Source organism: Microtus oregoni, unplaced genomic scaffold, assembly GCF_018167655.1.
Source record: "Microtus oregoni isolate MIOR12 unplaced genomic scaffold, Mior012 000004F_ref0000308, whole genome shotgun sequence".
Classification (NCBI taxonomy): Eukaryota; Metazoa; Chordata; class Mammalia; order Rodentia; family Cricetidae; genus Microtus; species Microtus oregoni.
Genome location: NW_024543063.1, coordinates 10,316,475 through 10,377,422, shown reverse-complemented (window position 1 = coordinate 10,377,422; position 60,948 = coordinate 10,316,475). Strand labels below are relative to the sequence as shown.

Below are 60,948 nucleotides of genomic sequence, written 5' to 3'. Positions count from 1 at the left end.
CTCTCTCTCTCTCTCTCTCTCTCTCTCTAAGATTTGTTTATTTATTTATTTATTATGTATACAGTATTTTCAGTATTTCTCAGTATTCTGTCTGCGTGTATGCTGCAGGCCAAAAGAGGGCAGAAGACCTCATTACAGATGGTTGTGAGCCACCATGTGGTTGCTGGGAATTGAGCTCAGGACCTTTGGAAGAGCAGGCAGTGCTCTTAACCACTGAGCCATCTCTCCAGACCCTTTTTTTTTTCTTTTCTTTTTTTTTGGTTTTTCGAAACAGGGCTTCTCTGTGGCTTTAGAGCCTGTCCTGGAACTAGCTCCTGTAGGCCTTTTTCTCTCTCTTGATAAAAGCCATTGGATCTTGTTCTGCTTCACTCATGGGGAATAAGCCTACCACAATCTGCTTCCCGGCACTTTATATCCTGACATTTTACGGGACCTTTGCAACGTTCTGCCAGGGATCGTGATAGATGATGAAAAGAGGTATCACCCCTTCACCCTTTCCCTCTCCTGCTTTCCCCTTCCCCATCACATCTTACATTAAGTCTGTTGTGTGCAGCATGTTTGCTTGGTGACAGTCTACCAAAATGTAGTCACTACCCAGCTGCTCCACCCTCAACAGATCTGTTCTCTTCCACCTGCAACAACCTGCTTTCGCGCTCACTGGTGGCTTCATCTTCTATTCAGTATTGACTGCTGGGTCTCCTGCATGGCTACCCAGGCTACCCACCTCTGACCCCCTCCCTGGATGTGAGATTTTGTTTCTCAAGCACAGTCCTTTCCTCGACTTCTGGCTTTTTTGAAGTACTGGTACCCGGTGACTGTGTCTCTCTTGGGCTCAGAGCCCTTGGCCCGTGCTCTGTGTTTGAATCGCTGAGCAGCCTGTGCTGTCTCAAAATCGACCCTCTCTGAATTCCTGGGACACTAGGAATTGCAGCCCCTTGAGTCTTACTTCTCTGCCTCACTCATGGGAACTGTGTTGTCCTTTATACCTCCTCACTCCCACTGGGATGGTTTTGGAGCCCCACTGACCATTCCTAACCAGCTATTGTTGCAGGACTACCAGCTGTTGGCCATAGAGCTGGAGGTGCAAGACGACCAAACATGTTTGGGTGGTGAGAACCAGCAGCACCCCAGAGGTACTAACTCCACAATGACTGCCCTCAGCAATCAACCACCTGTGTTTCCTGGTCGATTGGATAGAAGGGTGTCTGGGTGACGCTGTGCTGATGGGAAAGGATCAGGTGCTTTAAGCCCTAGGGAGTCGACTCGGATCCACAGCAATTTACCAGGTCTGAGCAGAGCCTGGCGGTTCCACAGAGCCTGGACAGTGAAGCAAAAAAGCCAGCAACTCCAGACATGGCCAGCACCCCAGCTTTCTCATGTTCCCCAAAGATGAACGACGCCCCCCAGGTCAGCAGAAAGTAGTCTTGAGAATCCCTGCCTCACCTGTTCCCCCTTTCTAACAAAAAAAAAAAAAGGGAGAAGTGTTCAGGCATCTGTACTGGCCTGCCCTGGGGGTCCTGGCAGGATACGTCCTCAGCTGCAGCCGCTGAGAACCACCTGTGCACCTTGCCCACCTCCCATCTCTGTTTCTGTTTCTCTCCCATTACTCTTGTCCCCAGGGACCAGTCCCTGTCCCCTTCTTTGTCCCCTTCTCTACCCCTTCTCTCTCCTCTTCCAATAAACCTGTGTGAGCCCTATTGCATGGTGTGGCTCCTTCCCGCTGTATTTGAAATTACAACTAACTCAGGAGTGTGATCAGTCTCTGACACCAGGTCAGATGCTCTGAAGGCACTACCCTGAATGGCCACTGTCACCTCCAAATTTGCATAAACCTAGCCCAACTCTGTCCTGTCCCTGCTGACAGATACTGAACTGCTTGCTGTCCACTGTTCCCACTCAGGGACCTAGCAGCCCAGTGGATGAAGTCTGGAGGATTTGAGGATAAGAACCCACGAATCCCAGATAGACACCTCTAGGAATGGATTGTCTCAGGTTCCAACCAAATAAGAAAGTCATATCAAATATTTAAAACAAGTTTCACACAGGGAACTGTTTATGTGAGTGACGGGATCACTGAGAAGACTAAGCAGCTGCTGCCCTCTCCCCCTGGGTTCTTCCCACTGAAAGGAGAGCCATAATAAAGGAAAGGTGCCTAACTGGCTCTAAGGAGATGGAGGACCTGTCTTCTGAGTGCCAGGTCTCCATCCAGCCAAGCCTGGAGAACACCTAGCTAAGAAAGGCTGCAGTGAGTTCACAACCAACCTGAGCACAGCCTGAGATGCCTTCTGTGAATATGGGCAGAGCTGAGTTCCCTCTTCGCTTGTTCTCTGAGGCCTTTATATGCCGTGCAGAATTTTAGCCAGATGCCTACATCATAAGCCCATCGCCAGGCTGTGGCATTTTGAATGCAGTCGGCCCCCAAAAATCTCATAGGGAGTGGCACTATCAGGAGATATGGCTTTGTTGGAAGAAGTGTGTCACGATGGGGGCTGGCTTTGAGGTTTTCATATACTCAGGATACCACCCAATGAGTTCAAATTCCAGAGCCTGCAAGATGTAGGATGCTCAGCTCCTCTAGTACCATGTCTGCCCGCATGCTGCCATGCTCCCCAACATGTTGATAATGGACTAAACACCAGAAACTGTAAGCAAGCCACCCTCAATTAAATGTTTTCTTGATAAGAGTTGCCATGGTCATGGTGTCTCTTCATAGCAATAGTAAACTCTAGGACACAGGCTTTTCTTAGTACTTTAACCCATCTGTGGTGGTGGCACATGGGAAGCAGAGCTAGGCAGATCTGAGGTCAAAGCCAGCTTGGTCTACAGAGTGAGTCCAAGGCCATAGAAAGAAATCTTGTCTTAAAAAAAAAAAAACTGGGGCTGGAGAGATGGCTCAGAGGTTAAGAGAACTGGCTTCACTTCCAAAGGTCCTGAGTTCAATTCCCAGCAACCACATGGTGGCTCACAACCATCTGTAATGAAATATGCTGCCCTCTTCTGGCCTGTAGGGACATATGCAGGCAGACCACTATATACTTAATAAATAAATAAATCTTTTAAAAAAACAAAGATTATTAATATTACGTATGTAATTTTGTTTTGAAATAGGTTCTCATATATATAGACCATGCTGACTTCAAACTCCTGCTCCTCCTGCCTCCGCTTATGAACGCTGCGACTGTGGTGTGTATCACTATACATTTATGTTTTGTGTGATAAATGTTTGTTTTGACAAACATTTGATAAATGTTATGTTTTGTTTGGATAAAATCGCCTCATAGGCTCACAGGGAATGACCTTGTTGGAGTAGTGTGGCTTAGTTGGGGTGGGTGTGGCTTTATTGGAATAGGTGTGTCATGAGGGGTTAGGCTTTTCAGTCTTAGATGCTCAAGCCTGGCCAGTGTGTCATAGTCTCTTCCTGCTGCCTTAGTATCAAGATGTAAAACTCTCAGCTTCCTCAGAACCATGTCTGCCTGCACACCAATATGTTCCTGCTGTGACGAAAATGAACTAAAACTCTGATCTGTAAGCCAACCCTAACTAAATGTTTTCCTTTATAAGAGTTGCTGTGGTAGCAGGGGGCAGTGGTGCACACTCTTAATCCCAGCACTGGGGAGGTAGAGGCAGGCAGATCTCTGAGAGTCTGAGGCCAGCTTGGTCTGGAGAGTAAGTTCCAGGACAGCCAGGGCTACACAGAGAAATCCTGTCTTGGGAGAAAAAAAAGGGGGGGGGGGGGAGAGTTGCTGTGGTCATGGTGGCTGTCTAGTCACAGCCATAGAAACCTAACTAAGATATTTTGTTTTCAAGATTTTTATTTTGGACCACATCTCTAGCTCCACACCCCCTTCTCTGTCTCTATCTCTGTCTCTGTCTCTCTCTCTCTCTCTCTCTCTCTCTCTCTCTCTCTCTCTCTCGGCAAGGTCTAACTGTAATCCAGGCTGTCCTGGAACTCACTAGGTAGCCCAAGCTAAACTCAAATCCATGGCAACCCTCCTGCCTCAGCCCTATAAGTACCAGAACTAGTGACTTGAGCTACCACACCCGACAAGCCTTGCTTGCTTTGTGTGAGCATGCTGTTTGACCCAGAGTGGGAGTCAGCACAGCCCCCACCTTCCCCAAGTCTCCCTGAGGCAGCCCAAGAGCGGATCACCAGCTACCTCGATAGCAGTGCTATAGCAGCCCAGCCACGGGCCTGGATGGGTTTCCCGGCCTCTGACTCCTTTATTCCCCACCCAGTGGCTGTTCCAAGCCTTCTCCCCCTCCGGGCCATTCACTTCTGTCCTGTCAGTTGCCAACCTCATTCTACTTGACAGGGAAGGGCAGACTTCACTGAGGTGCTCCCACTTCTGGTTTATAGAGAGCCCTAGGCAGCATTGGCTTCCCATCATGGCCTCAGTGTCCCAGAGAAGCCAGAATCATCCTCTACAACACAGTTCCTGTGGGTGGTCTCAGTCTGTCGATCACAGCCACCTGCTGTGAGTGTCTCCTTCCTTTCTGTCACCCTGCCAAGGAGCTAGCTTGTATTTATGTTTTGGTAGCCTTGAACTTGAAATCCTCCTGCCTACCCACTAGAATGCTGAGATTATAGGCATGTAGAACACCAAACCCCACCACTATCCTTGTTGCTGGCCTGAAGGGCATTTTGTAAATCTCTCCTCATCACTGTGCAACTCTTAGAGTTGAAAGCTGCCAAGTGGGTGCTAGGAATCGAACCCTGGCCCTCTGGAAGTCAGTGCTCTTCATCGCTGAGCCATCTCTCCGGCCTCCTTCTTCAACATTCTTTCTCATGGTAAAACCATTTGCCTGGTAGTCCCCATGTGTTGCCCTCTGCTTGGGTTTCCTTTTCATTGTTATTTTTCATTTCTCCCCCTTGGCAATACTGGGGATTGAACCTAGGGTCTCATGCGTTCAAGGCAAGCATTTTTTCCACTAAACTCTAATCCCAGCTCTTCTCTCTAGGGACGGTTTCTTTGGTGACAGCTGAAGCTCCTTCACAGTGGCTCCCCTTCCATCTGATGGTGTCAGCGTAGTTCCTTTCTTCCTGAGCTCCAGACTCTGCGCAGCCCAGTAGATGTCTCCCTCCACGTTCAGCATCTGGCCCTTGAAGAGTCCAACAATAAGAATATAGAAATGTAGATTCCGTAAGTAAGAATGTAGAAATAAAAAAATATAAAGTTGTAAGCCTAGGAGAATGAGAGCAGGCTGTCAGCAGCTTTCTCAGCAGTTTATGGATTAACTATTAACCATGGGTTACTTTGTTTTACAACAAATAGCTCTGCCTGCAAGGCTGAAGTGCCCTCTACAAACTGAGGGTCAGCTCTGCAAACAGAGTTAGCCCTAAGGTAACAGCCTGGCCACCTGTGGTCAACAAGGATATGAACTGAGTTAATTTTTTTTTTTTTTTTTGAGCCTGGAACGAACTAGCTTTTGTAGACCAGGCTGGCCTTGAACTCACAGAGATCCACCTACCTCTGCTGGGATTAAAGGCGTGCACCACCACCTCCCGGCTCTGAGTCAACATTTTTTTTAAATGTTTATTTATTTATTATGCATACAACATTCTGTCTGCATGTATGTTTGCAGGCCAGAAGAAGGTACCAGACCCCACCACAGATGGCCGTGAGCCACCATGTGGTCGCCGGGAACCGAACTCAGGACCTCCGGAAGAGCAGGCAATGCTCCCAACCACTGAGCCATCCCTCCAGCCCCTGAGTCAACTTTTTAAAGTTTTTTTTTTAAATATTTATTTATTTTGTATACAATATTCTGTCTGTCTATACGTCTGCAGGCCAGAAGAGGGCACCAGACCCATTACAGATGGTTGTGAGCCACCATGTGGTTGCTGGGAATTGAACTCAGGACCTTTGGAAGAGCAGGCAATGCTCTCAACCTCTGAGCCATCTCTCCAGCCCCTCTGAGTTAACTTTTAAATGATGAGGTGTACCTGACTTTTTGGTTGTGCATTTTCCCATACCCTTCCCTGCTGTGTGAAACCAACAGTATCAGGGGAGGTGCAGAGCTTTGATAAACACTGTCAGGGAGCGCCAGGAACAAACAATGGACTAAATACAAACACTAGTTTACCTGAAAAACTCTGTTAATGGAAATTGTAGAGGACAATTTGTATCTGGGTTTTACCTCGAAGCTGTAAAAACCCCTTTGTTATTGCCTAATGCTTGTTTCTCCTTGCTATAAAAAGGGGGAGTTCAGAAACAGTCCTTTGCCACAGACTTACAAGTCCATCTCTGGCTGTGGTCTCAGCTAGCTGATAGGCTAGTGCCCCATGGAGATTTGTTTTTCTTTAATTTTTTGATTTTTGCAAATGAAAACCATTATTAAGAATTTTATGTGTTTCCAGGCAGTGGTGGCACAGGCCTTTAATCCCAGCACTCAGGGTGGCAGAGGCAGGTGGGTCTCTGTGAGTTCAAGGCCAACCTGGTCTACAGAGTAAGTTCCAGATAGCCAAGGCTATACAGAGAAACCTTGTCTCAAAAAAAAAAAAAAAGAGAAAGAAAGAAAAGAATTTTACATGTTCTGGTATCTGAAGAGATTTCTCAGTGGTTAAGAGCACTTGTTCTTTTTTTTAATATTTCTTATAGTTTATTTAACTTTATTTTATGTTTTATATTAAGGTGTCAGATCACCTGGAACTGGATCTACAGACAGTTGTGAGCTGCCATGTGGGTGCTGGGAATTGAACTCGGGTCCTCTGGAATAGCAGTCAGTGCTCTTAACTGCTGAGCCATCTCTCCAGCCCCCAAGAGCACTTGTCCTTGCAGAAGACCTGGGTTCACTTCCCAGCACCCACATGATAGCTCATAACTGTCCTTAGTTCCAGTTACAGGGAATTTGATGCCCCTTTTGGCCTCCACAGGCTCTTGCATGCGTATGATACACATACATACATACATATACTCACATACACACACATAAAGTTAATCAACATTTTTAATTTTTTTTTAAATTTTATATGCATTGATGTTTTGCCTGCATGTGTGCCTGGGGGAGGGTGTTGGGTCCCCTGGAACTGGAGTTATAGACAGCTGTGAGTCGCCATATGGGTGCAGGGAATTGAACCTACGTCCTCTAGTAGAGCAGTCAGTGCTCTTAAATGCTGAACTAACTCTCCAGTCCCTCTAAAAATGTTTTACAAGTGGAAGTTGTCTCAATGCCAACTGTTTAAATAGCACTGAAACACTCATGTTGTCATTAGCATTCTGGGGAAGCTTAAATATTGCTTTAGGAATTACTTACTTGTATTTTCAAAACTCTATCACTCTCTATGAGACTAAGTATATATTGACTTGTTTTGAAATAGGGTTGCCCAGGTTATCCACAAATTCAAATCCCCTTGCCTTCTGAGTAGCTGGAATTACAAGTGTGTGCCAGTGCACCAGGCTAGACCTAAAGATTTAGACGGGGGGGGGGGGATCACTGTGAGGTCAAGGTTAGTCTGGTCTATTTAGGGAGTTCCAGGCCAACTACAACTACATAGTTCTATAGTCTAAAATTAAGAAATTAGGCAGACATCCTCTAGATATGCTGTCTCTGAGCCACTGTCAATATGTTAATGCATTTCAATCATTATGGTGCCATAAAACACTGTACTTAATTATAACATATTCTCATATGTGTATATGTGTGTGAGTGGGTGCACATGTGTATGCTTGGGGGGGGGAGCATGACTGCATTCGGAGTCAGCAGATAACCAGACACGTCGTCAGCAGGAATGCTTCTCACCTCTTTTAAGACAGCATCTCTCAATCTCTCACTGGCTTCGAGCTCACCGACAGAGCTAGGTCCAGAGGCTGGTGAGCATCAGGCTCCTGTCTTGGCTTCCCACTTTGTGTGGTTAGAAGTCTGTCCCACCACACTCAGAATTGTCCCGTGTGTTTTGGGGACTGAACTCAGGTTCATAAGTTCATAACTTCAGGCTTATAAGTTAAGTGCCCTGCATGTGTATCATGCTTATAAGGCAAGTATTTTACTGACCGAGCCATTCCCCCACCTGCAGAATTATAATTTTAATTATTTGTTATTGGTGTGTAGATGCATGATGTACATCATGATGTGTGCATGCGTGTGCATGTATAACAATGAGGAGGTCAGAGGACAACTTTGGGGAGTCACCTTTATAGGGGTTCTGGAGCTTGAACTCAGGTCCTCAGGCTTGGCGGCAAGCACCTTTACCCACTAAGTCATCTCACCTGTCCCATGTTTTACTTCTTTGGAACAGGGTTTCACTATGTAGCCCTGGCCAGCCTGGAACTCACTATGTAGACAGGCTGGCCTCAAACTCACAGAGATCCACTTACCTCGGGCCTCTCAAAATCTGGGATTAAAAGTGTTTACCACCACATCTGGCCATGTGGCTATACTTTGTTCCCTTTTTCCATCTGTGACTGTACTTTTGATATTCCCATTGCTGGCATTGATCACCAAGGGTGGCTATGGCCTCAGTTTCTCCTCTGTAATGCTCGTTTGCTCTGTAACATTTACTTCTCTATGGGGCAGTTGAGACTGTATTACTAGATGTGTCTCATCAAGTTTTTAAACTTTTCATTAAAAAAAGGAGGAGGAGGAAGGAGGGAACGTTGGGTCATTTGGCAACTTTCCCCCTTAACCCATGATTCCCTTACTGCCGGTCAGTGCAGTAGCACCAGAGGACCAGCAGGTGTCAGTACCGAGACACATACCCTGTATCTTGGGTTTATGATTCTTGGCGGCCGATGTCGCCCTTTTCAAGATTTCCTGTCACTGGCACTACTGAGACATGAGGTCATCCTTCCTTTGTGCCCCAGGTTCCATCTTCCGAGGGGCTCCCTGACCACACTGTCTCTAGCCGCTCTGCGGGAAAGGGACTCCCACAAGTGAAGGACAAAACCCTACGTGATGGGGAGGAGCAGTCCACACAAGAAAGAGGACAATTGCTCATGGAATCCATGGGGAAGACAAGATCTAACTTGGCGGGGAGGGGACGGAGACCTGGGTGGGAATGACACTATGCTCCGACCGAAAGACGACTGGGACTTGGGAGCCGGACAAGAGCCACATGTTTGGTGTGTGGGCCCCTGGCTGAACTCTAAGCAGTGGTTATTGCGGAAACCAGTCAGAGGCCAAGTGGTCAAGAGCTGAGGGCTGCTTGCCCACACGGGTCTCTCCTGTACTTCCTCAGAGTGGTCATTTTCTAGGGATGGGTGGGGACTAGTTCCACTTTTCAGAGAAAGGCGGAAGTATAGATGCTTCAGGGGCCCCTGAGATGGCTCTTTGTGTAAAGGTGCTTGTCACCTAGCATGACAACCGGAGTCCGATTCTTGGACCCCACACGGGAGAGAACAAACTCCCACAGATTGTCTCTGACCCCTTCTGTGTGCAGCGGCAGGCATGCGCTCACCAACCCCCAAATAAAATGTTCGAGGGGCACTCGGGAGGCAGAGGCAGGTGGATCTCTGTGAGTTCGAGACCAGCCTGGTCTACAAGAGCTAGTTCCAGGACAGGCTCCAAAGCCACAGAGAAACCCTGTCTCAGAAAATCCAAAAAAAAAAAAAATGTTCGAGGGGGAGGAGAGTTTCCTGCCTCCAGGTTTCTGCTTTGGTTTCACACCTTGGCTTCCCTCCATGACAGACCGTAACATGTAAGCCAGATAGACCCTTTCCTCCCCAAAACTCCCGTGTTTTATCACAGCACTAGAAGCAAACAAGACAGTTTCCCACCCGTGTGATTGTGGTGGTTTGGATGGAAAACGTACCCCAGAGTCTCAGGCATTTGAGCACTTGGTCCCTAGATGGTAACAGTTGGGGAGGTTGAGGAGGTGTGATCTTACTGGAAGACATTTGCAGGGGCAGGGTAGGCTTTAAGAGTAAAAGTCTTGAGGGCCAGAGAGATGGCTCAAAGGTCAAAAGCACTGGCTGCTCTTCCAGAGGTCCTGAGTTCAATTCCTAGCAATCACGTGGTGGCTCACAACCCTTTATAATGAGATCTGGTGCCCTCTTCTGGTCTGCAGGCATACATGCAGGCAGAGCACTGTATACTTAATAATAAATATGTCTTTTTTGTCTTTGTTTGTTTTTTGGTTTTTCAGGACAGGGTTCCTCTGTGTAACAGTCCTGGCTGTCTTGGAACAATAAAAGAATCTTTAAAGAAAGAAAAAGTAAATATCCTTATCTACTTGTTTACTCTCTCTGTTCTGTGCTTAGGTTAAAGATGTGAGCTTTTAGTCTTCTCCAGTGCCGGGCCTGCCGCTCATGCCATGTCTTCCCACTACGGAGGACTGTGTAGCTCAGGTTGCCCTGGGACTCACTGTCTCAACATTCTGAGATTACAGGGGTGTGCGCATTTGCCATCGTGCTAAACCTTATGATAGGTTTTTATTACTTTAATAATTGAACTAGTCTTTTAAAAAGATTTATTCTTTTCAAGATTTATTTAATTATTTATTATGTATACAACATTCTGCCTCCATGTATGCCCACACGCCAGAAGAGGGCGCCAGATCTCATGACAGATGGCTGTGAGCCACCATGTGGTTGCTGGGAATTGAACTCAAGACCTTTGGAAGAGCAGCCAGTGCCTCTTAACCACTGAGCCATCTCTCCAGCCCCTAAAGGCTTATTTTTCTATGCATGTCTGTGTGAGTACATACATGTGTACACAGGTATCCTCAGACCCCCTGGAAGCTATGGACAGGTATGAGCCACCCAGTGAGGGTGCGGGTAACTGAACTTGAGCCCTCTGCAAGTGCTCAAGCCATCTTGACTGCTAAGCCATCTCTCCGGCCCCACCACCTAGTTTTGTTTGGTGGTTTTATATTTGTTATTGTTTTGTATGAGACAGTCTTACTCTGTAGCCCTAGACTGTCCCAAGACCTACAGTGACCCTCCTGCCTCAACCTCCTGAGTGTTGAAATTATAGGTGTCTTAGTCACTGTCCTATCATGGTGAAGAGACACTATGACCTTGGCAAGTCTTATAAGAGAAAGCCGGGCTGGGCGATGGTGGCGCACGCCTTTAATCCCAGCACTCGGGAGGCAGAGACAGGTGGATCTCTGTGAGTTCGAGACCAGCCTGGTCTACAGAGCTAGTTCCAGGACAGGCTCCAAAGCCACAGAGAAACCCTGTCTCAAAAAAAAACAAAACAAAACAAAAAAAAAACAAAAAAAAAAAGAGAAAGCATTTAACTGAAGGCTTGCTGCGCTTTGAATAGGTATCGCCCATTGCAGACTCATGTGTTTGAATGCTTGGCCCATAGGAAGTGGCACTAATAGGAGATACAGCCATACTGGAGTAGGTGTGGCCTTGTTGGAGGAAGCGGGTCACTGGGGGTGGGCTTTGAGGTCTCAGAAGCTCAAATCTGGCTAGTGTGTATAAGTCTTCCTTCTGCTGCCTGCACATCTAGATACAGGACTCTCAGCTCCTTCTCCAGCACCATGTCTGCTTGCACAATGCCACGCTTCCTGCCATGATGATAGGGACAAAACCTCTGAACTGTAAGCCAGCCCCCAGTTAAATGCTTTCCTTTATAAGAGTTGTTGCAGTCATGGAATCTCTCTAGAGATAGAAACTCTAAGTAGATGCTTGCTTACAGTTTCTGGGGCTTAATCCATTACCACTTGCTAGGAAGAATGGCAGCAGGTGCGGCAGGTCTGGTGCTGAAGAAGCAGTTGAGAACTACATCCTGATCCGTAGGCAGGGGGCAGGGGGTAGGGGGCTGAGACTTGTGCTTCAGAGTCCACCCCAGTGACACACCTACTCTGGCAAGGCCACACCTCCTAATCCTTTCAAACAGTTCCACTCCCTGATGGCCAAGCATTTAAATTTAGGAGCCTTTGGTAGCCATTCATATTCAAACTACCACAGGAGGGGTGAGCCCCTTTTAGGTTCCAGAGCTCTCTGAGACCATGCTGGCAGCCACGGGCCATTTCCCTGGAAGGATACTCAGCTACGCTCACACACTAACCCCTGTTATGCCTTCCCTAGGGCTGTCTGACGCCAAAGCTGCTCCCACTGCTGCCTGTTGATAGGCCAGCCACACCCATTTAAAAGCCAGCAACATTTCAAGAGACGTGCATGCATAAATCAAAAATGGAATTACCGGGACTGGAAAGATGGCTCAGAGGTTAAGAGCACTGACTGCTCTTCCAGAGGTCCTGAGTTCAATTCCCAGCAACCACATGGTGGCTCACAACCAGCTGTAATGAGATCTGGTGCCCTCTTCTGGTCTGCAGGTAGACATGGAGGCTGAACACTGTGTACATAATAAATAAATAAATCTTTAAAAAAAAAATGGAGCCGGGCGGTGGTGGCACACGCCTTTAATCCCAGCACTTGGGAGGCAGAGGCAGGTGGATCTCTTTGAGTTCGAGACCAGCCTGGTCTACAAGAGCTAGTTTCAGGACAGGCTCCAAAACTACAGAGAAACCCTGTCTCGAAAAACCAAAAAAAAAAAAAAAAAAAATGGAATTACCAAAGTCAAAGCCCAGAGATCAGTGAAACTGTACAAAACCATGCAGAGAGGATTCATCACTCAGCTGGGACAGGCCTATCACCCTTAGTCAGGCCTTACTAGAGGACTGAATAGTCAATTCCTCCAGGCTCTTTTGTTCACAGTCCAGGCTCAGAAGTGCCTTTTGGAGCTGGAGAGAGGGCTCAGTGGTTAAGGGTACTAACTGCTCTTGCCGAGGATCTGGGTTCAAGTTCCGGCACTGAGAGGGCAGTTCACAACCATAAGTAACTCCAGACCCAAGGCCTCTGAGGATACCAAGCATGCCAGGCACACCCACAGAGTACAGACAGACAGACAGACAGGATACCCATAGATGTTTAAAACAAAAACGAAATTTTTTTCAGATACTTGTTAGGAAAACAGGACTTTTTTCTTTAGGGAAGAGGTTTCTAAGTCTGAACAGCTCAGAGCCAGAAATTACAACGCAGTTGGAAGCATAGGCAAATCTCACTATATATGTGATATGAGGTGTAAAAATCACATGAATAATGGCAGATGTTTGGGTGGAAGCCCCTCCCCAGCTCCACAGTTCCTGCCCGAGCTGCTCAAGACCAAGCCAGCAGGGTATTTAAGACTCGGTCTCTAGACCTGCCACATGGTTTATCCCCACCCCTCACCAGAAGACCCAGGTTGCTCAGGTTAAACCCGGTCTTAATTATCCAGCCTGATCTGATTTATTGCAACTGCAGAGAGACTGAATATCAGGGTACAGAGAACCTTTCAGCAGAGATTCTATTTCATATCTATGCTGAAAAAAAAATACAACCTGAAAATAAAATTAGTGGGCTGGAGAGATGGCTCAGAGGTTAAGAGCACTGGCTGCTCTTCCAGAGGTCCTGAGTTCAATTCCCAGCAACCACATGATGGCTGACAACCATCTGTAATGAGATCTGGTGCCCTCTTCTGGCATGGAGGTGTACATGCAGGAGACACATTGTATATGTAATAAATAAATCTTTTAAAAAAATGAAAATAAAATTAACTTTTCAGTCCCATTTATTTTTTTCTCAGATTTGAAATCTGAGATCTGACATCCCCTCTGTATGCCTACACATGTCAAGTAATGTCAGGCTGTGGTAACATACCATAGAGTGGTGTGGGATTCCCCTATGTATGCCATGAATATGTTTTAGTACCATCAGTTATTAAAGAAGCTTTTTCGGCCAATGGCTTAGTAGAGTAAAGCCAGGTGGGAAATCTGAACAGAGATACAGGGAGAAAGTAGGCGGAGTCAGGGAGATGCTATGTGGCTGCTGAAAGAGAAAGATTCCAGCCACCTGCCTGAACTTTACTGGTAGGCCACAGCCTTGTGGGGATTCCCAGATTAATAGGAATGGATTGATTTAGCAGCTCTGATTTTTTTTTCTTTTGGTTTTTAAGAGACAGGATTTTTCTTTCTGGAATTCCTGGTTTGTCCTGAAATTCACACTGTAGACCAGGCTGGCCTTGAACTCACAAACTTCTGACTGCCTCTGCCTCCCAAGTGCTGGGATTAAAGGCGTGCGCGCTACCACTGCCCAGTGCAGGAATGGGTTGATTTAAGATGTAAGAGTTAGCTAGAAATATGCATAACCTATTGTTCAGTGTTGTAATTAATATAGTTTCTGTGTGATTATATGCATCTGAGAGGCTGGGAAAAAATGAGCAGCCCTGCCCACAATAGAGCATTTACCCCCAAATCCTTGAATCAGGAGCGACCTTTAGTCCGACTGCAGTCTATGACAGATTGTTTATAAAGGTTTGAATGGATTAAGCCACATTACACAACATTATTTTGTTCACAGCAAAAATATTAACAGATACTTGTTCTTTTCTGTAATAACTTTACTGGCTTTAACATGTTTTCTGTCTTATCTACATTAGACTGTAAAACAACAAGATAGAGAAATATATTCACTGAGTGGCTGCATAATCTTCAACACAATTAAAATCGCTTAAACAAAAGGGGGAAATGAAGGAGGAAATCCACTAGAGTAGCTGTATCTAGGGTAAACTTCAGAATGAGTAACTGACCGGGAAGAAATCACTGTGGAAAACTGACTGTTTTCTGTGATCTACGGAGCTGTTTTTCTTTTTTGTTTGGTTTTTCGAGACAGGGTTTCTCTGTGGCTTTGGTGCCCGTCCTGGAACTAGCTCTGTAGACCAGGCTGGCCTCCAACTCACAGAGATCTGCCTGCCTCTGCCTCCCGAGTGCTGGGATTAAAGGCGTGCGCCACCATTGCCCGGCCGGAGCTGTTTTTCTAAAGGGGCTGTACAGCCCTTGCATGACTTTGGTCAAAGACGGTCCTGGCACACCTGGATGTCTTGCATTATTGGGTGCTGCAAAGAATGCACGGTAAGGACTAAAGTCGCAGGGCTGTGATGCTATGTCTCCTTCGTGAAACATAGATCAGACCTGGCAACTTTGGTATGAGGAACTTGTTTACCCTCAAAACAACTTCTGTGTACCAATAACTCTGCTTCTGCGTGGCTGTTCGAGGTCCATCCATTGAGGCCGGACCTCCTTGCTTGCCCATAGGCTAAATTTCATCCCGGAGAGACTCTCTTTCTTTGATTGTCCCGCATAACTCAAACACTGACAGAGACTGAGAGCTCACACACGTGAATGCTTCCAAACATGGGCAGAACGGGCAAGATGATCTTATACTGGGGGTAGCCATTCCCAAAGTGTCGGTAGATACAAGAGACTCCGGGGCTGGCGCATTCGGCTCTCTGTGCAGCGCTGCACTGATGTCCCACAGCTGCCACTGCAGCTCCCCACTGACTGACGTGATCCATATTCACTGAGAAGGATGAGCTGAACAATCACCGTTCATTTCCATAAAGGCCGGAATCAGAGACCCTTTCCTGGAATCCAGTCGTTGGCTCATTCATTCTGGGAATGTAGTTCAGGCCACAACTTTCATTCTCAGAAACTAATTTCAACATGGAAAAGTGGGCCAGAGAGGGTCCTTGTCAAAGACAAGACCAAGACGGTTTTGCCAGGAATGAGCCAAGTGAGTCATGCATTTGTATAACTATAATGGACATACATGCCAAGAACTATCCAGCATATTTATTTATTTATTTAGTATACAATTCTGTCTGTGTGTATGTCTGCAGGCCAGAAGAGGGCACCAGACCTCATTACAGATGGTTGTGAGCCACCATGTGGTTGCCAGGAATTGAACTCAGGACCTTTGGAAGAGCAGGCAATGCTCTTAACCACCGAGCCATCTCTCCAGCCCCCTGTCCAGCATATTTAAATAGCTTGTGATATCAGTCAAAAAGGCCAAGTCTTTGGCTTTATCTCTGCTCCCTAGCTCAGTCATGGGGTTCCTTGCAGAAGACGTGAACAAGTCAGTTCCTCCCAATGGTTCATAGTCTGCTCCAGCACCCTACCACAAGTTGGCTGCCATATTGCCTAGTTAAATCCCTGAACAAAGCTCTGAGCTCTGTGGTATGTGATGAGGGGGAGGGATGTCCAGGTTATGGTGTGGGGCTGGCCAGGGCTATTGGCTATGTAGCTAGGGATGACCTTGAACTCCTGACTCTCCTATCTCCACCTTGGTGACAGGATCCAGGTAGGTGTCCAGCACAGTGATTCCTGGCCAGTGACCACATGCACACACATGACAGCCTCTTTATAGAGCCCCACTTCAGATTCTAGTATTGGATTAAACTTCTTAAATTTATTAGGCTGGGCAGCGGTGGTGGCCACCTTTAATCTCAGCACTCAGGAGGCAGAGGCAGGCGGATACCTCTGTGAGCAGCCTGGTCCACAAGAGCTAGTTCCAGGACAGGCCCCAAAGCTACAGAGAAACCCTGTCTCAAAAAAAAAAAAAAAAGTTTATTATAAGTTCTAGCTGTCCTTGAACTCACCCTATAACTCACAGAGATCCACTCCTGCCTCTGCTTCCCTAGTGCTGGGATTGAAGATACCACCACCACTGCCCAGTCACATTAAACTTTAAGACTTTCTCAACCTAAAAGAATTAAACCTCGGGCTGGTGAGATGGCTCAGTGGTTAAGAGCATTGCTTGCTCTTCCAAAGGTCCTGAGTTCAATTCCTGGCAACCACATGGTGGCTCACAACCATCTGTAATGAGGTCTGGTGCCCTCTTCTGGCCTGCAGACATGCACAAAGACAGAATATTGTATACATAATAAATAAATATTTTAAAAAAAAGAATTAAACCTCTCCTAATGTCATGCGCCACCACTGCCCAGTGCAGCAAGCACCTTTCTTGCTGGCCTCTCATCAGCCTGGAACTACTCACTCCTCTTACCATCACCCTCTTCCTGGCAGCTGCTAAGATTTACCTCTTGCCTGCCCTGCTGTTTCTCTTTTAAATTCCAATAAAATGGTCCTTGGTTTTAAGATTATTTTATTAACTAAGAACTAACAAAAGGAATCCTGAATTTCAAGGACTGAGCCTACTTTTAATTTAATTTTTATATGGAATGCTTTGCTAACACCAGAAAACATTAAAAATTGGTATAAAAATATGACAGTTTTTGGTGCATGCTGTAGTGAGGTAGTTCAGTATAGCATTGTAACAATCTAAAAATGGAAATTCCTTAACCTAAAATGACCAAACATCTAGGAATTCTAGTGTTTTAGAATGACATTCCAAAATACCTAACATTGCTACCAACTATTCAAATGGAATAAGGACCTCATGCCAACACAAAAACACCACCGCTCAAATACCTCAGCTCGCTAGCATCAGCAACAGTGGAGCAACATTCATTACTACACACAGACCAACTCAGAAAGAGCACTGGCCACTCGAGCCAGCACCTATAATCCGTGCTGCACACACACACACTCCGGTGCCTCAAGGATGCACCCCCGGAGGAAGACGGCCTGAAAAGCGGCAGGCCTCTTTGACTCGCTTGGACCAACCAGAGCCCGTGCAGACCCCTTGGGGCAGGCTATGCGACCCTCTATGCCCGGCCTGCACGTGCTGCTCATGCACGCAGGGCCCAGGCTCCAGTCCTGGCTGGAGCTGGACCTTGGCCCGAGTCCGGTGGCTCAGGTCGGCAGGGTGGTCCAGGTGATTTTGGCTACGGGTGGGCAAGGCGTCCGACAAGATTCGGGGACCTGGAAGCTGATGGAGCCGTAAGTAAGTAAATGGCCATAAACGCCACTATTCTTTGAAGGTTCAAAAGCCAGGCTCCCTCCATGCTCCTAGATCTGTAAGTCATGAGTTGCTACCACCGCCATTCTCCAGCAAAGAGGAACGAAGATGGCTAATCCTCAGGGTTTTACCTGTTGCGAGAGGGACCTAAATCCCGGTCCCACCCCTCTCCTCAGACCTGTAGCTGAAGACGCCCAACGCTGTAGCAGTTGAGACCTGTCTACCTCCCTGCTGTTGCTGCACGCTGTACTGGCTGGTTTTTCAGTATTTTATTATAACTTTCTCAAAATAAGCTTGAGACTTAACTGTTAACAGATTTGTTGTTGTTTGCTTTCGAGACAGGGTCTCACTATGTAGCTCTGTCCTGGAACTTACTCTGTAGACCAGGCTGGCTTCAAACTTACAGAGATCCATCTGCCTTGACCTACTGAGTGCTGTTACCTACTTACTTTAAAATTACATCATCCCAGAACTGTGGGTGAGAATCCCAGGAATCAGCCAAGTGTGGTGGTCCTGAAGAGGTGGAGACAAGATCCGGAGTTTATCTCCATCCTTGGCTTCACGGAGAGTTTGAGGCCAGGCTTGGGTACAAGAGGTGTTGTCCTTCACAGCAAAGACACACCTAAGATATAGTCTCACACTTCAACGTGGGGAGTGTGTGTATGTGTGTGTGTGCACGCACGTGTGTTGAGGGGTTGAGGGAAACTGTTCCTAGGCAAGGAACCCTGGATTGCCCATTTCTCGAGTGTGTGTAATGGACATGTATGTATGCATCCAATTACATATGTGGTGTATATGTGTGCATGAAGAGAGGCCCAAGGCTGATATCAGGAGTTATCCTGGATCCATCTTCCATTGGCTCCTCTTCTATCTTCTGTACTGAGGACGGGTGTCCATCAAACCCAGAGCTTGGACATAATATTGCTAGCCATCTTGCTTTGGGGTGCCCTGTCTGCACCTTCTGAGACTAGAATTCCAGCTGGGCCACCGCACACACCTGGCATTTCCATGGATTTCCGTGGATCTGAACTCTGAACAGCAAGCACTTTAACTACGGCGCCACTTCCTTGGCCCTGTCTACATTTTAGATTCGGTGCCTCACTTACCTAACTTACAAGACGATTAACAGGGTGGCCACAGGCCAGAGAGTCGAGTGGGAGAGAGGTCTCTAGAGCAGCAGTGAGGTCATCCACATGGCCTTGTTGTCATTTATGGTCATGCAGGAGCGATGTGTAGATGGACCAAATTCTATGGGAAAGGGGCGTGATGACAACATACCAAATAAGCCATACACTTTCAGGACAGTCAGCTTCTAGCCTCAGGGTGGCGTTAGGTCCACGGAGCTCAAAACCCCACCCTGACAAGGCACAGGAGCAGCAGAGCCTTCTAGAAGGAATACAGGGTTGATGCCCCTGACCGTCCCCTGTGCGTGCCCTAGGTAGGGATGGCTGCTGTCTTCTGCATTCTAGACCTTTTTCTCAAGGACTGAACTCAGCTGCCGTTTCCTTTTCAGGGCCACTGACACACACACACACACACACACACACACACACACACACACACGGACTCCACTTCTCAGGAACTTCTCTGTCCTTTCTATCACTGAACAGAACTGGTCTCTGGCAACAGTTTTAGCATCTACCCACAGGCTATCCAGTGCTTGTAACAGAGAGATGGTTCTTCGGCAATCAGCTCTAAATAACATCTTTCTTTCTTTCTTTCTTTCTTTTTTCTTTTTTCTTTTTCTTTTTCTTTTTTTCTTTTTTTGGTTTGTCGAGACAGAGTTTCTCTGTGGCTTTGAAGCCTGTGCTGGAACTAGCTCTTGTAGACCAGGCTGGCCTCGAACTCACAGCGATCTGCCTGCCTCTGCCTCCCAAGGGCTGGGATCAAAGGCGTGTGCCACCACCACCAGCTTAAATAGCACCTTTCACAGGCTCCTTTGTTCACCGAATCCCTCCTGTCCCTCCAGTCCTTGACCTGGCCTACTGCCCCCCACCTCTCTAAGTCTGCTTAGGCGCTCAGGTGGAGCGCACCCTGCGGCCACACATCCAGGATCATCCACTGAGGAAACTGCCTTCCTACAGCCAGCTTTTCTCTCAGTTCCACGATCCAGACGCAGCCTCCTTGGAGTCCCTACTTCTCCCAGTGCCTTTAGAGAACCCTCACACGTCCACCCCAACCTCCGCTGTCTATCCCTGGCCCCTGTGCCTCCCATCTTTGGTTAGCCGGAATCCGAGGTCAAATGGGCTGCACCCTTGACTTTGGATCATCCATCATCTTCTATGGAAAAAACAGGACAGACTTGTTTATAGATGGTGAGAACAGCCAGATAAAAACACTCTTAGGAGGAAATATGCCAAAATATATACAGTAGAGCAAAGTGATGGAAAATTGTGATAAAATATACACAACAAGTTTACCATTTTTTTTTTAATTTTTTATTTTGGTTTTTCGAGACAGGGTTTTGCTGTAGTTTTAGAGCCTGTCCTGGAACTAGCTCCTCGAACTCACAGAGATCCACCTGCCTCTGCCTCCTGGGTGCTGGGATTAAAGGATTGCACCGCTACCACCCAGCAAGTTTACCATCTTAACCATTTAAACGGATGGGTCAGAGTTGTGGTGTTTCATCTGTGTTGACTGGATTTGGAGTCACCTGGGAAACACACTTCTGGACATCTCTGTTTAATTAGACAGCACCATCCCGTGGGCAGGGGTACTGGACTGAATAAAAATAGAGAAAGCTGACCGAACCCCAGCATTTCCACCTTCCTGCTTCCTGGTCTGTCCAGGCGTGGGAGCCGTGGCTGCACACTCCTACCACCGTAAACACCGGCATCCCCACCAATGAACTAGACCCTTAAGCCATTTCCTCATGTTGCTTCTAACAGCTATTTCATCACAGATATAGGGAGAGCTAACTCATGTAAGTATTATTAAGGATAATAATTGAGCAGCCGACCTCCAGAGCTTTTCATCTCTCAAAACAGAAATTCTGTGCTCATTAAACAAGTTCTTATTCCTGCTTTTCTGCAGCCCCTGGAGAAAGTGCTCTCAAAAATGTTTGTATGTAGGTGAACAGTGATGGTGCACACCTTTAACCCCAGCAGTTTGGAAGCAGAGGCAGGCGGATCTCTGAGAGTTCGAGGGCAGCCTGGTCTACAAGAGCTAGTTCCAGGACAGTCAAGGCTGCACAGGTGTGTGTGTGTGTGTGTGTGTGTGTGTATGCAGGCCGGCGAATGCATATGCTTGTATTCTGTATGTGGGATGGATACATGCACGTGTGTGTGCGCATGCACACGTGTGAGTCTCTGCACCTGTGCATGTGTGTTTGTAGAAGTTGGAGGACAACCTCAAATTCCATCCTCAGTAATGCCACCTATCACAGGCGACTGTGACACCAGGCATTGTCGCATTGGTTCTGAGGATTGAATCAGATCCTCATGCCTTATGGGCTGGCCCATCAGTCCAGTTCCTCCCCATCCCGTTTTTTCTTCCCCACTTGCTTGTTTGCATTTCCATATTTTCTTATTTTCTAAAAAAAGATTTATTTATTTATTTATTTATTTATTTATTTATTTATTATGTATAGTGTTCTGCCTGCATGTATGCTGGCAGGCCAGAAGAGGGCACCAGATCTCACTATAGAGTGCTGTGAGCCTCATGGGGTTGCTAGGAATTGAACTCAGGACCTCTGGAAGAGCAGCCAGTGCTCTTAACCTCTGAGCCACCTCTCCAGCCCACATTCCACACTTTCTACAGTAAGTGTTTATTATTTGTATGGATGCGTAAACAACATATCTGCAGCTGTTATGATGTGGATATTACAACCCCGCCCCCCCCCACACACACACACAGGCTCATGTGTTGAAGTCTTGGTTCCTAGTTCACATGTCCAATGTAACTAAACTAGGTTTGGAAGTGGAGTTTTGAGGAAATGATTGGGTTGTAAGTGCCCTATTGATGGAATTATAACTTCATGGTATTACTGGAGGGTGATGGAAACTTCTAGAGGTAAGGCCAAGTTGTAAGAAGTAAGTCACTGGAGGTATGCGCTGGGAGAAAAAAAAAATGTGTCTTTTCTACCGTGTTTCACTGCTTCCTGTCTACCTTGAGATAAGAAACTCACCATACCCTTCTCTCTCACTATAGGTAGAAATAATGGATCCAGCCATTATTAATATAATATAATATAATATGGTATAATATAATACGGTATCATATAATATGATAGACTGGAACCCTGAGCCAAAAGAAATCTTATTTGTTTATTTGGTCTTTGGATGGGGAATCTCATTGTGTAGCCCAGGCTAGCTTCTCACTGTGTAGCCCAGGCTAGCTGCAAACTCATGACCGTCCTGTCATCACTTCCAAGGTGCTGAGATTACAGCCCTGTGTCACCATGCCCAGCTCCCTGCCTGTAAGGTGTTTCTGGCAGCCATTGTCACGGCGATGTGAAACTGACTCGTGAAGCCACCCGCTGCCATCTCCTCCACTGCACAGGCGGGGAACCCAGGGCACCACTTAGCAGGCTGTCTACAGGGTCCCTGTGCAGCCCCTAACTGTGGACACCAGGGCTCTCAGGACAAGACCCAGCATTGCAGCAGGACACGGTCAGTCCATTCATGAGGTCCCTCCTGAGCACCAGGTTGTCGCTGAAGTTCAGAATGGTGTGGAATTTCAAGTATTGTCCCTGACCCCAGTCCCTTTAGCAGACCTGCGTGTCCTCATTTGCATTTTTTTTTCTGTGATAAAAACACTGACCAGAGACAACTTGGGGAGGAAAAGGGTTTATTTCAGCTTACTGTCCATCACCCCGGGAAACTAAGAGGCAGGAACTGGAGCAGAAGCTATGGGAAAATTGGGTTGACTGGCTTGCTCCCCCATAGCTTGCTCAGCTTTTTTTTAATTAATTAATTTATTTATTATATATACAGTGTTGACATCAGATCTCATTATAATGGTTGTGAGCCACCGTGTGGTTTCTGGGACTTGAACTCAGGACCTCTGGAAGAACAGTCAGTGCTCTTAACCTCTGAGCCATCTCTCCAGTCCCCAGCTTGTTTTCTTAGACAACCTAGGACCTCTTGCCCAGGAGTGGCACCACCCACAGTGGACTGGGCCCTGCCACATCAATCATCATGAAAATGTCCCGCAGACACGTCCACAGGCCAGTCCGATGGATGTAACTCCTCCACTGAGGTTCCCTCTCCCAACACACTGTCTCTGCATGGCCACTTCTGGTCCTTGGTTAGCCCAGGTTTCTTCCTTCAGAGATCACCTGGCTAACAGCATCAGTACTTTGTTCAGCGGGGGCTGCCAGATCAGCCTGTCTGCAGGTGAGCAAGGCAACAGGCAAGGGAATGCAGTGTGCACAAGTCGGCCCTAGCTGCTCCAAGACCAGCAAAGGACCTGCGCTGGACAGCTTGGGGCAGGAGCACGTGGAAGTCAGGAGGCAAGCAGGGTTTGGTAGTGATTCAGGTCAGGTGAAGCCATCGGTTGGCCTTTGTGCACGCAGATGAAGCACAGCTAGCACCAAAGGGTGACACCTCAGCACGCCTCCGCGGGGCAAACAAGGAACAAAAGCCTAGAATGGCAAGATGACTTGCCCAATGCCACGAGGCAACAAGTGGGTGACAAAGGTGTTTAGACCCAGGTCCCCAGGGTCCCTAGGAACCCTGACACCTGGCATCAGATTTCAGGGCCATGGTGAGAAGATGGTCTCAAGTGTAGTACAAGAGCTGAGGGGAAAGATAGGTCAGAAGCTGTGGAGGTTTAGAAGTCACCAGAATGACAGCTAGGCCCTGTGGAAGCATTTGTGAACTTGAGAGGAAGGAGGGATCCCCAGAGAGATAATTGCTGAGGCCTCGGGGGCTGTGATGGTTCGTGGGGGAGGATTCAGCTAGGGGTCTGGGGTATGGAGGGGTGTATAGCATGTGCCTGGCTCAATGTGGGTATTTAAGGGTTTTTTTTGTTGTTGTTGTTTGTTTGTTTTTAATGAATGTGTCCTCTGTACATGTGGGTGCTTTCAGAAACCAAAAGAGAGTGTCAAATGACCCAGAGCTGCAGGTACAGGCAATTGTGAGCTGCCATGTGGGTGCTGGGACCTGAACTCAGGTCCTCTGAAACCAGCAAGCATTAATTGCTGAGTCAAAAAGACCCTCAATTTGAGTCTTTGACAGTCGGGGTTCAATCCTCTTCTTCTTGCTGTTTCCCGCAACACTCAAATATGTGGGCAGGGTGAAAATCAGTGGGGTGCTGATCCGACTTTCCAAGCTCATCCCAGTAGCTCCCCAGACTGTGTGGGGCCGTCTGGCCCAGGGGGTGAGCCTCCTTTGGGATTTTACTCAGGAGAGTTCCGTCTCTTGGTGAAACCCTGGATCCCTGTTCTCAGCTAGGGGTCCAGTCCTGCTGTTCCGGGAACCCATGTCACAGGTGCTACCTGTGGTCAACTTGCTGTGGTTGTGGGAGCTATGACAGTATTGGCGACGGCGGCGACGGCATTGGGTTCTCAAGCCCAGAGCTTGCCGGAAGTTCTCCCGGAAGCGACTGGACATGAGGCTGTAGAGCACTGGGTTGGCTGCTGAGCCGAGGTAGAAGAAGACACCAGATATAATGTGCACAAACTGGAAGGCCAGGAGTAAGTCGTCGGTCCAGTCGGGCACCAAGCTCCACATGAGGCGCTCCGCATGAAACGGAGCCCAGCAGATGCCAAACACCACAACCAGCGCAACTGCAGGAACAGAGAAAAAGCTTGCGTCTCACTTAGCATTTGCTTCTCCCGCTCACTATCCTCCCATTCTTCAAAAGTGGACAGGAAAGCCTGGCCATGGTAGCGCGTGCCTTTAGTCCCAGCACTCGGGAGGCAGAGGCAGGTGAATCTCTGAGTTCGAGGCCAGCGTGGTCACATAGTAAGTTCCAGGATGGCCAGGATTACACAGAGAAACCCTGTCTCAGAAGAAGAAGAAGAAGAAGAAGAAGAAGAAGAAGAAGAAGAAGAAGAAGAAGAAGAAGAAGGGGGAGGGGGAGGGGGAGGGGGAGGGGGAGGGGGAGGTGGAGGGGGAGAGGGAGAGGGAGAGGGAGAAGGAGAAGGAGAAGGAGGAGGAGGAGAAGAAGAAGAAGAAGAAGAAGAAGAAGAAGAAGAAGAAGAAGAAGAAGAAGAAGAAGATCTGGGAAGAAGCACAGCAGACCTAAGACCAGCTTCCAAAATCCAGAAGCTCAACTCCTTCCCCAGACCCAAGGAGGTTCAACTCCTTTCTCACCAATGACACTTACATAGCATCTTGGTCACCTGTCTCCGGCCCCTTTCTCGACGCGGAAGCCGTCTGTTGCAGGTCTTCCGGGCCGCTGCCGTTTTCCTGCCTTTGACCTCCTCTTGAAGCAGCATCCTCTCCCTCCGCAGCTGCAGCCCAATGAGCAGGTACAGCACACTGATGGTGACCATGGGCAGGCAGAAGAAGAGCAGGGTGGTGATCTGGATCACCAAGTTGTAAAAGAGTCTGGGACGCACCAACGTACACACAGTTGAGTCAGGCACCAGACCCCGACAGGGCACATAGAGCTGCTTGAGGCCGTGGAGACTGGTGTTAGGCAGAGAGAAAAGCACAGCTAGGATCCAGATGGTCCCCAACATGCGGCGCACATGGGTCCGTGTCATCACAGACTTAGCTTGGAGTGGGTGCACCACGGCCACATAGCGCTCCACGCTCAGGGCTGTGACGTTAAGCACTGAAGCCAGGCAGACGATCTCAAAGAGCAGTGTTCGGAAGTAGCAGCCGCTCGCCCCCAGCTGGAACGGGTAATTGTGCTTCATCTCATAAAGCTCCAGGGGCAGGCCCACCAGGAGCACTAGCAAGTCAGACACAGCGAGACTGAGAAGGTAGAAGTTGGTGGGCGTGTCCATGGCCTTGTGGCGCAGGATGACAGTGCAGGTCAGCCCGTTGCCCACGGTGCCCACCACAAAGATCAGCAGGTACATGGCACAGATGGGCATGAACAGTGCCATCTGCTGTGGCCCCAAGTACTTCAGCCTCAGGGCCTCATCCGTTAGGTTCAAGTCCTCAGGCTCAAAGTTTCCCTGGACCTCACTGCCATTGCAGAACAGGGGGCTCCTTGAACCATTTGGGGACAGCTCTCCAGGAGAGATGGAACAGTTGAGGCAGGGAGGAGTCTGTGGGATAGAGGGGAAAGATGCTCATAAGTCATTTAAGTGTTCTAGCTCCGTCCTAACACATCACACTGAAGAGGACAGGCTGCTATTCATGCACCTCTGAGAACACCTGCCGCCCCTACTGCAAAGTCCATTACATTCGCGGGATACTAAAAGTGTGAGCCTTTCAAGTGATAAAATAGGCCGGGCAGTGGTGGCTCGTGCCCATCCCAGCACTCAGGAGACAGAGGCAGGCAGATCTCTGTGAGTTCGAGGCCAGCCTGATCTACAAAATGAGTTCCAGGACAGCCTGGGCTACACAGAGAAACCCTGTCTCGAAAACCAAAACAAAAAATAAATAAAATTGGGGCCAGTGAGATAGCTTAACAGGTAAACAAGCTTTCCCCCAGGCCTGATGACCTGAGTTCAGCCCCAGGAACTACATGAGAGAAGGAACAAAACAACTCCAGCAAGGTTTTTAACTAACCTCTACACACACGCCAGGACACACGTACACACACACACACACACACATGCACACACACATATGCACACACACATATACACATGCACACACGCACACACATATACACATGCACACACATATACACACGCACACACACACATATACACATGCACACACGCACACACACACATACACATGTACACACACGTGCACACACACATACACAAGAACACACATACACTCACACACGTTCACGCACACACAAATAACTGTAATCATTTTTAAATGATGCTTGGCTTTTACTTGGAAAATCACAGTCTACTGAAACCTTTGAATAAATGACGGATTCTTCCAAGGTTTGACCGTCTCCTTTGGGCATCCCCTCCCCCCCTTTTTCCTCCATATAACAGCCCTGGATGTCCTGGAACTCACTCTGTAGGCCAGGCTGGCCTTGAACTCACAGAGCTCCGTCTGCTCCTGCCTCCTGAGTGCTGGGATTAAATGTGTGCTACCGTCGCCTGGCAGGTGTCTCCCTTCAAGAAGGACTTCAGGAGAGCCACTCAATGGGAGTATCAGAAGACTGGGTACAACTGTAGCACTGCTTGAAGAGCCAGGGCTCTGAAGCCACTGCGGGGCAGAGCTGACCCCCGCAACTCGAGGTCTTTAATCCACAAAGGGCAGGCCTGACGTACAGAAAGCCGTGGTGACCTTGGTGTGGAGAGAAAGCCACCTTAGGGATCAAGGGAAGGAGTGAAAAGGCTAAAAGCTGTATTTTGGTCCCAAATTGGTTCTGTTTTCTGTCCTTTGAATCATTCCCAGTCTATCTGACATTCTCGGCACCTACTCCACCTGGAGTTCTAGCTACTCAGAACTCTCACCAAGAGAGAAGCTGGGAATGGACAGGTGACAGCCCGGGTTCAAAAAAGATGCCTTACAGGGCTGTGATGACGCACATCTTTAATCCTAGCACTCGGGAGGCAGAGGCAGGTGGATCTCTGTGAGTTCGAGGCCAGCCTGGTCTACAAGAGCTAGTTCCAGGACAGGCACCAAAACTACAGAGAAACCCTGTCTCGAAAAACAAAAACCAAAACCAAAAAAGATGCCTCATGATCCAGAGGAAGGGTCACCGGTGGCAGCCAACAGCGTTGGGACGACCAGAATCAGAAAAATGACAGAAATAACGCGGTTGGCTGAGTGATTTCCCCCTCAACCCCCAAGTGCCCCCACAGTGTTCCCACCCTTCTCATCTCCACCCGCGCCTGTCGGACCGCAGCACCCTGACCAGGGCCGGCAGTCCCGCTCACCTACCATGCCTTCTGCCCTAGAGGTCCTGGCTGTGCCCTGGCTCCCACCGACAGACAGACAGATGCTGAGCTGCGGGCGACTTGACAGCGGCCGTCCTCGCCAGACCAGTGGCTCTGCCTGTTGTTCGCAAGATCGCCACTAGGGGGCAATGCTGACCCCCGCAGCTAGAAGTACTTCGGACCATTCACCACGGACCCCATCTGCATCCAAACCGAAATAGTTGTTCCGGTGTCTTTTTTTTTTTTTGTCTCCCCCCCCCCACCCGCAGCCTTCACAACAATCCCATTTTACATGTGAGAAAAATGAGCCTGAAAGAGGAAGACCTTGGGACCTGCCATGCTCTGTCCACCAACCTGCACTATGATGGCTTTAACATAACTCTTTGTTTCATGTTCCCCAATTCTTTCTGCCCCCCCCCATTTTCAGACACACCTCCATACATACCTCTTCAGCCCCTGAAAGTCAGTAGCCCTAAGATCTCATCCCGCTAACACTCTTACACTCACAGGCTATCAGTTCCCCCAGTACACACAGTCACATTAGGGGCCTCCAGTCCCAGTGCCCGGCACGGGTGTCCTTCAAGGAAATCTCCCTAGATGCAGCCTGCGCCGTCTCTCACACCGGTCCTTTTCCTGAGCCTCGCTGTGACCCACTTCTTCACCCAAAAGGACACACGAGACTCTAGTCTGGTGTCAGACTCTCCTCACTCACCCTCTGCATTTCTGTCTCGAATGCTCCCCCCAGCTTCCTAGAACCTTCTCATTCATGCCAAGGCTCCCTTTGCCCAGCCCCCTCAATGCCTGGCTTCTTAAGAACTCCATCTGTAAACAGTCCTGGCATAGAGAGATTGTGGGAAACTCTGGTACCCTTGTTCCTGAGAATCCCAGGAGAAAGAATTTTGAGAGCGGTCTACTCAGCGACAGATGGACCAACCAGGGCTAAGGACTTCAGGAGAGAGGCGGCTGCTGTGACCGATGAGTGACAAGGTTCAGCACCACGGTCCCGGCCTTACAGAAGACAGATGGCTCGGCTCGTACCCGTCAAGACTGCTACTGCTGACTGTGTCATTTCTCCATATCTGCTGCCGTCACGCTACAGGGGCAACCCTGAAAAGAAGGACCATGAGTTCCCATGAGAGCAGCCCCGTTCATACTCTGCCCAGAGCGCTCTGGTCTGGGTCTGAACTTGAGACTATTGAGGGAAAGTCTGCTCTGCAGTCTGGTTATGGGGACAGCTCAGAAGCTTCGATTCTCTGGTGTTGCCTGCCTCCACCCAGCTAGGCCTGTACCAGGCTAGGGCCAAGAGAGCGAGAGCAGGAGGGTCTGAGCCAACTCCGGGTTGGAGATGAAGGTCTAGTCCTGAGCCCCCAGGTCTTGGCTGCACTCATAGAAACCCACCCACTCCCCTAAAGAGGGATGGCAAAGGAGAGCCGTGCCATGCTAATCACACACTTTGCAAGGAGACCCGGAGGGAGTCTTCATTCCCACACCACCCTGGCTATGCGGCCTCAGTTAAATCCCTTCCCACTCCAGGCCCAACTTCCTAGCTGGTAAAATGGCAAAACTAGCCCGTCTCTCAGGAACATGGTGAGACCTAAGCAGGACCATGGGCTAAGGCCCTTGAGGGGAAGCTGGAGAGAAAGCTGCCTCAGTGGTGAGGAGCACTTGGTTTTGCAGAGGACCAGAATTCGGTTCCAAGCACCCACACAGGGCTTACAACCACCTGGAATTCCAGTTCCTGGGTACCAGATGCCCTCTCCTGTCCTCCTCAAGCACCAGGCACTCACGTGGTACAATACATACATGAAGGCAAAACACTCATAGACATACAATAAATAAATCTTCAAGGTTTTTTTGTTTTTGGTTTTGGTTTTGGTTTTGGTTTTTTGAGACAGGGTTTCTCTATAGCTTTGGTGCCTGTCCTGAAACTAGTTCTTGTAGACCAGGCTGGCCTCGAACTCACAGAGATCCACCTGCCTCTGTCTCCCAAGTGCTGGGAGATTAAAGGCATGCGCCACCACCGCCCGGTAATCTTCAAGTTTTTAAAATATGCATTGGTGTTTTGCCCACATGTGTGTCTGGGCGAGGGTGTTGGGTCTCCTGGAACTGGAGTCACAGACAGCTGTGAGTTGTGGTTGCTGGGAATTGAACCTGGGTCCTCTGGTAGAGCAGTCATTGCTGTTAACTGCTGAGCCATCTCTTTGGTCCCTAAATCTTAAGGTATTTTTTTTTATGAGTATAGCAGAATATCATTAGTCTTTATTATGTTGACATGTTTTTCCAATAGTCTTGGTTCTATTCTGGGTCTGTGGGCCATTCACTTTCTGGATCCTGACAGTCCAGGCAGTGTCACTGGTAAGCTCACTGTCATGGTAAGTGTCTGAGGCAAGTTCAGTCACTGGTTGGCCATTTCCACAATCAAAGAGTGTCAAATTTATATAAAAGTATCTATTCTGGTGACAAGAGATAAAGGATCTCCCTTCCTTGTGGATCAGAGAAGTAATAAAATGAAAATTATAGATGCATGGAAATCTCCATAAAACTTCAAAGACTATCTTCTCAGAATTGGGGGGGGGGGAAGTACTGAAATGGATATGGGATCACAAGAGACTCCAAATAACAACAAACAAACAAACAAATAAACACCAAAACAGTTGTGGGTAAAAAACTGACCAAATATAATGGAAGTATTACATCTGATTTCATCCTGAACTATGGACTCATAGTATCTAAAACAGTATGGCTCTGACCTCACAGCAAGCACATAGGTACAAGAATAGAACACAAGAGCCATAGTTAAACCCACACCGTACTGCCAACATATTTTTGACAATAAATTTTTGATTGAAGCTTATTTATTTTCTTTTTTTTATTATCTTAAGGTATTTTTAAAAACACTTTTAGAGTTGAATACTTGAGAAATGGTGGATTGCTCAGAATTCCCAGAAGATTCCAGAAGCCATTGGGGTTTCAGAGCTTATTGGAGCTGCACTGAGTAGGATCTAGAAGGGCAAAGTTCCCAGATGGGGGCAGAAAGAAAAACCCAAAAATCAAGGAATCTGTGACTATATGGTAGAGACCTCACCTGAGGAGACCTCCGGCTGAGGAGATCTCCAGGGAGACCTCTGCCTTTCCTGAAGATGGAGGCACCAGGATTGCTTGGCCCTGGGCACGTGAGGACCATGAGGCTTATATCTGTGCTGTACCTGTGCCCTGCTCCCCACCCTGCCCCTTTAATCCCAGCACTCAGGAGGCAGAGGCAGGTAGGTTTCTGAGTTTCAGGCTAGCATGGTCTACAAACAGAGTTCCAGAACAACCAGGCCTACACAGAGAAACCCTGCCTCATAAAAACTCAATAAACAAACAGACAGATAGATAGACAGACAGACAGACAGATAAACTACAAAAACAAAAACTATACCCCTCCGAGCTGGAGGGGATGGGGAGTGAGCCCCTTCCCGCTCTTGGGGCTCAGTGTGCACACTAGGCCTAACCCCACTTGAAGTGGGAGGACATTTGGGATCTCACAACAGGGTAAGTAGAGAACACCAGGATCTCTGTATTCCAGGGACTGCATGGGTGAGCTCTGACTGGGTACCCACAAAGCTTCCCTTGTGCCCTGCTCATCCAGGGCAGTGTGGCCACCCTCGAGTCCACCAGTTTTTCCATGCAGCCGACCTCAGGTGTGTGCATCCTAGAAGCCCCTTTTGGGGTCTTCCCACACATGAGTGCCCAAAGTCCCAATCCAGGTGAGACTTTGGGATAAAATCCCACCCCAGTCTTGTGTCTTTTAACTTTTTATATTATGCCAAGATGAAAATCACATCCTGCGTCTGTACCCTTGCCAGGTATGGTACATGGGGTCGGGGCTGCTGGCCTTCTGGAGTGGAGGAAAACAGTTGCCCTTCCTGATGGGATTCTACCTCCAGACAGATAGCCCAGGGCCTAACAGTCATGAAGAGCTACAGCTGTCCTTGCTGCCTGGGGTCTCAAGGTGTCATCAAAGACACCCACGTCAGAGAATGGTGGGTGGCTATGGTGGCATCACAGGAAGAATGAAGAGAGGAGTGGGGAGAGAGAGAGAGAGAGACAGAGAGAGAGACAGAGAGAGAGACAGAGAGAGACAGAGAGACCGAGAGGTGAGATGAGAGAAGACAAGAGGAGAGGAGAATTCTGTGCACATTTCTGCCCATCTTCCCCTAGAACTGCCCTGTCTGAGCGTTGTTTCTAGCTCTTCTTCCATCGCTAGCCTGGTACTCTTTTGCTTGGCTCAGAGGCAGCTCTTGTGTGAGGACAAGCCAGGGACTCACTATATGGTCCAGGCTGATCTTGAACGTCTGGTCCTCCTGCCTTAGCCTCACAGTGCAGGGATTACAGGTGTCCACCACCACAGCTGATGTGCTAAGGAACCTCCCCCCCCCCGCCACCCGTGTGATGTGAAGCAAGAAGAGGGCATCAGATCCTCTGGAACTGGAGTTAGAGTCGGTGTGAGCCACCATAGGGATGTTGGGAACTGAAGCCAGGTCCTCAAGTTCCCTAGCTGGAGCTTGGCGTCTTCCAATGGGCTTCATCATGCAATCTTGGCTCTAAGAGGCCCTGAGATAAGTTTTAGCTTCTTTCATTTTCACAGGCTACTTAGACTTCCTGTGACTCGGTTTTCTCATATAAAAAGCTGGGTGACAACAGGCTCTACTTCTAGGTTTGTGAGGAGGAGTGGCTAAATGGAGACCAGTCATTTCCTAACTGGTTTTCAGATAAATGTGAGCGCTTATCTCAAAATCTTGGTACATTTCCCAAACACAAAGGAAGTATTTGGGTGAATTATTTTTGTTTTGTTTTGCTTAGACAGGGTCTCACTGTGTAGTCTTGGCTAGCCTGGAATTTGCTATGTAGACCAGGTTAGCTTTAAATCCCAGAGACCTGCCTCTGCCTCCTTAGTGCTGAGATTAAAGGCGTGCACCACCATGCCTGGCAGGAAGTGAATTTTAATATTTTTCTTCCAAGACAAGGAAAGAACCCAAAGGTTTTCCCTCTTAGTTCCCAGAGAAGAGTGATGTGGGAAAAGCGGTAGGGAAAGAGACGATGAAGGACACGGAGGCAGATGGCAGGAACCCAGTGACCATCCACACGTAGGTCAAAGGCTGCTTGCGACTTTCTCAGCAATGTCTTCATAGGAAGTTCTCAAGTGTGTTTATTTGGAGACGCCATAAACAAAGGGACCCGTGGCCTGCTTTAACAGGCCTTTGTTAGGTCAGAAGGATTCTCAGCGAGACCCACACTCCTCCCTCCCAGCCTAGGGCCCAAGACCCTAGGAGGACTCCAGCTTCTGCCTGCTACCCTGTTCCGGGTGTTATCCATTGCCGGGGCAGGAGGGTCCTCACCAGCAAGGCTGTGCAGGAGAGAGAGCAGATCCACAAGCGTGTAAACAGACCGTATGCCATTCCTTCTCCTCTTAGACTTACGCCCCCCTGGCCGGCTTGGCCTGGTCCATGCGCATTCCACGGCCTCAGTTTCGGAACCTGCTGCTCCTCTAAGGAGACAGGATCTGATGTAAACAGGGATTCTCTGTGCGAGGAGACCAGGCTGGCTTCTCGCATGTGTTTTTGTTTGGTTTTGTTTGGTTTTTTGTTTTTGTTTTCAGTTAAAAGAGAATGTCAGGGCCCAGTGAGAGGGCTTGCTTGGTAAAAGTACTTGGGGTACAAACCTCACAACTTGAGCTGGATCCTTGGAATGTGGCAGAAGAGAAATCCCAAAAGTTATTCTCTGACCTCTGTTAGAATGAGCTTAGACTGGATCACACAGCCCAAGTCAGGTCATGCCCCATGTTCCCGCACCCCTATACCCCATATTCCTCTGGGGCAGAGGATTAAGAGGCTGCCTGTGCCTTGGCTTAACTGCAGTGCCTTCACCCCCAGATTCTAGGGTATCTGGTTCCTCCATGTTTTTTTGGTTTTTGTGTTTTGGTTTGGTTTGGTCTGGTTTGGTTTTTAAGACAGGGTTTCTTTGTAGCTTTGGGGCCTGTCCTGGAATGCTCCATGTTTTTTTGACACATAGGCTATGCTGGGTCATAAAGCACAGGATGTGAAACTTACCGCCACCCCTAAAAGGTGGTAAAACATCATCTCTCTCCTGTGTTTAGGGGTTTGTTCAAGAGCCACCTCAGGAAGGATTTGCTGAGGCTTCTCCAGCCTCCCTTCACCAGTGGTCCTTCTCATGACAGATGTGTTGTCTCCCCACACACACATGCACACTCTTTGTGTCTGTCTGTTTGTCTGTCTCTCTCCAGGCATATACGTGGGGTCTAAGGATTCCAGCTTAGGTTTCCGTGCTGTAGGATATAATCTTAGCCCTTTATTCCCATTTGATGCTTTGTTTTGTTTCATTTTAAAGGTTTATTTCTATTTTATGCTTATCGGTGTTTTGCCTGCATGTACATCACCTGCACACCACATGAGTGTTCAGAAGAGAGAATCAGATCCCCTGGAACTGGAGTTTCAGACACTTGCAAACTGTCATATGGGGTTCTAGGAATTGAACCTGGGTCCTCTGGAAGAGCAGCCAGTGCTCTTAACATCTGCGCCATCTTTCCCAGTATCGCCACTATTAATGATGTGCCTGTCCAGCTTTCTTTAATTGTTTTGAGACAGGGTCTCACTATGTAGCCTTAGCTGGCCTGGAACTCACTATACAAACTAGGCTGGCCCTATCAAGATCCTCCTGCCTCCCGAGGGCTGGGATTAAAGGCATATACCACCATGCCCAACTCTCTCTCCAGGCTTTAAAGCAAAACCTCTCCACCCCTTTAAGGCCCTACTGTGTCAGATTCTCCAAATATTGCACTGTTTCTGTCTAACGCTCTCCCTCCCTCTTCAAGGCCCAGTCATGGCCGTGAAGTGCTTTCGTTCTAAGCAACCTAACTTCTGAAGGGCGGTATGAATTGTGTGTCAACTTTCTTCCAGACCAACCACTGCAGCTCTTGTCTGACCATTGTAACACGCTCTACACAGACACTGTGACATGTGAACTTCCACGTAACACACGCATGGAATGTCAAGAGTCACTGTTTGTTCCTTCTGTAATATATATGTAACATGTAGATGTGGGTATGTGTTTTGGGACCAGTCTCATGTGTAGCTCACTGGCCTGGAACTCAGGATCCTCTTCTCTCAGCCTCTTCAGTACTGAGAGAATGACAGGCTTCCACTATAGGAACAGAAGTTCCTGGGGGGGGGGGGGGGGACGACAACAACAACAACCAAAAACCAAAAAAACAAAAACAAACAAACGAAAACACCACTCCACGTTATCCCGAGCCTCCTGCACGGCAGAGAACAGGAGAGCTGAGAGGACAGGCTGCAGCAAGGCTGGGCCTCATTATCTCCGACGGCCTCTTAATCGCCACTTATGCCTCTTACCGCCTTCCCCTGTGTGTGACCTAACGTTTTTGTGACCATTAGGTGAATCCTTCGGAACGTACAGAGAGTCCAGCCAGAAGTCCGAGAGCGCCATCAGATAGCCTAAGAGGCCTGTGGCAGAGAGTCCCCGCCTTTCTGTGACTTGGCCACTTGATGTTCCAAGTGCTGTCTGTGGAAAATATCTTGACTTATGGCTCTTTGTTCTAGTCTATAAAAACTCTGTGAAACTGTTACCACATTGGGACATAAATTGGGATGACCCAAATCTGTGTTTCTGGGCCACGGCCTCTCTTATTTGGCTCCAGAATAAACTATCTCTTATTCCCTTTGAGGCGACAACCGTGAGGTTTTGTTTGTTTTGAAGATTTAGTTGATTTTTAGCGATGTGTCTGTGTCTATGTGAGTGCCAGCCAAGTGTGTGCTGGTGCCTACTGGGGCCTGGAAAGGGTTCTGGATTGGTTTAAAATATGCCTTCCCAGTAAGAAATCACTTCAAGCACTTAGAGATTAACAGAGGGAAACTTCTTTAATAACAGTGCGTGACCAGTTCTGGGTACCGCACAAAAGGGAACCAGCCTTGAACAGAAATCGCCCAGGATCACAGCTGTGCTGGCTCCTTACACTCCATGCAATTAAACACGTTTTTCAGGGACAGCAATGCCAAAGTTTGGTTGTCACTGTCATCCCAAGACAAACCGGGGGTCTTTTCTGGAGCAGCTGCCACCAGGGTCATCCAGCCCGCCTGACAGAATTACGTTCTTCCTGAGGCATGTGGCCTGATCAACGGCTGTCAGTCATACTGATCTTGTCTACACTGACTGCCTGGCAGAGGCTTGCTACTTCAGTGCAATTTTACTTTTATGTAACTTAACATTTTCTAAGCAAGTTTACTAGTAAATTCTTGTAGCATCAATTCATTGCTTTGTTTTCCCCTTCAGGAGCCCCTGGAGCTGGAGACATAAACAACTGTGGATCACCAGCCCCAAGCGCTGGGCACTGAACTCAGGTCCTCTGGAAGGATGGCAAAGGCTCTTAATGGCTGTGTCACCTCTCCAGTCAGGGAACTGTGTTTCTGTGGGGACATCACCACCCCAAGCTTGCTTCCTGTGTTCTACCGCTCGCCTGTCTCGGGCCGAGGCCTTTCTGGATCCCACCACTAGACAAGATCAAGCCAGATAAACTAAGGCACACAGATCACTTGCCTTGCCACAACCTCCCTTAGGTCACACCTACCACGACTTGCGCTTCTGAAGCCCAGGGTGAGGAGCAAGGGGCCCACAACAGTTCCTATCCTCACTGCTCCCCTCCTCTCAGCTTGGCATCCGTACTCCCTGGTGACCACTCCAAGGCTGGCGTTTGGCCGAGGGACACGCAGCATTAGCCCAGGTTGAGAACTCATTCTACTTAGCTCTAGCCACAGTCCGAACCGAATGGCCTAAAAGGATAGAGAGCAGAATACATTCCGGCACCAAAACACTCCGAGTCCCCTCCGTGCCCCTATTGGCCCGTATGAGCCGCAAGATTCCTCCCGTGGCCTCACTCCTCTCCCTCACGAAGCAGTTCAGCTGCGCAGAAGGTACTCTTCCCCACAGACACCTGGGAACGCACGGTCCCTTTAGAGACACACGCATTACAGAAACAATTTGCAAGTACAAATAGCCTTTGTCCCAAACCATCTGAGGGTGAGCAGTCAGTCTGAAGCCCGGGCTGCCTGAGTACTTGACTGTTGTCTGTAAACGGGGTACTTCCTCCGTGGAGCCGACAGAGCCATCAACATCAGGACCGCACTGAGGAACCACCTAACGGCAGATCCTCTCCAGCTCCTCCGTTTGAGGCTATCTGAAGAGAGCCTTCGACCTGCCCTCATTTTTGCCACTTTGAATTTTTTATGAAAAATATTTCTTTTTAATGATTGTGTGTGTGTGTGTGTCTGGAGGTCACGTGCGCATGTGTGCAGCTACCTAAGGAGACCTGAAGGTGGCACTGGATCCCTTGGCGCTGTAGTCAATTATGAGCTGTCTGAAATCTTGCTAGGAACTGACCCTGGATCCTCTGTTCTCAACCAGAGTCAACCCTCCAGCCCCCACTCCCTTCCCTTCTTCTCTTCCCTGTGTTGTTTTACCCCAGTTGCTATGGTTGCGGGGGAGGAGGAGGCTCAGATACCATCGTATCAGCGCCACACAGTAAGCTCCATTTATAATTCTGTTTTGGACAGGGTCTCACAATTAGCCCAGGCTGGCCTTTAACTCATAACGCTCCTGCCTCAGTCTCCCAAAGGTTGCCATTCCAGAGATGCTATCATCCTGGTGAACCAACGATTGCAATGATGTTGGTAAATGGTGGTTCCAGTCCCACTGTCCCCTCACTTGTCAACTGACATTGATGTAACACCCGATTCAGTGTTACCCCTCGGTACAGTTAGCGCCACTCTACCGTAGGCGAGTCGGGCAAGGGCCTGGAGATTGAAAGAACACACAAAGAGACCTGGGTCATTCAAAAGGAGATCAGCCGAATGCTGTTTATTCAACCTTGGGGAAATCCTTATATACCTAGCTGCTGCACAAGGATTTCCGCCCAGGCAGGTGGGAAGTCACCATACCAAGATGGAGTCAACAATGCCCTACAGCTAATCACCAGGTGGGGCAGAGGGAGCACAGGAAGAAACACCGTTTTAGCTGGCTGACCAGAAACTGTCCTCAAAATGCACCCCAGGAACAAGGGTAGACCAGGGCCCTACACATTGACAGTTGCAAGAATGCGATGCTAGGATCCAGCTTCAGCTTAGGCCCTCCTCGTGGATACTGGCAGGGACCCAGTGAGACATTCTTCATGAGTTCCAGCAAGCCTGCCTGCTGCATCTTGCCATGAACATTCCCACTTATAAGACCAGATTTCCACTATTACCAAGTGGGCTCTGTATCTCTTCGGAGACCCCCATCCTGCTGTCTGGGTGGGGGTGTACTTGAGAGCCCCTGCCCAAGCTGTTGCCTCTCTGTCTGCCCATCCATGGTATTAGTAAGTCTTCCAATAAACATCTTATTCTCCCACAACCCATCTGTGTCGAACCACTTGCCCCACTGAAACCTGACGACTATAAGGGAAAACATTCTCTTATCACTAAGTATGTATACTCATGTGGTCTGAGGATTGCATGTTCCATTTAACACACAATAACTAATTGTTACATCTGAGCTCAGGGACTCACACAATCCCAGGATGTGCGAAGTTGGAGATAGAGAATTAAAAAAAGCATGAGACCAGCCTGGTCTACACAGTGAGGTCCAGGCCAGCCAGGTTTATACTGTGAGATGATGTTTCAAACAAAATAGATGGTGGTGGCACACGTCTTTAATCCTAACACTCAGGAGGCAGAGGCAAGAGGATCTTTAAGTTTAAGGCCAGCCTGATCTATAGAGCAAGTTCCAAGACAGCCAGTGCTACACAGAGAAACCCTATCTCAAATAAAACAAAAACCAAAAAACAAGGAGCCAAGGCCTGGTGGGCATTTCCTCCTGCCATTCCGGAGCCCTCTAACAGCAAACCAATGTAGGCAGGTTGATAAACTCAAGGCCAGAATTGGATCTGTTCACCCAAAATTGTTCACCCATCAGCTTCCTTCTCTTAATCTAAATTAGAGGGAGGGTAACAAATTCCAGACCATCCAAGACCCTTAAAGATCCCAGCCCTCGAGGAGAGATTCAACTTTGAACCCGATTTCTCTTACCCTGCACTACAGAGATGGTGATCCCCCCCCCCCGCCTCTCTCTCTCTCTCTCTCTCTCTCTCTCTCTCTCTCTCTGTGCATGCACTAGTACTTCACTTCTTTACCTTTAATAAAAGTATTTTTCACCTGTTGATTCTGCTGCTGTGTATGGGATTTTCCCTGCTGCTCCCTGCGGCGCTTGAGATTCTTCCTGCCTTTTCATTCTTTACTTGGCAAACGCTGGGGCTGGGGAGATGGCTCCGAGGCTAAGAGCATGTAATCTGTACTCTTACAGAGAACCCAAGTTCAGATTCCAGCACCCATGTCAGGCAGCTTGATACAGCCTGTAACGCAGCTTCAGGGGATCCACTGTTTCTTCTGTCCTCCACAGGCACCTGTGTGTGTGTGTGTGTGTGTGTGTGTGTGTGTGTGTGTGTAGACACACAGACACACTTAAAAATAAAGTTTTTTATTTATTCAACTTTTTTTAAATTTTATATGCATTGGTATGCAAGGTGTCAGATCCCCTGGAACTGGAGTTACACAGTTGTGAGCTGCCATGTGGGTGCTGGGAATTGAACCTAGGTTCTCTGGGAGAGTAGCCAGTGCTCTTAACCGCTGATCCATCTCTCCAGCCCCTAAAATAAGTTTTTTTTTTAAAAAAAAAATATTTAGGGCTGGAGAGATGGCTCAGAGGTTAAGAGTATTGTCTGCTCTTCCAAAGGTCCTGAGTTCAATTCCCAGCAACCAACCACATGGTGGCTCACAACCATCTGTACTGGCGTCTGGTGCCCTCTTCTGGCCTGCAGGCATACACACAGAATGTTGTATACATAATAAATAAATAAATATTTAAAAAAATATTTAAAGGAAGAAAAACCATTATGATTTGGGTATGAAGTGGGCACTAAGGGTCTGAAGTGGTTGGGAGCTGAAGGCCCCAGGGGACAGATCCTGTCACTAGCCGAGAGTGAGATTTCTGATTCAAGCAAGGACTAAGCCAGGGATATTCACAGCTGGCAACCTTAGCTTGTCTGGGAGGAATGAAGATGTTTAAAGACACCTGTGTCCCTCCCTTTAGCCACTGATATCAAAACAGTATACAGGAGAAATTCGAGATCCCCCAGGGATTTTCCTTTGTGGGAACAGGCTTGGACCCCTGCGGAAGCAGAGGAGGAACTTGTGTGCAGGGGAAATTCATTACTTTTACCCAGAGACAGGGGACTGGGACTGTGTGCTTGGGATGACACCAGGGCCAGGACTACTTAGCTATGCATTCATGCAAATCTCTTACCTGCTCTGTTAACCCTTCCTTCAGGTTCAGACCCAGAACAAGGACTGGGGAAGAGGGGACTGTGGATCTCTTTGTCCCTCTTCCTATTGTGGCCTAGTCAAATAATTCTCTGCATAAATCTTTCTGCTTTTTATTATTAATGTGACTCTTTTCTGTCTTATTGGGGATGGGTAGCCAAATCTGGCTTGCTGGAACACGGGCTGTAACTCTTCTTCCCATGACAAAAAATAACGATATTGCTGGAAGGTTGTGGAACATCCAGATGTGGAGACTAGAGGAAGCGGGACACAGGAAGCTTGTTCTTGGAGATTTTCTCTTGTCCCAGATGTCTTTCTTGGTCTCTCTTTGCTTTCTGGCCACCCTGAGGTGAGCACAAGTAGTCATGGACAAAAACTATAAGCAAAAATAAACTTTTTCTTCTTTTTAAATTATTTAAATTAAATTACTTTTAAAATTATTAATGCTTTTTAAATTTTTAGAAACAACAAGGATTAACCTTGGTGTCACGAAAAGGAACATAGAAAAGGACAGGTCAAAAACTGCTCAGGAGGGGAGCTGGAGAGATGGCTCAGTGGTTGAGAGCATTGCCTGCTCTTCCAAAGGTCCTGAGTTCAATTCCCAGCAACCACATGGTGGCTCACAACCATCTGTAATGAGGTCTAGTTCAGACATACAGACATAAGATTGTATACATAATAAATAAATATTTAAAAAAAAAAAAAAAAAAAAGCTGCTCAGGAAGACAGTTCTTTCTGTTGTCGGTTTTTTATGTGTTTTTTTTTTTTTCATTTTTCTTTTTACTGTTTTTTCTTTCTGTTGGTTTGTTGTTGTTTTGTTTTGAGATAATGGCTCACTATGAGTCCTGGCTGGACTTGAACTCACAGAGATCCACCTGCTCTGCCTCCTGAGTGCTGGGATTAGGGCATGCACCACCATGTCCAGCTGGCAATTCTTTTTGTAAAAAGAATGTGCCAAGAACCAAACAGGTCTAGCAGGTACACTTGGTCAAGATGGCGTCCGTCTTTTATCCTGTCATAAGTGACTGCGGTTACTCAGCCCTTTGAGCTCAACTTCTTCACAGCCTCTTGCGATTGACTAAACACAGAAAGGGGGTGTGGGAAGATTTCAGGAACGATGAGTCCTTGCTGGGCTAACTATCTTTGACAGAAACAACAAACACACACACACACACACACACACCAGTTTCTCACGGGTATATTGTCCCAGATTTGTACAATGGGAACTCTTTCAAACTGGCTCCTGCTCTTCTCTTGTCTGTCCTTATCACCAATCTTTCCGGCCAGGCGTGGTGGTGTGCACCTGCGCTCTCGACACTTGACAGTCTGAAGGACGCAGGAAGTTCAGGTGTTCAAGGCCAGTGCCAGTTATGTAGCAAGTGCATGGCAGGGCTAGACAGTGCGAAATCCTGTGTTAAAAACAAAAACAACAGCAAAACAAAACCCCTGTATTTTGTGGGACAATAAAGGAGAAAAGATTTTGGTGACCGTATTGAGCTGAGGGAAGGAAAGTTGGTGACCCTGCTGGAACTATGTGTGAGAATCTTGAGCAAGCCCACTGCTGGCCATGGGCCAGGACTTCTCACCTGGGGGACAAATACATCCAAAAGGGGCCAGCTCCTGTTCCCCATTGTTATTCTTTTTTAAAAAATACTGCAAGATCCCCGCGGCAGTAGGCAGCAGAAATGCTGTAGGTCCCAAATGGTGGTAGCGGGCCATGTGGCGGCAGACAGCAGGGCCCTGGGAGCAGCCAGTCCCAGGCAGAGACAGCTGCTGGTCTCAGAGCAGTGGTGGTGGGCCATGTGGCAGCAGGCAGTGGGCCCCAGGCAGAGACGGCTGCTGGTCCCTGAGCAATGGCTGGTCCCAGGCAGGGAGACACATGGCAGGCGGGCAGAAGACAGAAACATGGATAGACATGACACACAGGGTGAGGTTGAATGTTTATTCAGGGGGTTATGGAGGAGGAAGGGTGAAGGGAGGACAGAGAGGGAGGGAAAGAGAGAGAGAGAAAGAGACAGAGAAGGGGGAAGCAGAGAAGTGGGGAGAGAGGCAGAAGTGGAGGGAGGAAGATGGAAAAGAGAGCGAGCTCAGGCCAGAAGCTGAAGATCAGCCTGCCTCAGCAGATGGGGGAGGGAATGGGCGTGGCTTGTCTCTTAAAGGGACCAAAACCATAACACCCACCCCTTTCCCTGCCTCTGCTGGGGACCAGAGACTTCAAGCTCTTGCTATGAACATCCCCATCCTCAGAGACAGCACAGGTTTTTTGAGAAGTAGAAAAAGACCCATGCATATGGGGGTCTCTAGCATGAGAATCAATCTCACTTCCACCCCTCTGGCCCAGCCCCAGCTTCCAGTTACAGTCTGGAGTAGAGCAAACGGGGAGAAAGGGAGAAAAATTCCTTTATGACCACAGCTTGTCAGCTGCTGAGGGAAGCTAGGAAACAGGTATATGGTAGGGTAAAGAATGTCAGGTGACTGGTGACATGAGGGTTGATAGGGTAGGGACAACAAGAATCTAGGATTAGTTCTGGGAACCAGGTTACTTTGGTTTGGGGAATTGTCATCATCCAACCAAAATGGAGGCTCCTTATGAAATGGTATTGTCATAACAACCTGTTGCACATATTTTTGAATAAGCTAAAAGCCACTTCATGGAGCTGGAGAGATGCTCAACAGTTATGAGCACTTGCCGCTCTCGCAGAGGACCAGGATTCAGTTCTCAGCATCCATACAACAGTGCCCCCTACAAACATAGTTAATTCCAGTTCTGGGGGGCTCTGATGCCCTCTTCTGGTCTCCCCAGGTACTACACACACGAGGCACATACACATGTAGTTGAAACACTCACACGTAAAAATAAGTAAATCTTTTTTAAAAGAAAAATGAAACACTGCAGATGTAGCAACAATAAAGGGAAAAAAGATGGGACAGGTGATTTGAACATATAATTGCAGTATTTAGGAGGCAGAGATAGTAGGAACATGGGTTCAAGGCCAGTCTGGGATACATAGTGTAGACCAATTCATGCTACAGCAGAAAGATCCCCTGTCAAAAGATAATAATAATAATAACAACCAACAACAACAAAAATTCTTCATTGTATACTTCAGATAGATGAGCTGGCCAGCATGTGATTATACGTCAATAAAACTGGTCTTAAAAATAGATAGCACACCAACCACAGTTTCCTCACTCTTGCTGGGTCAACTCTGAGTCACGTTCTGCACAGCACAGTGCCTGTATCTCATCTTCTTCTGGCTTGGCCTCACTTCCTCTACCCCTCCCATGTTTTCTGGACTTACATAACAAATGACTTCCTCCCTAGTCTCTGGGTCTGCACTCTCCTTGGGTTGGAAGCCAAAGTCTTTGGGGGTGGGCTTGTATGCATGCACTAGCCATGCATACACATGTTCAAGCAGACCCTGGAGGCCCATGTCAGGTGTCTTCTTCCATTGCTCAGCACCTATCTTTAAAAAAAAAAAGATTTATTTGTTCATTATGTATACAACATTCGACCTCCATGTATGGTTGCACGCCAGAAGGCGGTACCAAATCTCATTGTCAATGGTTGTGAGCCACCATGCGGTTGCTGGGAATTCCAGGACCTCTAGAAGAACAGCCAGTGCTCTTAACCTCTGAGCCATCCCTCCAGTCCTCTTCACCTATTTTTTGAAACAAATTCTCTAGACTGAATGCTGGTGCTCATCCGTTGGCTAGACTACCCGGCCACCAAGCTCCAGGAAACAGCTTACCTAATCCTCCCAGCACTAGGGCTGCAGCTGCCACAGATACATGGCCATGCGACTTTTACATGGATGCTGGGAATCCGAATTAATGCTTGCAAGGCAGGTGCTTTACCTGTTGAACCACCTCCCAGTCCTGTAGTATAAGAAACCCAGCCCAGGCTGGACAGTGGGGATGCACGCTTTTAATTATAGCACTCGGGAGGCAGAGGCAGGCGGATCTCTGTGAGTTCGAGGCCAGCCTGGTCTACAAGAGCTAGTTCCAGGACAGGTTCCAAAGCTACACAAAGAAACTCTGTCTTGAAGAACTAAAAAAAAAAAAAAAGAAAGAAAGAAAGAAAGAAAGGAAGGAAGGAAGGACAGAAAAGCAAAGAAACCCACCCAGAGGGCTGTTTCCCATCAGCTGCCTGCCCCAAAGAGAGGCTCCTACCAAAGTCAAAGACAGCCGACAAGCTGGTCTTAGCCACTCCAATGTAACTAGCATCAAGCCAATGTGATTTGCCTTTGTCAGGCCTGGGAACAGTGGCAGGGACTGTTAAATAACCAAGCCCTGTCGGTGATCTTTACCCCAGACCTCATTACCCTTTGGCTCATTTTGGCTGTCCCTGTGGCAGAGACTTCCTCTGAGCACACAGACCAAGACAGATGAGGCTACACACTGCACGAGACAGAGTTCAATAGTCTGTGAGAAGACTGAGCCTCCTCCATTTCATCTTCTCAAAAATATTGTCCCGCGTAACCCAAGCTGACCTTGAACTTGCTAAGGAGCCAAGACTGGTCTTCAACTCCCAAGTACTAGGATTACAGGCAAGTGCCACCATGCCCAGCTTCATTTTGAACAAGGGTAAGAGAAAGAACACACAACAAAAGCTTGAAATTAGGGAACTGGCAGCACCCTGTGGGCCCCCAGAAACAGTGTATCTGCTATAACAAAGGGCCACAGACAAAGTGGCTACCAAACAGAAAGCTATAAGTTCAAGATCAAGGTGTGGGCAGATCATCCAGTTTCTTCTGAGACCCCTCTCGTTGGCTCAGAGAAGAGCACCTCTGGCAGGGCATTCCCTCTATAAACCTGAGTCTCTTCTCTAAGGGCACAGCTGAAGAGATGGCTCATTAGCCAAGGGGACTTACCGTTCTTGCAGAGGACTGGAGTTCAATTCCCAGTACTCACATGGTGGTTCACAAACACCTGTAACTCCAGCTCCAGGGGATCCGGTACCCAATTCTGACGTCCTCGGGCATGGAGCATGCGTGTGGTACACACACACACACATGCAAGCAAAACACTCATATCAAAAGTGAATAAATTTAATTTTTTAAATTAAACAAAAAAGAAAGAAAAAGAAATGCTGGCATGGGCTAGCAAGATGGCCCAGCAGGCAGAGGCACTTTCTGGGGAGCTGATCACCCAGGTTCCATCACTGTGACCCACATGTTAGAAGGAGAGAACTGACTCTCACAGGCTGCCCTCTGATCTGCATGACCCCTCCCCACCACACAATAAATAGATAAATGTCATAAAAAGAAAACCATTAATATAATTAAGGAAGAAAAGGGGGACCATGAATGTCACTTTTCTTATAGTTTATTGACACATTTGGTTGTTAGTACCTACAAAGTCAGGCTTTAGAACCCTATTACAATTCAAATGCTAGCCAGGCAGTGGTGGCACACACCTTTAATTCCAGCTCCTGGGAGGTAGAGCGAGGTGGATCTCTGTGAGTTCGAGGCCAGACTGGTCTACAAGAGCTAGTTCCAGGACGTGTTCCAAAGCTACACAGAAACCCTGTCTTGGGGAAAATAAAATAACTCAACTGGGTGGTGGTAGAACACACCTTTAATCCCTGGAGGCAGAGGCAGGCAAATCTCTGGGAGTTTGAAGCCAACCTGGTCTATAAAGCAAATTCTAGCACAGCTAGAGCTATTCCACAGAGAAACCCTGTCTCTAAATAAATAAATAATAACTTAAATGCTAATCCAAGTAGATGTTGTCATGATGGCCTGTGGGAGATGTGGTGGACACCTGCGATGAACTGACCTCAGGTAAAAGATATTGCCTCTGCTCCTGTCGGTTGACCTTACCCAATCAGCTGAAGACCTTGAACAAAACCCAAGGCCTCCCAGAGGTGAAGGAATTCTTCAGTGGCCCCTCCTCTCTGAATCTCCAGCCTGCACACGTCACGCCCACCAGTCCCACAGGGACCAGAGTCAATCCTGTGAACTAGCTTACAGAGATAGATATGTGGAGTTGTACGTCCTTATATACCTGTGAGTGATGGAGAATGGCCTCTGGGCTCCGCCTCTCTGCAGTGCCCGGTGGAGACCCAAAAACGTGAGCCTGCTCCACCTTGTCTGATGGTCAGAGAGGTTTAGTTTGCTCAAAGTTGTTGACAATTGCTGTGGTTACACATCCTGACCTAGGGTGTTGTTACTTGGTGTTTTGGGCTTTAAGATGGCCCGTAGAGGTGTATCCTCTCCACCCTGACCAAAGGTCAGAGAATTCAAGCATACTTCTTCTTTTTTTAATTTATTTGTTTTATGTGCATTGGTATTTTGCCTGAACATATGTTTGTGTGAGACTGTCAGATCTTGGAGTTTCAGACAGTTTTGGCTGTCATGTGGATGCTGGGAATTGAGCTCAAAAGCTCTAGGAAGAGCAGTCAGTGCTCTTAACCCCCTGAGCCACCTCTCCAGCCCTTCAAGCATACTTCTGCTCCTTCTTTTGAATTAAGAGGTTTGACCTTGGGAACGACAGTCTTCAGCTGCCTAAACAACAGAATGCTTTTCTCATGAATTAATGGCTTGACGTCTCCAAGTATGGAAGCAAGGATCTGTTCCAGGTGTCCTTTGTATCATGTTACAGCAGTCTTGCCTTTTCTCCCCTTTTTGTATTGGAGTATGAAAGCGTATGGAAATTAAACACAGGAGGACTCAGAACTGAGAACCCGGTGTGCAGGAGGCACTGAGTGGCCCTCCTGATATACAGACCCGCTGTGGCTAGGACCGCGGCAGTAGCCTCCCCAAAAAGATGGCCCCTGACAGTGCCCTGGCCAGCACATCTACCCTTGGAAGTCAGGGATGTGCAAGGGGCTGGCTGGGGAGTATTGAGAACAGAGTCTACTGTGGAGGTGGGGGTGTCAACCTCTCCTGAGGTCATAGGGCAGTGGAATGGGAATTTTCTGCCACCTGTCCTGGGTCTACGGTCAGAAAATGTATCCTGCCACCGGCTTCACTCAAACTTCCAGAGAACCAAAAATAGGCCCCACAAGTGGAAAATTACAACCCTCGCAGCACCCTGAAGTCCAAGTCCCAAAACGAGCTCTCCATAAATCAGTCCGGATCCCAACACTGCTGATGGGAGTTCTCCAAGAGTCCTTCACACAATCCCAGCTCAAACCAGCTTGGAGCCTGGGTCTGTTCCTCCACTCTTCCTGGCTATGCTCCTGCCTCAGAGAGAATAGGTCCATTTCATTCCCTCAATCCCAGGGCCTCAGGAGGGAGCAGCTAATACAGATCCATGCTTGCATGCATACATATGCATACATATAAATAAGTGAAAGATAAATGAATTCCATCCATAAAGCTTCTCAGTACCCATCAGGCCCTGGGTCAAGCTATGGTGGCCCTTTGTGGCTGACACAGAGCCTTGTCTGGCCTAAGTACCCAGCTGTCCCAGCATCCAGGCTGGAAGGGATGGCCCGGGCATCTTATATGAGTTTCAGCAGAGAACCTGTTCATCAAGATGAACTTGAACTGGGTCATTGAGGACTGCTGTCTGACCAGGCTATAAGAGCAGAAGAATGTTCCAGAACACCACAGCAGCAGAGGACAAATCTCCAGGCAACTTCTGCCAGAGCCCACAGGAAGCCAAAAAACTACCTACCTAAGGTAGACAGAAAGCTGGCTCAGAGAGGGGCATACAGGTCTCTTCTGGCCCAGGCCAAAAAGAAAGAGATGATTTCTGTTGTGTCAGATGGGAAAGTGGGAAACAGTACAGTTTTACTCAGGTATCAGCTATACCACTGATTTATTCTTTTAATCTTTTATTTTAGTATTCTATGTGTGAGTGTTTTGCCTGCTTGTATGTAGACGCACCATGTCCATGCGGGGTGCTTGGAGAGGTCAGGAGACGGGTGTCAGAGCTCCTGGGACTGGAGTTATAGAAGCTGCCATGTGGGTGCTGAGAATCGAACAGGCAACTTCTGCAAAGGCACCGAGTGTCCTTAACTGCTGAGCTAACTCTCCAGCCCCCCCCCTCTTGTTTTTTTTTATTTTTAACTATGTACAAATATCGCCTTAAAATTATAAAAGAAAACAAGACAATGCCAGCGTCTAGACTGGGAAGCTAGACAGTGAGAGGTGCCTCTCCCATTTTACTGACAGGTCCTTGTTGGCCTGTTGTTTGTTTTTCCAGGTGAATCACTGCATTTCCCAAGCAGAAGAAGCAGTGAGAAAATAAGTAGAACTTCTGAGAGAGGGAGAAAGACAGCTGACAGGAGTTGTCTTCATCCTTTACCTTGTTCTGCTAATTCCTTTCTGAAGGCGGTTGTGATGGCTGGCGGTCCTCCCCTTGAGGGCTGGGGATTCAGCTCAGAGGTGGAACGTGATAAGGCCTGTGTGTGTGTGTGTGTGTGTGTGTGTGTGTGTGTCTGTGTGTGCAGTCTGCCTCTACCTCCAGAGTGCTAGGAGTAAAGACACGCACCACCACCACCTGGCAAAAAAATTTTTTTGAAGTCTTAATAAGTAATAGAATCTTAGCTGGGCAGTGGTGGTGTGCGCCTTTAGTCCCAGCACTTGGGGGCAGAGGCAGGCAAATCTTTGAGTTTAAGACCAGCCTGGTCTACAGAGCAAGTTCCAGGACAGCCAGGGCTACACAGAGAAACACTGTCTCAAAAATGCAAAGTAATAATAATAAAATCTTTTAAAAAAATAATTTAGAATATACTAATAATTAAAGGATAGGTTCACAACCAAAAATAGATCATGCCAATGCCAAACTCTATCCTGCTTTGGGGTAGTGTTCTCTGGAAAACATAAAGAGCTTTAAACAGGACTCAGTTGGAGCAAGCACTAGCATAATGTTTGCTGTTGTCAGTGAAGGTATATATTTTTTTCTTTTTGGTTTTTTTAAATTTTTTTTTGTTTGTTTTTGTTTTGTTTTGTTTTGTTTTTCGGGTCAGGATTTCTCTGTGGCTTTGGAGCCTGTCCTGGAACTAGCTCTGTAGACCAGGCTGGTCTCGAACTCACAGAGATCTGCCTGCCTCTGCCTCCTGAGTGCTGGGATTAAAGGCATGTTGCCACCACCACCTAACTCATATTTTATTTTTTAGATTTATTATTATATATGGTGTTGTGCTTTCCTGTCGCTTTAAGGGACAAGCCAAGCCCACTCCCATTACCTCTGACCTGCCCACCGCCATCTTGGGCCCTTCCTTTTCTGCTTCCTTGACGTGCGCACGCGTTTTCTCTGTCTCTCTCCTTTTATCTCTTTTCTCTCCTTTTATCTCTTCTCTCTCTCTTTCTCTCTCTCCCTCTTTTTCTCTCCCTCTTCCTTAATAAATACCTAAGGCTATTTCCTGTGTTTATGTGTCTGTTACCTGCCGCCACCGGGCGCATGCCCTCCCGCTGGTGGGAAGCTGTAGCCGCTTTTCTCAGCCCGCCTGGGGATCGTTTTTTTAAGAATAACATATGGGTGTTTTGATCTGAGCCTTTTCTTAGACTTCTCTATGAATTCTATCCCTTTGGAGGCTCTGACCCATTCCTCTCTTACTGCTTTTCCTCATTTTGACCCTTTGTGAGCTCAGTTCCAGTGAAAGTTCTCTGCTGAGAATTTTCTCTCTGGGTGTGACTGTGGAACCTGTGACCTTGAAGATCAGTTTGCGCTGTTTCTTCGGGCTAAACACGGCTCCAGCCCTTTCCTGGCAGTCGTTTTAGGCTTGAAGTCTTCATTTTCTTTCTTTTTTTTTTTTTTTTACTCTTATCGGCACCCTCAACATAGATACAATCTTATTTCCTGGTCTATCATGCACAATTTAGCAATTTTTTGGACACCATCTCATCTGTTATGTGGGTGTGTATAACTTTGTCTCCCTGGCCACACACAGATATCTGTTCCCTGCTGTGAGTTAAGTTGCTCAGTCCCCAAAAGTATAAAAGCTAAAGACACGAGGCTTGGGTACCCACTGTTTGGGGTTAGGATCTTTGAATAGATAACTAAAGAAAATCAAAGTCACCAGGGTGAGTTGAAATCGAGTCCTTTAGCACAATCTTAGGACACAGACACTTAGGAGAGATTCAGGGAGAAGGCAGTGGGCTACTAGCCAAGGTGAGGACTCAAGGAAAGCAATCCTGTTCACATCTTGGCCTTGGGCTTGTTGCAGAACTATGAGGAAATTCTATCGTGACAACCTAAGTCCTCTCATGCACCCTGTCTTCCTCGGCCACCACTCCTGCCCACTGAGCCCTTGATGTTGTCAGTCTCCTGGACACAACCAGGTCTAACACGTAGCTTCCCTCTGCATGCTGCACTTGCTGGCAGTCTCCATGCACTGTGAATCTGCACCCTAGCCCCTATCAGCCTGTCTGTACAGTGCCCTTAGGAAAGCAGTCTCTACTCAGCACCCTGAACCTCCACCCACACTTCCTTAAAGAGGTCCCACAAAGGCTCCCCATCAACCCACTCATATCCAGGTCATCCTTACCCTGGACCCTGGACCTCTCTGGCCCAACCCTTCCAATGACCTCCAAGGGCTAGTTCTCCATCAGTTTCTGCACAAGATCAGCCCTGGGGACTGACTACCTCGGATCAGCTCCTCCCTGTCCTCAGCACCCACCAGTCACCAGGCCCTGTTCTTGATGTCTCTAACCAGCTCCAGAGTCCCACACACACACTAGCGCCACAGGGCCTTTTCTTCCCTAAGGGGCCCTGGTTTTGTTTTCTAAAACCTGAAAGACTTAGGAGAACCTGGAAGGCTCTCTGGGGAAGTGAAAGGAGAAGTCAGAGTGATTAATCAATGTGGGGTGAGCCCCCCAATCAATGTGGAGTGAGCCCCCATCAATGTGGGGTGAGCCCCCAATCAATGTGGAGTGAGCCTCCAATCAATGTGGGGTGAGCCCCCTATTCAACAAGGAGTGAGCCCCCAATCAATGTGGGTTGAGTCCCGCTAATCAACATGGGGTGAGCCCCAATCAATGTGGGGTAAGTCCTGCTAATCAACGTGGGGTGAGCCCCCAATTAATGTGGAGTAAGTCCCGCTAACCAACATGGGGTGAGCCCCTAATCAACGTGGGGAGAGCCCCAATCAATGTGGGGTAAGTCCTGCTAATCAACATGGGATGAGCCCCCTAGTCAGCATGTGATGAGCCCCCGCTAGAAACCAGAAAGGAAAGCCAGGCAGGCAGAAAGTGGGGGAGAGAAGCAGATGGAGGAGTCCAAGGGCAAAGGACCCTTTTCCTGTCTCCTGATCTTGGTGAGAAGAGCCCTAGAGAGGAGGTTCTGGCCCTGAGGGCAGCATCACAGGAGTCCGAAGGGCAGCTGGCTTTGGGAACAGCTGGTCCTCAGGAAACCCATAGAAAGACAGGGGATTCTGGGCACCACCCCAACCTATCTGGTTTTAACACCAGTGGACGGGCAAAAGGGCAGAGTGCATGCAGGAGAGCTTGGTGAGGGCTGAGATCGCCCCACCAGGATGGAGTTACTGGAGAGGGACACTGAAAACAAAGGTGTGGTCTCAGCTCTGGGTCTCAAACCCTGGTTTCACTTGGGAATTTCAGGCAGCATTGACTTGGTGTTTTCCCCATTTATTTTCTAGATGGAAAGTAAGGAGACAGGCAGTGGTAGAACATACCTTTAATCCCAGCACTCCTGAGGCAAAGGCAGACAGATTTCTATGAGTTCAAGACCAGCCTGGTCTACAGATCAAGTTCCAGAACAGCTATGACTATTTCACAGAGAAACCCATCTTGAAAAACAAGCACACATACACACCAAAAAGAAAGAAGAAGAAAGAGAGAAGAAAGAGGGAGGGAAGGAAGGAAGGAAGGAAGGAAGGAAGGAAGGAAGGACAAGCAAGACAACTCAACAGGAATAGACACTTGCCATTGAGCCTGAGTTTGGTCCCCAGGCCCCACAAGGCAGAAGGAGAGACTGACCCATGTAAGGTGTTTTCTGATCTCCATCCATAAGACCTGATGCGTGCACACATGCACACATGCGCATGCACACACATACCCAATGTAAAAAGAAAATCAAAGCATCACATTTGCTACTGACTCTGAGCTGACATCAGACAACTCCGGGCCAGGTTAGCATTAGAGAGGTCCTCTGGGACAACAGGCAGGCACATATCCCCTCCCTAGGAGGGACAGAGAAGAGCCTCCTTGCCTGGGACCCATGACGTCATAGAGATCTGCCTGGAGGTGGAGATAGGGACACGGGCACCACCTGAGACCATGGAAGGTCATAGGGGTGAAACGTGTTTTCAACAGACTCTCAAAAGAGAGCAAAATTAAATGGGTCACCAAACGAAGGGACTTTAACTACACTGACTGATATCACCACGTTTTTCTCTTCCGGTACCCTCCAGGAACTTATCTGCAAACCGAGTCCTGCACGGCTTCACCACTTCCTGGTCTCCAGCACGCGGGGGTGGGGGGGTGGGGGGGGCTCCTACATGACTCACCAGGAAAGTCCCAAGAATCAAGACCCCACAATGGCCCAAGAGACAACAGGGTCCGGAGGAAGTGTTCCAGAAACAGAAAAGGCACCTATCCTTAAACTGGACTGACCCACTGTGGGCTTAGGGGCAGTGTGCCTACAATGACCCTTACTGAAAACGTTCTACGGGCTTCCTGCCCGCAGCACCTCCCGACCCTGGCTTCTTCCCCCAGCTCTCTACTGTGCTAGCCCCATTCTCCCGTCCAGGAGCCCCGGACTCACACACCTTCTCTCTGACTCCCGTCCCTTCCTTCACCACAGATTCAGCTGTTCTCACAGGCCAACTGCAGCCCTGGGACACCACTTGCCATGGCGGAGGGGTGACAACCCTCAGATGACACCTGTTCCTAGCTAGCTATGATGTACACTGGTGGTGGTGACTGTAGAGGTTGGGGGGGACAAAGGGTAACGTTCCCACTGTATTCTTGACTACAGTCAGCAGGAAGGGAGGCTTCTGCCAACACCCAGAAGTCCCTGCAGTGGCAGGGGGACATGGACCTCACGTGCCTTCCTGACTCTAGACAGCTGAGAGCCATCCGGTGCTGCTCAAGGATTGGCGGCAACACTGGTTGCGGAGCCCACTCCCGGTCAGTGAAGCTGGGCTGAGATCTGAGAATCTGCATTTCCAGCAGCTTCCCAGGTGGTGCTGACTCAGTGGAGGACCATGCTGAAAACTGGTACCCATCTTTATATTGGGTAACTTGTCTCCCAAGCCCAAGTCTGCCCTCTGCTGGCACGTGGCCTTTTAGGCCCAAAACGTCTTTCCAGTCTGAATTTTTTTCTCAAGTGGATAATGAACATCTCTGGAGGCTTTCTTAAAGATTAAGACAGATTATTTGAAGGAAAAAAAAAATCCTTGAGACAAAGTCCCACTATGTAGCCCTATCTTGCTTGAAGCTCAGTATGCAAGCAGGCTGACTTAAAACTCAGAGATCCTCCTGCCTCTGCCTCTCAAGTGTTGTTTGGCATCAATGATGTGCCCATGAGATAAATAGGAAATTATTTATCTCAGTTTTCAGCACATCAAAAGACTGGAAAGTGGCTCTTTGATAATTAGTAGAGGTGTGTGGTGGGTAGGAAAAAAAACTTCTGTGATTTTTTTTTAAGATTACTTTATTTTTTAATTGGATTTATTCATTTATTTTAAGTGTGTTTTGCATGTATGTATGTATGTATATGCACATGTGTGCTTGATGCCTGAAGAGGTCAGAAAAGGACACTGAGTTGCCTGGAACCAAAGCGAACCACCATGTGATGCTGGGAATTGAACCAAGGTCCTCTGCAAGTGTACTGAATTGCTGGGCCACCTTTCTAGCTCCTCTGACCCCCAAGACAGGGTTTCTCTGTGTAGTCCTGCTTCCCAAATGCTGGGATTAAAGACATTCACCACCACTGCCTAGCCTGTTTCTGCTTTTTTTTTTTTTTTTTTTTTTTTTTTTTTTTTTTTGAGGCTGCATTTTTCTATCCTGGCACTAGCTCTTGTAGACCAGGTTGGCCTTGAACTCACAGAAATCCACCTGTCTCTGACTCTGGGTGCTGGGATTAAAGGCGTGCACCACCACTTCTCTGCTCTTTTTTTTTTTTTTTTTTTTTTTTGACGGTGTTTCATAAAGCCCAGGCTGGCCTAGAACTCACTATGTAGCCAAGGTTAACTTTGAACTCCTAGTCGCCCTGCCTTCACCCACCAACTGCTGGGATAACAGATGTGAACCACCACGTCCAGCTGACCACCAGTATTTCTAATGTGATGTTGATGGGACCCCAAAATAAAATTTTCCCAGAAGCCACAGGGGTTACTAATGACTTTTGTTCTCTTGTTATTGGACACCTTATGCAGTGGCTGTGAATAGCTAGCTTTGGGGGTTCAGGGTGAGTGAGGTACACAGCGCAAACCTCATGCACATCCCGACTGGGGAAGTGGGGTTCAGACAATCCTGAGGGATCAGCCAGCCATAGAAGTCAGTGCTGAGTGAGTTCCTGAAATACCACAGGACCGGCACTGGGAGGCAGCAGAGAGCTGCACCAGGCAGGTCAGGCTCCTTAACTGCTCCCCAAATCCCTGCCACCAGTACTATCTCAATTAGAGTCAGAAGATGGTGTCATTTATCCAATGTAATTTTTAAAAAATGGGGTGGGGAGTTTCTAGACTGGGTTTTCTCTGTATAACTCTGGCTGTCCTGAAACACGCTCTGTAGAACAGGCTGGCTTCAAACTCAGAGATCCACCTGCCTCTGCCTCCCTAGTGCTGGGATTAAAGGTGTGAGCCACCACACCGGGCTTTGTTTTTTGTTTGTTTGCTTTTTTCATTTTTTTTTAAAGATTTATTTATTTATTATGTACACAACATTCTGCCTCCATGTCTGCCCACATGCCAGAGGAGGGCGCCAGATTTCATTACAGATGGTTGTGAGCCACCACGTGGTTGCTGGGAATTGAACTCAGGACCTCTGGAAGAGCAGACAGTGCTCTTAACCTCTGAGCCATCTCTCCAGCCCCTGTTTTATTTCATATTTATTAAAAAGTTATTCAAGAGTGAAAGGTTACCAAAATCCTAATGGGAGTTTCCTTCTTGTACTTGAGAACCAGATATGCCTGGGGTTCTGGATTTTTTTTTTCTTTTTAGTTCTCTTTAGTTTTTTGAGACAGGGATTCTTTGATAGCCCTGGCTGTCCTGGAACTCACTTTGTAGACAAGGCTGGCCTCAAACTCGCAAAGATCTGCCTGCCTCTGTCTCCCAAGTGCTGGAATTAAAGGCGTGTGCCTCCGCTCAGCTCTGTATAACTTTTAATATTTTTATACACGCAAGTTATCTTGGGGTAGGACCCACACCTTAAAATGAAATTTATTGGGCTGGAGAGATGGCTCAGAGGTTAAGAGCATTGTCTGCTCTTCCAAAGGTCCTGAGTTCAATTCCCAGCAACCACATGGTAGCTCACAACCATCTGTAATGGGGTCTGGTGCCCTCTTCTGGCCTGCAGACATACACGCAGACAGAATATTGCATACATAATAAATAAATAAATAAATAAATATTAAAATATATATAAAAAATGAAATTTATTTATGGTTCATGTCTACCTTTTATATACAACATTTTTAGAAAGCCCGATTTTGACTGTGACCCATCTTATGCTGTCAGGCCCGGAATTTCTTACTGTGATGTCTTGTCAGACCTCAAACAATTTTGGATTTTTAGATTTGGTAACTGTTCTAGTATCATTTCCTGCTGAGATAACACACTGAGCAAAAGCAACTCAGCTTACAGGTCACAGTTCATCACTGAGGGAAACCAAGATGGGAACAAACCAGGAACTTGAGGCAGAAATCACAGAAGGGCTGGACACGGTGACGCACACCTTTAATCCCAGCACTTGGGAGGCAGAGGCGGGCGGATCTCTGTGAGTTCGAGGCTGGCCTGGTCTATAGAGTGAGTTTCAGGACAGCCAGAACTGTTTCACAGAGAAATCCTGTCTCAAACTAATTATAATAATAAAAAGGAGGAGGAGGAGAAGAGAAGGAGGAGGAGGAGGAGGAGGAGGAGGAGGAGGAGGAGGAGGAAATCATGAGGAGCTCGGCTGCTGACTCGCTCCAAGGCCTATGCTTCAGTAGCTCTTGGTCATCTTAGGACCTGCACAGAGGATGGTGTCACTCAGTGTTGGGTTCTCCTCTATCAGTTAACAATCGTGGTTCCCTACAGACACCCGTAGGCCACTCTGACCCAGGCAACCTCTCAACTGAGGCTCTCAGGAGACTCTAGGCTCTTTCAGGTTGACAGAGCTAACTGTCTGGGATATTCCACTTGTGATGTGGTGTGGTTGCTGATTAAGCTGAGCTAAGAAAAGAAGGGGTGGGTGGGGCTGGAGAGATGGCTCATCGGTTAAGAGCACTGACTCTTCTTCCAGAGGTCCTGAGTTCAATTCCCAGCAACCACACGATAGCTCACAACCATCTGTAATGAGATCTGGTGCCCTCTTCTGGGGTGCAGGTACACATGCAGGCAGAATACTGTATGCATAATAAATAAGTGAATAAACCTTCAAAAAATAAATGGGTTGAAAGCTGTGTTAAAAGAGCAGGGGCTTGGGCACTCGGCAATTGCTCTACCATGGAGCCCCAGTCCGGCCCCATCACTGAGCTTGTTCTTGGGTTGGGCTTGGCCAGAATCTCCCACTGGCCTCACCTGCTTCAGCACAAGGCTTCAGTGAGCTGGGTGGAGCTAGTTGGTCCAGCTTCCAGTATCCACATGCATCTACTTGCAGCGAGGGTGATGGGACAAACAGGGCCACATTTATCTCTTCATCAAGCAGCTCAGACTTCTTTTGGAAGCTGGGCCCAAGAAGGAGCAAGAACGGCCAAGACCGGGAGCAGAAATGTTCTCGTTGCTTTGCTCCGTCTCCTGCTGTCCTCCGGATCTAGGAAGTTCCTGACCTATGCGCTCATCCAGGAAATGGAGAAAGCAGTCTCTTTAAACAAGGAGCTTCAAAAAAAAATGTCTACCACAGGCTCTCCTCTTCTGCCCTGGCCAAGGACATCCATATCCACACAATGTCGATGACAGACACCTACCAATGGATTGTTTACTGACCTCTATGCCCCTGGAAGTTCAAGAAAATTGTTTTTTGGGTTTCTTGAGGGAGGTTGTTTGGGTTTTGTTGTTGTTGTTGTTGTTGTTGTTGTTTTCGAGACAGGGTTTTCTCTGTAGTTTTGGAGCCTGTCCTGGAACTAGCTCCTGTAGACCAACCAGGCTGGCCTCAAACTCACAGAGATCCGCCTACCTCTGCCTCCCAAGTGCTGGGATTAAAGGCATGCGCCACCACCGCCTGGCTAAATTCAAGAAAATTAAGTGTATTTTCTAAGCTGCATCTGGGAGGGGGAGCAAGTTCCCATGAAGTAAGGTTCTATGGATGGAGCTGGAGTCTCCCTAAAATACCATACTGTAACTTGTGTTGAAGCCTTAGCCCCCAGCCTCACTGTAATTAGTCACTGTCTTTAAGGTGGTGACTATGGTAAATCTCACAGGGCTGTGTCATTAGAAGAGACAACTGAAGCTGGGTGTGTCGGCACACTCCTGTAACCCTAGCACTCAGAGGAGGCTGAGGCTGGCACACTCCTGTAACCCTAGCACTCAGAGGAGGCTGAGGCTGGCACACTCCTGTAACCCCAGTACTCGGGAGGCTGAGGCTGGCACACTCCTGTAACCCCAGAACTCAGGAGGCTGAGGCTGGCACACTCCTCTAACCCCAGCACTTGGGAGGTCGGGTGTGCGGGCACACTCCTGTAACCCCAGCACTCAGAAGGCTGAGGCAGAAGGATCAGGAATTTGAGGCCAGCCTGGGCTACAGGAGACCTTGTCTCAGAATATTAAAACCAATAAAGTAGAAGGGAGAGAGAGGGGAGAAGAGAGAGAAGGAAGGAAGTGGAGGGAATGAGGAGGGGAGAAGAGGGACTGGCACAGAGACAGGAGACACCCGAAAAGAAAGCGACATGGACATGAGGACCCTGGCAAATCCAGGGACTGCAGGAGGTGGCCCTCAGCATGCCCAGATGGAGGAGGGGCCAGATCAGGTTTGGCTGGTGCTCCAAAGTCTTTGGGTTCAGTGTAGATTACTCTCTAACAGACCTTTGGAACTGAGAGAGAGCCCCAGCTGGCCCCGTCTGTAGTTTCTGCCGATTTCCTGATCCTGGGGCCCTGTGCACTTCTACAAATACATGGTTGGCCTTTGGAGCTGTGTGGTGACAAGATAGTGATCTGGGCACATGTATGCAGGTAGGGGTGTAAGTGTTTGCCTCTGTGTCTGTGTGTGAGTGTGTGTGTGTGTGTGTGTGTGTGTGTGTGTGTGTGTGACTGGAGATTATACCTAGGGCACAGTATATGGTAGAAAGGTGTTCTACCACTGAGCTACATCCCCAGTCCCTCTGATATATTTACTTAATCTTACATGTATGAGTGTTTTGACTGAATGTATGTATGTGCGCCACATGTGTGTCTGGTGCCTGCAAATTCAGAAAAAAAACATCAGCTCCCCAGAACTAGAGTTATAGATGCATGTGAGTTCTGGGAACCAAATCCAGGTCCTCTACAAAAAGCAACAAATACCCTTAAACACTGAGTCATCTTTTCAGTCCCCTCCCCTTTTAAAGAAAATTATACTTAGTTATTTTGTGTGGAAAGGACTTGTATGTGTAGGTCAGAGAACAACTTTTGGGAATCGTGGGTGGCGGGGACGCCAGGATGGAACCTGGGTTACCACGCTGGGCAGGAAACGATGTTCCCTGCTGAGCCTGGCCACTGGGATTCTGTCCAGTATCATTGGCTGTGACAGGGAGGACAGCAGGAGGGACACTGTAAAGTCATCACAGCTCCCACTACCGCCTCCAAGGCTGGTCTGAACCGGGGTCCCTTCAGCGGGCACATGGCTAGGCCACGGAAGGGCCTAGAACAAGCCACCTTCCTGGACCCTCAGATAACTTCCCATGGTGACTCACAGCTGTTGCCTGGCCATCTTGGGGAGTGGCCCATCCATGGCCCTGGAGATGGGGATCAACAAAAGCTGACTTCAGAGCTGGGTAATCAGGGCGGGGATAGGGAATGTTGAAGCACCCCTTTGTTTCAGAGATTGGGTGGGGAGTGCATATGCAGGCTTGCTCAGTTCTGTCCCCCTCTGTGGGCTTTTGGGTAGAGCTCTGAATTCTATTTGCATCAAGGACCTGAGGTTCTGGGATGTTTAAGAAGGAATTTTATTTTGACTTGCAAATGTGTTCTAGTAATTTAAATAAGATTTACGCCTTGTTGAAAGGGCAAATGAATTATGGAAGTTTCAGAACAAAAGCCCCAAAGATGGGTCCTGCACCGTGATGACTTAAGCCCCAAATGCTGGCTGCTGGCTGCTGGCTGGCTGTCTGGTGGAGCCTCATAACTCGGGAGGTGTTTTCCTAGGTAGCCCAGGCTGAAGTTGAACTTCTTGTGTGTGATGTATGGGATAGTGACCTTAAATGTCTGCTCTTCCTGCTGTGCCAACCTGCTGACGGCTGGAAGAACAGGCCTAGCCCACACCTGGCTACAAGTTTCATATAGGCCTTTATGGCAGAAATAGCAAATGTCATTTTTCATAGTTTGTGATTTATCTTAAAATGTTCAGACTACAGCGGCTGTCAGTCTGTGGGGGTTGCATACCATATCCTGCATGTCAGATATTTCCATTACGATTCATAACAGTGGCAAAATGACAGTTATGAAGTTGCAATGAAATAATTTTATGATTAGGAGTCGCCCCAACATGAAGAATTGTATTAAAGGGTCGCAGCATTAGGAAGGGTGAGATCCCTATCCTATGTCTACTTCCCCCTGTGGAATTTTTTTGCCAGCTTTTACACCAGATATTGTTTCTCTTCTTCGAGTCAGTTGCCTATAAACTGACGTCTGGACTTGGTCTGTCACTCCTTGTAACTCCCACCTGAGTCTATCTAGAAAAGAAAGTGCGAGGCTAACCCAGTGTTTCCCAGATACTAAGCAACCGCCCAGCACTGCTGTCTGCTGCCCTTACTGTCTCTCAGTGGCCCCAAGGGCAAACTCTGCACCCTCCAGAAACCTGTGCTTTCTCAGTGTTCACACAAAGGCCGTGGTAAGCCTGGCACACACCCACTGAGGGCTTTACCTTGGAGACCTAGACACAAACAACTTGAATCTCTCTTAGAAGTATTCCTATTCTCCCCAAGCCTGGCAGGGCTACACTCCCCAAGCCTGGAATCTTTCGGCTTTTCCTTGGTGGATGGCAGAGCGGAGTCCCAGCTCTGGTGGTGACCTATACAGCAAGAGGGTTCTCTCAGCCCCCTGCTCTAACCCAGCCCTGCCCTCCTGGCTCAGCCACCCTTCTTGGAGAGTAAGCTTAGTAACCCAAGAATGCCTTTGGGGTCTCGGTACCCACCCACGGGACTCCTTAAACTGTTTCTTCCAAACACACGCGGAGTGTCTTCCAAGTGGAACTCCCACACCATCTGCTCTTGTGGCCCTGTTTTCTTCATTGCCTTGGTTTCTCAAACATTCAAGGAGGAGGTCTCCAAGGGAGCCAGGGAGCCAAGTGTTTGCTCCTTAGAGCATTGATTTCCCGGGAGGCTGTCTCCAGGGACAGCCAGCCCCATGACTCAAGCTCCCGGGACTTTACCAGGTATCCCCAAAGTGGCCTCAGTAGCCAGGCAGGAACTTGTGCACTGGCCTTCCCCAGCTGTGTGAGACCACATGGAACACCTGATTGCTGAGAAGGACCACAGAACCTGGGAAAGCCCCAGAGCCCACACCCAGAGGGAAAGTGGAAAACCTGGAAAGGGCTAGATTCCTAGGGCCACATCAACAGACAGCAGCCAGAAGAGGAAGATAAAGAGTGGGCAAGAATAGCAGGATACTATAGGCTTAAGTTTGCCCTGGCCACGTTCACACAAGTAGCACACTCACACAGGGCTCTGGCCTGTTCTAACACATCTGTGGATCTTCCATAACAGTTTACAAAATTGATCTTGCAAGTTA

At 48.1% G+C, this 60,948-nt stretch overlaps 1 protein-coding gene across 1 annotated transcript; it reads right to left on the bottom strand.

Annotated features, from left to right (window-relative positions):
- Positions 1–23,968: 23,968 nt before the first annotated feature.
- Positions 23,969–41,599, bottom strand: Nmur1 (neuromedin U receptor 1). The gene is made up of 4 exons (XM_041649814.1): positions 41,555–41,599; positions 41,163–41,294; positions 24,897–25,791; positions 23,969–24,354 (listed from the first exon to the last, which is right to left on the bottom strand). Exons 1-4 carry the CDS (start codon positions 41,597–41,599, stop codon positions 23,969–23,971), a joined length of 1,458 nt encoding a protein of 485 aa, XP_041505748.1.
- Positions 41,600–60,948: the final 19,349 nt, after the last annotated feature.

What these genes read in the sequence shown, in the direction of transcription:
- Nmur1 (XM_041649814.1), bottom strand. Translation starts at nt 41,599, where the DNA reads ATGGGGAACAGGAGCTGGCCCCTTTTGGATGTATTTGTCCCCCAG. An exon ending in TGGATGTATTTGTCCCCCAG is followed by an intron (nt 41,295 to 41,554) that starts GTGAGAAGTCCT and finishes TGCGTCCTTCAG; the next exon opens with ACTGTCAAGTGTCGAGAGCG. An exon ending in AAATCTGGGACAATATACCC is followed by an intron (nt 25,792 to 41,162) that starts GTGAGAAACTGG and finishes TCTATCCCACAG; the next exon opens with ACTCCTCCCTGCCTCAACTG.